The 72089-nt window shown below is 44.9% G+C and overlaps 2 protein-coding genes and 2 pseudogenes across 3 annotated transcripts; 2 read left to right on the top strand and 2 right to left on the bottom strand.

The window, feature by feature from the left end:
- Window positions 1-35064: 35064 nt before the first annotated feature.
- On the bottom strand, window positions 35065-36977 carry LOC136537055 (protein FAR1-RELATED SEQUENCE 5-like). The gene is made up of 4 exons (XM_066529148.1): window positions 36854-36977; window positions 36568-36581; window positions 35605-36339; window positions 35065-35391 (listed from the first exon to the last, which is right to left on the bottom strand). The coding sequence occupies exons 1-4, from the start codon at window positions 36975-36977 to the stop codon at window positions 35065-35067; spliced, it is 1200 nt and encodes a 399-aa protein (XP_066385245.1).
- A 956-nt stretch (window positions 36978-37933) lies between these two features.
- On the top strand, window positions 37934-44068 carry LOC136539657 (uncharacterized). Of its 2 annotated transcripts, none has more exons than XM_066531618.1 (2): window positions 37934-38709; window positions 42956-44068. In XM_066531618.1, exon 1 carries the CDS (start codon window positions 38128-38130, stop codon window positions 38668-38670), a length of 543 nt encoding a protein of 180 aa, XP_066387715.1. In that variant the 5' UTR covers window positions 37934-38127; the 3' UTR covers window positions 38671-38709; window positions 42956-44068. The 2 variants fall into 2 exon arrangements, with proteins under 2 accessions (XP_066387715.1, XP_066387716.1); XM_066531619.1 differs by lacking the exon at window positions 42956-44068 and adding an exon at window positions 39327-39423.
- On the top strand, window positions 41335-45440 carry LOC136537054 (uncharacterized; annotated as a pseudogene).
- A 321-nt stretch (window positions 45441-45761) lies between these two features.
- LOC136537053 (guanine nucleotide-binding protein-like NSN1) lies at window positions 45762-57658 on the bottom strand (annotated as a pseudogene).
- Window positions 57659-72089: the final 14431 nt, after the last annotated feature.

The raw sequence follows: 72089 nt of genomic DNA, 5'->3' as shown, positions 1-72089 counted from the left end.
CCGCGCCCATGCAACCCCGCACCACCGTCTGATGCAATGCATCCGCCTCCACCGCACGATGCCATCCGCCCTGGGAGGCATGGCGCTCGGCTATAAAGCCAGCCCGCACGCCGCTCACGCCCGGCGCCCTAGTTTCTCCCTCAGCCTTCGCCGCCGCTAGGTGGCCCAGCAGCCACACCACACCGAGAGTAGAGGGCCGAGAAGAAGATCGTGAGAGGAGGATTAGAGCCCTGCACGCTACCGAAGTCGCCGGAGCCAAAGGCAATGCCGTCATTGTCATCACGGTCGCAGGTCAGCACTGCATGGTACTGCTTCCGGAGCTACACGGCCGCAACTCGTCACTGCACCACTATCCCCTCTTCCACAACATCTATGGTGAGCCCCGGTTCATTCCCTGCTCGCCACTGGACCTTGCTACTCCAGCCATGGTGCTCCATACCATGAGCACGTAGGCCAAGGCCATCCCCGACCTCTAGGCACACCAGCACAGCACAGTCACGTTGACCGTGACCATCCCCGAGTCCTAGGATGTTGTAGGCCTCTCTAGGTTCCCCGGACGCCGTAGCCGAGCCCGCTTGCCGCGCTCGCAACGCCACCGCCATGATGCAGCCACCACCTCCGAGCACTCGACCACCAGTCCGAACATCAGACCACTGGTCCGAGCACCTGACCACCAGTCTGAGCATCAGACCACTAGTCTAAGCACCCGACCACTGGTTCGAGCACCCGACCACCAGTCCGAGCACCAGACCATAAGTCCGAGCACCCAACCACCAGTCCGAGCACCGACCGCCATGGCTAGTACCAATGGGAGCGCCTGGCGCCTCCTTGACTCACCCGTTCTGTTCACTAAGGCCACGGGTAACTCACACGCACGCCATGACCACCCCGCAGGAGCCTGTAGTGACCCGCGCGCCTCGCCGTCGTCACCATGTTGCCATGGCCACTGGGAAGACCCTATCGGCCACCTAGAAACCGGAAGTCCTATCCTAAGCTCTAGACGCCCTTGCCGTGTCCACACGGATCCGTAGGAGCCTACACGCCCCACTGTGATGCCCTCCGAGGCCATAGCCCCCACACCGACGCTGCCGACATGATCAGAAGGCCATCCGTCATGGCCAAAGCCACCGGAGGCCCTAGAGGACCCCTCGACCTACCCAACATGCCCGCTGGAGCACTATGACACCCACGCGCTGCACCCGCACCATTCCCGCATGCCGGTTGTGCTCGAGCTGCCGTTCGCCATGACCAGTGACTTAGGATGCACCATCCATCGCCCTGACTCCACCATTACAGTCGCCATGGCATGGGGAGGCTTTTCCCCACCTCAATTGGATGCCTGAGCCATTGTGGGAGCTCGCTAATGAGCATGTCGCCGGTGGGAGCACGTCATGGAAGAAATAGAGGAGAAAGGGGCAAGGTAAGCAGCGCAGCCCTACACCCGGTGCACATGAGCCAAGCCGAGGAGAAATGACGATGGGCTCGGTCCACCATGGACCCTACCTTAGGACCATGGACTAGGAGCGCTGGTCCACCGTGAGCCACATGGTGTGAGCCATGCTATGGACGAAGCCTAATAAGAGCCCACGGCCATGACGTGGCTGCGCCACAGCACGCCACGTGTTCGGCCCGGCGCGGCCCACACCGGCCCAACCTGAGCCCACCAAGGCCCGTTTGAGACCCGGCACATATTGACCATTGACCGATCAATGTTGACCATTGACCTGGCCCCACATGTCAGTAGCACACACACTTTGGACCCACCTGTTAGAACTAACGACGTTGCTGATGTCATGCCGATGTCATGCTGACGTCCACTGGACCCCACTTGTTAGCTCAGAACCGAGGCGATGATGTCATGATGACGTCATCATGCCACGTGGACCAACCTCAGCATGACACATGTCAGCCCAGGATTAATTCAGCCTTTATTCAATTTCAGAAAGGATTTAAACTTCAGGAACTCATAACTAATTCATACGACCTCGGAAAAATATGAGACTAGGACCAAAATTCATCTAAAATTAAGCTCTATGCAATGAACTCATATTTGAGTGCATTTGACTCTTTTGAATTTTCTTTGCTTCTTTGTGCTACTCTATAGACGTCGCTAACGCGACTATAATGCAAACGTTGCAGACTCGGAGGAGAACCTGACAAACAAGGACCGTGAGTACCGTGAGGAGAACGGAGATGACTACACTGAAGGTGCCACATCCCACCCAATCTCGTAGCACCTATTACGCATGGCTAATATAGAACTGCTATTGCTTTACTTTACTATTATAATTATACTATGATAAGACTTGCATGGTAGTATGCTTGCTTGAAAGCCTTTACCTTGGCGCAACCTTACCCCTGCATACCCTACTATTAGGCTAGATACATGCTTACTGCTATACATTTCATTACTCATACTTCTACTATGCTTATACTACGTGCGTGGTGGATACTGGTGTTATCTGGACCATGGGGAGAGTGCTGTGTGTGTGACTTGGGTGTGTGGAGGGTGAGGGCTGTATCAACCAAGTTGGAGTATACGACGAGCCTAGGGCAAGTCTTGCTATGGGATGCTACCTGGGCACCCCTGGAAATGGATACCTGTGGTGGGTAAATGGTATATGAGGTGGACCTAGGTGTGAACCTATGACGGGTGGAGCCCGGGATGGAGGTGCTGTGGTGGCATGATAAATGGAAACCCTGATGGAGACATTCTAGCTTGGTCATCCCTAAGGACTTACTAGTACTCAGATTCATCGGGAAGCCTTATGTACCACTCGCCCTATATGGTGCGGGACGGCTAGACTACTTGGTAGGATATTGCCACTACTGCTAGGTTGATAGCGGACAGTGTAAGGAGGTACGGGGTGCGGAGGATTTCCCCCACACCCTTCCGAGACTTCATGGAGACCTTGTGGACCTAGCTCATGACTCACAGTTTCAGCCACCCCAGACTTGACTTGGGGTGAACTAGGGCTGAATGGTAGAGTGGCATTATCCTAGGCTAGCAAGCAGCCGGAATCAGCCTAGTTGACGACGGTCAGCGAGGAAGGCGGATCTTGTGGTTATGTAAAACCTCTGCAGAGTGTATGGTTGATCGATCGATACATATGCCAACCTGTCGGCTATGGACCTTTCCTGGGTTTCGCTTAAACTAGATAGTGAGATGAGTCCTTCTCTTCTTTCCTCATGAGAGAGTGTCGGTCGTAGCCAGGGGCTACGGGCCTTGAGATAGTGCCAAGAGGGAGTTGGCCTATCGACTGAGTGATGGTGTGGTTTGGTGATGGTATGGAGATGGTGGTATGTCGATCCAAGGATCGAAACCTGGCTCGAAAAAGGGAATGGAGTGGAATGTGTGTGGGAATGGTGTTAAAACTTGACAAAATATTATTGTCTACTGATATGCTAATGCATAGGAAACCCTAGCCTTATAGGTTCACCTTGCTTATACCCAACTTGCATCCAAATTTCCACAAAGCAATGCTCATAGGGTTGGGAGTGGCCAGTACAAATCGTACTAATAAATTTTGGCACACAGGTTCTGCTGAGGAGTATAGCTCCGAGGAGTTTGACGGATGAGGGGTTCGTGCCTACACTCGAGTTTGGCGATCTTATCTTCAAGCTATTCTGAATGAATGCTACTTTTGATTTCGCCAATGCGGCGATGAAATAAATTATGTAATTCTGCACTATTTATACTCTGATATTATCGTTGTATGGATGTGATATTCGACTGGAATTTGGGTAATATGATCTACAATGATCTTAATACACTTCGACGCTGTGGATTTCCCTTCGCGGAAATTGGGGTCATTTCAGTTGGTATCAGAGCCGTACTTGACCTTAGGACGAAACCCTTAGAAATGGATGATAGAATAGGACGTGAACAGCCCTTCTTTCGGTTATATACCGACCCTACATTTACTTTTATGCAAGGCTTATCTATTATGGACCTGCTAACACATGTTCCTTAAAACATGCAGATGGCAACGAACGTTGACTGGCCGCCTCTAGGACCGCTACCTCTAGACCACGCCAAGCTTACCTTCGACCTACGTGAGCTCAGGGGTTTTGCACAGACCCTCTGCCGAGTTCTCGTCACGTTAGGTGTCCCCGATGAGCTTGTCAAGGTCACCTACACCAGGAAGCCAGCTCAGGAAGGGGGAATCAAAGGACTAGTCGTCACCTCAGCCGAGTTCCCAGCTAGCACTACCTTACCTTCTGTCCCAGCTTCCACCGAGTTGACCATAGAGGACACAGTCGAGGAGGGACTACGAGCTATCTCACACAAGGCACTTTGCAGAGTGTTGAGGGACCACTATGAGCACCTAAAGACGACAGAGTTTTGTCTACTTCCCTAGGCCCTTGACCTCAGCCTTACCCCTAGTGAGCAGAGTTTCACAGCAGGTAGAGTTATCCTTGCTGAGGAGGATAGATGCCTTCGTGTCTCAGCTATTCACCTACTAGAGCAGGACAGGTATGTGACCTAGTTGGAGCAGAGGAGACGTCAGGACTAGGCCCTTCGGTGAGAGTACCAAGAGTGAGACTCGTAGGGGGCATAGGAGTGAGCTAGTCTACTGGAGACAGTTGCCAAGCTACAGGATGAGCTCAACCATCGTGAGGAAGTCCATAGAGCCAAGGTCGCTGACTTACAGGACAAAGCAGCCGACCTAGGCAACAGGAACTGCTATCTTGACAGCAAGGTCTTGGAGTTACAGAGTGAGTTGGATGACAAGAAGGCCGAGTTCAGCCGTAGAGGAGAGAGAGATACAAGGGGATTGATATGCTGAAGATCCAATCTCGGAATAAGACCCTAACTCAGGAGCTAGAGGAGTTCCAGAAGAAGGCCGTTCACAACCAGGGTCACCTAATCGAGGCGCTCAGGCAGACCGAGTACCTACAGGACAAGTGTGAGAGGACATGGTAGGCTTGGTAGAAGTCTGATAGGAAGCGCCTCAGGGAGATGAAGGGTATGTGGGATTAGCTACCCAAGGAAATTCGTAGCAAGACAAAGCCTAGGATAGAGGAGTTTGAGTTAGCCCTGACTCGCCTCAACCTAGACACCTGCCCTACCCTACCTAGAGCCAAGCCTACTGAGGAGCTCGTCGAGGCCTTGAAGTACGTGTCCCGACTTCACAAGTCAGACAAAGAGATCGAGATCAAGAACAGTCGTATCCCAGCCACGGTATACGAGTTAGAGTAGAATGACCCTGCATGGTCATGAGTCATGTCAGTAGCTTCCGTAAGTTGTACCCCTTATGAGATGTATTATGAGACATTATGCATAGTATGATTCTCACATGTCTTTAAGTGCAGCTACTAGAGATGATGCTATGTAATAAAAACCATGTAATGAATGTTCGGATCTTATTGCATCTTTATGAATCTTATTGCTTCTTTGTAATAAGTGTTGGATAGCATAAATGTTTTTCTTTAAATCATCAAAATCATGTAATCATATCGAATTATAAGCACTTATGGCACAAGCACTAAACTCTCTATGATCCACGTTGCAGATGCCGAACCGCCGTTCTAATCGCCTAATGAATCGAGGATGTGCACCCACCCCTGAACCAGTTGAACCCAATGGGGGACGTGGTGGCAACAACCGTGGTCGTGGCCGTGGCTGTGGACGTGGAGGGATACCCTTCCACCTAGAGAATGCTCCACCACCTGAGGAGAACATTCCACCACCACCACCACCACCGAACCTGGCAGAAGTGATGGCACAACAGACCTAGCTTCTTGCAGCTCTTGTTGAAGGAGCAAACCGTCGCCAGGGAGGTCAGCAGTATGACTTCCAAAGGAAGCTAGAAGGATTCCTGAAGCTAAGGCCACCTACCTATGATGGCACCGACCCTAACCCACTTGTAGCCGATGACTGGCTCAAGGAGATGGAGAAGAAGCTTGACCTCACTACTTTCACCGACGATGAGTGTGTTGGAGCAGCCGTACACTAGCTCATAGGTGTAGCACGCGCCTAGTGGGACAGTTTTAGTGATTCCCATGAGGACCCTGCCAACATCTCATGGGATGAGTTCGCCGAAGCATTCACTGAGTATCACATTCCCAAGGGTATCATGGAGGCCAAAGCCGAGGAGTTCCGCAACATCAAGATGGGAAAGGATAGGGTGACTGAGTACACTACTCATTTCACCAACCTTCTTCGCTATGCCCCTTCCTATGTTGTGAACTCTGAGAAGGAGAAGCTGTACTATTACCACAAGGGACTAAACCCGCACATAAAGTTGAAGTTTGGCGGTATTGAGAGCAACACATTGCGTGCTCTGGTGGATCACTGCATCTAGATTGAGAAGGACCATGCTGAAGCTAGAGAAGAGTACAGGGAGAGGAAGCATAAGCCTGAGGAGTCTCTCCGTGGTCGTGATCACAAGAGGTTCCACAGAGATGCACCATCTAGGGAATGCTCTCGCCACAACAGGGAGGACAACCCTGGATCAAGTAGGGGAAGTGGAGGCTACACCACCAAATACTCCTGCCCTGCTCAGGATCATTACATCCGGGACCGTTATGCTCAGGACCACAACAGTCAGGACCATTTGAACCATCCCCGCACAGCGAATGAACGCCCAGCACAGAACCGCTCCGCACCAAGCACTGGAAACTGGAAGGCACCCATGTCAACCCCTAGAAGGTGGTATGCCTTTCACCTGTTTTGCTTGTGGCCAACCAGGTCACAAAGCCGCTGAGTGCCCTTAGAACTCCACTGCTCAGAAGCCTCAGTTAAAGGGATTAGCTACTCGTGGACGTCTCAACCATCTGGACGCCAAGGAAGCACAAGCTGCCCCTGACATTGTGTACGGTATGTTTTTAATTAATGGCAATACTGCATCAGTTCTATTCGACTCTGGAGCAACTTGTTCTTACATATCATCTAAGTTTGCACGAGAGCATGACCTACCTGTAACCCCATGTGAAAAGCCTATCATCACCAGTTCACTGTTAGGAGACCTAAAATGCACCCACATCTGTAAGGGAGTGAGTCTTACCATTGAGGGTCTTACCTTTAAAGCCAACCTAACTCTGCTACCTTCCACTAACTTAGATGTCATCTTAGGTATGGATTGGTTAACCATTCACTGAGGTATCATATCATGTTCACCTAGATATGTCCAAGTGACCCACCCATCAGGCCAAGTCATTAGATGTGAACCCCAGTCCAGAAAGTCCACCTCTATCCTGTGTGCCTTTAAAGCGAGTTCAGAATCATAGAAAGAGGAGAAGACAGTTTAGGATGTGCCTATGGTCAGAGACTGTCCTGATGTATTCCCTAAAGAATTACCGGGTATGCCACCAGACCGTGATGTAGAGTTTATCATTGATCTCTCGCCGGGAACAGGACCTATTACCAAGAGGCCCTATCGCATGTCAGTTGATGAACTGGTCGAGCTCAAGAAATAGCTTGATGAGCTCATCTCAAAGGGGTATATCAGACCCAGTGCTTCACCCTGGGGATCCCTGGTTCTATTTGTTAAGAAGAAGGATGGCTCGATGAGAATGTGCATTGATTACCAGAACTTGAATGCAGTCACCATCAAGAACAAGTACCCCTGCCAAGGATTGATGATCTACTTGATTAGCTTCAAGGTGCCAAGTATTTCTCCAAGATTGACCTCAGATCCGGCTATCATCAGATGAAGATTCGAGAGAGTGACATCCCAAAGACAGCTTTTGTGACTAGGTATGGTCAGTTTGAGTTCATCATGGTGTCCTTTGGACTCACGAATGCTCCCACATATTTCATGAACATGATGAATAAGGTTTTCATAGATGAACTGGATAAGTTCGTGGTGGTATTCATTGATGACATCCTTGTCTATTCATCCACCGCTAAAGAACATGAACATCATCTAAGAACCATGCTTGAGAAATTGGCCCAACATCAACTCTATGCAAAGTTCAGTAAATATGAGTTTTGGCTATAGGAAGTTGCCTTCTTAGGCCATGTACTATCAGCTGAAGGTGTCATAGTTGACCCAACCAAGATTGAAGCCGTGAAAGAGTGGGATCAACCCCGTAATGTGATAGAAATCAGAAGTTTCTTAGGATTGGCTAGATATTATCGCCGATTCATCGAAAACTTCTCCAAGATAGCCCGTCTAATGACCAATCTTTTGAAGAAGACCAAGGAGTTTGAATGGATGCCCAAGTGCGAACAAAGCTTCCAGGAATTGAAACAGAAGCTTACCACAACTCCTGTGCTATCATTGCCTGATATCAGCAAAGATTTCATGGTTTATTGTGATGCATCCCGTCAAGGACTTGGTTGTGTATTGATGCAAGATGGAAGAGTAATAGCTTATGCTTCTCGACAGTTGAAAGAGCATAAGAACCGTTACCCTACCCATGATCTCGAGTTAGCAGCAGTTGTGCATGCCTTGAAGATCTAGAGACACTACTTGATAGGCAACAAGTGTGACATCTACACCGATCACAAGAGCTTAAAGTACTTTTTCACTCAAGAAGATTTGAATATGAGGCAACGTCGATGGCTTGAGTTGATCAAGGACTATGACCTAGAAATTCACTATCATCCGAGAAAAGCTAATGTAGTCGCAGATGCTCTTAGTTGCAAGAGTTACTGTCACACCTTGATCACTGAATCAGTACCACCTGAGCTCAAGGGAGAGATTAATGATTTCCAACTAGAGATACTACCACATGGCTTGCTGAATGAGCTCCGCATACAGTATGATCTCATAGATCGCATCCGTCAAGCTCAGAAAAGTTGTGAAGAGATTGAGTATCTCTGTGGTCTGATGAAACTAGGCTACAAGACCAATCACCAAGAAGATGAACAAGGAACCATCTGGTTCAAGAATAGAATCTGTGTTCCATTTGACCCAGTACTACGAGAGGAAATTCTGTCGGAAGCTCATGATTCCAAGTATTGTATTCACCCTGGAGGTTCAAAGATGTACCAAGACCTAAAGAAACACTTCTGGTGGAAAGGCACGAAGACAGACATTGCAGGACATGTGGCACGTTGTGACACCTGCAACAGAGTCAAGGCTGAACATCAAAGGCCTGTAGGATTGCTAAAGCCTCTTGACGTTCCCGAGTGGAAATGGGAGAACATATCCATGGATTTCATAGTTGGATTGCCCCACTCACAGAAAGGCCATGATTCCATCTGGGTGATTATTGATCGTTTGACCAAGATTGCTCACTTTGTACCAGTAAAGACCAAGACCAACGCCGAGAAATTAGCGGATCTATATGTTGAGCATATTTTCAGACTGCATGGAGCTTCCTCTAGTATTGTATCTGATCGTGGTCCTCAATTTATGTCCCAATTCTAGGAAGCTCTGCACAAGTCCATTGGAACCAAACTTGAATTCAGTACCGCTTACCACCCACAGATAGATGGACAGACAGAACAAGTAAATCAGATCTTAGAAGACATGCTTCGTGCTAGTGTACTGAATTATAGCTCTGATTGGGAGAAATGCCTACCTTATGCAGAGTTCTCTTACAACAACAGCTGCCAAGCTAGTATCAAGATGTTGCCATTTGAAGCTCTGTATGGTAGACCTTGTAAGACACCTTTGATGTGGTCCCAACTGGGAGAAAGATCATTCTTTGACTCTGCTAAGATTCAAGATGCAGAAGAAGGAGTTGCACAAGTGAAGGAGAATTTGAAAATCGCTCAAAGTCGATACAAGAGCTATGCCGACAAAAGGAGAAGAGAACTTGAGTTCAATGTGGGAGACTTCGTCTATCTCAAGGTATCCCCGCTATGTGGAACTGTCAGATTCCATGTGAAAGGAAAGCTTGCCCCAAGATTTGTTGGCCCATACAAGATTTGCAAGAGGATTAGAAAGCTCGCCTACAAACTTGAGCTACCCGAGGAATTGATGGGTGTAGACTCTGTATTCCATGTCTCACAGCTACACAAGTGTTTAAGAGTGCCCGATGAAGTAGTTCCAACTGATACACTTGACATTCAAGACACACGAGTATAAAGAACATCCTATCAGAATTCTGGGTAGAGATACCAAAGAGACCCGAAGCAAGACTATCCCTATGTGCAAGATCCAATGGAGCAATCACACAGAGAGAGAAGCAACATGGGAGAAAGAGTCTGACCTCTAGATATGATATCCTTACCTCTTTGAAGAGTACATTATGCTTTAATCTCGAGGATGAGATTCTGTTAAGGGGGTAGGACTGTAACAACCCAAAAATCCACACACTGAAAATACCAACTACAAAATTTTTCTTAAAAACTTCCATGTGATGATGAGTGTCATGTATAGTAACCCAACCTAAGAAATGCATTAGGTCTAACCCCAACCCAAGTTAACACATAAGCATGGCATGTCATTAGTTAATTGCGTTTATTTAAATTCTAACAAATAAGTGTTGCATACATTGAATGTGATTTGGATTTCCATTTGAGTTATGATATGCTTAACAACTCTAATAAATTAGGTGCACCAATTTGGAATTCAAATTCTAGAACCAAATTTGAATTCAAACAAAAGAGATGAAATGGAAAATAGAAAAAGAAAACGAGGAAGAAGGCCTCGCAGCCCAGGCTGCTTGGCTTCGTGGCCTAGCTAGCCCAACTGCGCCCACCTTGCACCGGTGCGCACGTATGCAGCCCATGAACCAGCCTAGAGCGTCGCCCATGCCCATGCACCCATCTGCCTTGCTCGTAGCCACTGGCCGCTGGACCCCGCATGTCAGCCGCACCCCCGTCTACAGTGTCGTCTTCCTCACCTACGCCTCAACCGCCTACACGACCGGTGCTCGACAGCGGTGGCAGGGGTGGGCTAGGGGGTCACGCCCGGGGCATGACCCTGTCCCCCTTGCACCACGCCCATGCAACCCCGCACCACCGTCTGATGCGATGCATCCGCCTCCACCGCATGATGCCATCCACCCTAGGAGGCATGGCGCTCGGCTATAAAGCCAGCCCGCATGCCACTCATGCCTAGCGCCCTAGTTTCTCGATAGCCTCCGCTGCCGCTTGGTGGCCTAGCAGCCACACCACATCGAGAGTAGAGGGCCGAGAAGGAGATCGTGAGAGGAGGATCGGAGCCCCGCACGCTGCCGAAGTCGCCGGAGCCGAAGGCAACGCCGTCGTTGTCATCATGGTCGTGGGTCGGCACTGCATGGCACTACTTCCGGAGCTACACGGCCGCAACTCATCACGGCACCACTATCCCCTCTTCCACAACACCTACGGTGAGCCCTGGTTCATTCCCTGCTCGCCACTGGACCTTGCTACTCTAGCCATGGCGCTCCATACCGTGAGCGCATAGGCCAAGGCCATCCTTGGCCTCTAGGCACACTAGCACAGCACACTCACATTGACCGTGACCATCCCCAAGCCCTAGGACGCTGTAGGCCTCTCTAGGTTCCCCGGACACCGTAGCCGAGCACGCTTACCACGCTCGCAACGCCACCGCCATGACGTAGCCACCACCTCCGAGCACTCGACCACTGGTCCGAACATCAGACCACTGGTCTGAGCACCTAACCACCAGTCCGAGCATCAGACCACTGGTCCAAGCACCTGACCACTGGTCCGAGCACCAGACCACTGGTCCGAGCACCTGACCACCAGTCCGAGCACCAGACCACAGGTCCGAGCACCCGACCACCGGTCCGAGCACCAACCACCATGGCCAGTACCGATGGGAGCGCCTAACGCCTCCTTGACTCGCTCGTTCCATTCACTGAAGCCATGGGTAACTCATGTGCACGCCATGACCACCCCACAGGAGCCCGTAGTGACCCACGCGCCTCGCCGTCGTCACCATGTCACCGTGGCCGCCGGGAAGACCCTACCGGCCACCTAGAAACCGGAAGTCCTGCCCTGAGCTCTAGACGCCCTTGCCGCGTCCACACGGATCCATAGGAGCCTACACGCCCCACTATGACGCCCTCCGAGGCCATAGCCCCCACACCGCCACCGCTGACATGATCAGAAGGCCATCCGCCATGGCTAAAGCCACCGGAGGCCCTGGAGGACCCCTCGACCTACCCAACATGCCCGCTGGAGCACTGTGACACCCATGTGCTGCACCCGCGCCATTCCCGCACGCCGGTTGTGCTCAAGCCGCCGTTCACCGTGACCAGTGACTTAGGATGCACCATCCGTCGCCCTAACTCCACCATTGCAGTCGCCATGGCACGGGGAGGCTTTTCCCCACCTCAATTGGATGCCTAAGCCGTTGCGGGAGCTCACCGGTGAGCACATCACCGGCGGGAGCGTGCCATGGAAGAAACAGAGGAGAAAGGGGCAAGGTGAGCAGTGCAGCCCTGCACCTAGTGCACATGAGCCGAGCTGAGGAGAAATGACGATGGGCTTGGTCCACCATGGACCCTGCCTTAGGACCATGGACCAGGAGCGCTGGTCCACCGTGAGCCACACGGTGTGAGTCGTGCTGTGGACGAAGCCTAATAAGAGCCCACGGCCGTGACATGGCTACGCCATAGCACGCCACGTGTTCGGCCCGGCCCGGCCCACACCGGCCCAACCCGAGCCCACCAAGGCCCGTTTGAGACCCGACACATATTGATCATTGACCGGTCAATGTTGACCATTGACCTGGCCCCACATGTCAGTAGCATAGACACTCTGGACCCACCTATCAGAACTGACGACGTTGCTGACGTCATGCCGACGTCCGCTGGACCCCACCTGTTAGCTCCACATGGACCAACCTTAGCATGACACATGTCAGCCTAGGATTAATTTAGCCTTTATTCAATTTCAGAAAGGATTTAAACTTCAGGAACTCATAACTAATTCATACGACCTCAAAAAAATACGAGACCAGGACCAAAATTCATCTAAAATTAAGCTCTATGCAATGAACTCATGTTTGAGTGCATTTGACTCTTTTGAATTTTCTTTACTTCTTTGTGCTACTCTATAGACGTCGCTAACGTGACTATAATGCAAACATTGCAGACTCGGAGGAGAACCTGATAGACGAGGACCGTGAGTACCATGAGGAGAATGGAGATGACTACACTGAAGGTGCCACATCCCACCTAATCTCGTAGCACCTATTACGCATGGCTAATATAGAACTGCTATTGCTTTACTTTACTATTATAATCATACTATGATAGGACTTGCATGGTAGTATGCTTGCTTGAAAGCCTTTACCTTGGCGCAACCTTACCCCTGCATACCCTACTATTAGGCTAGACACATGCTTACTGCTATACATTTCATTACTCATACTTCTACTACGCTTATACTACGTGCGTGGTGGATACTGGTGTTATCTGGACCATGGGGAGAGTGCTGCATGTGTGACTTGGGTGTGTGGAGGGTGAGGGTTGTATCGACCAAGTTGGAGTATACGACGAGCCTGGGGCAAGTCTTGCTATGGGATGCTACCTGGGCACCCCTGGAAATGGATACCTGTGGTGGGTAAATGGTATATGAGGTGGACCTGGGTGTGAACCTGTGACGGGTGGAGCCCGGGATGGAGGTGCTGTGGTGGCACGGTAAATGGAAACCCTGATGGAAAAATTCTGGCTTGGTCATCCCTAAGGACTTACTAGTACTCAGATTCACCGGGAAGCCTTATGTACCACTCGCCCTATATGGTGCGGGACGACTGGACTACTTGGTAGGATATTGCCACTACTGCTAGATTGATAGCGGACAGTGTAAGGAGGTATGGGGCGCGGAGGATTTCCCCCACACCCTTCTAAGACTTCATGGAGACCTTGTGGACCCGGCTCATGACTCACAGTTTCAGCCACCCTAGACTTGACTTGGGGTGAACCAGGGCTGAATGGTAGAGTGGCATTATCCTAGGCTAGCAAGCAGTCGAAATCAGCCTAGTTGACGATGGTCAGCAAGGAAGGTGGATCTTGTGGTTATGTAAAACCTCTGCAGAGTGTATGGTTGATCGATCGATACATGTGCTGACCTGTCGGCTATGGACCTTTCCTAGGTTTCGCTTAAATTAGATAGTGAGATGAGTCCTTCTCTTCTTTCCCCATGAGAGAGTGTTGGTCGTAGCCAGGGGCTACAGGCCTTGAGACAATGCTGAGAGGGAGTTGGCCTATCGACTGAGCGATGGTGTGGTTTGGTGATGGTATGGAGATGGTGGTATGTAGATCCCAGGATCAAAACCTGGCTCGAAAAAGGGAATGGAGTGGAATGTGTGTGGGAATGGTGTTAAAACTTGACAAAATATTATTGTCTACTGATATGCTAATGCATAGAAAACCCTAGCCTTATAGGTTCACCTTGCTTATACCCAACTTGCATCCAAATTTCCACAAAGCAATGCTCATAGGGTTGGGAGTGGCCAGTACAAATCATACTGATAAATTTTGGCACACAGGTTCTGCTGAGGAGTATAGCTCCAAGGAGTTTGACGGATGAGGGGTTCGTGCCTATGCTCGAGTTTGGCGATCTTATCTTCAAGCTGTTCTGAATGAATGCTACTTTTGATTCCACCAATGCGGCGATGAAATAAATTATGTAATTCCGCACTATTTGTACTCAGATATTATCGTTGTATGGATGTGATATTCGACTGGAATTTGGGTAATATGATCTACAACGATCTTAATACACTTCGACGCTGTGGATTTCCCTTCGCGGAAATTGGCACCATTTTAGTTAACGCAAGAGACAGTCGATTTATCCTGGTTCGGACCCTCGATCATTGATCAAGTAATAGCCCTATGTCCAGTTGGCATTAGCCTTTGCGTTGGATTGATTGTAAAGTGTTGTGTTGTCTAAGTCGCCATCCCTAGGAACTCTGCCCTTCTTTATATAGTTAGGAGGTCAGAATCCTAGTTGGTTTACAATGAGAGTTCCTAGTAGGATTATAGAATAATACTACTACTAAGATTATTGGGGAAGAATCCTAGTTAGACTAGATCTTCTCCCTTCCTTATGGGGTATCTCGTGGGTCCTGCACCAACAAGCCCCCGAGCACTTCATGGTTGAGTTCTGGAAGCCTCGTCTTGTTCCTTCAAGCCTTGTCGAGCAGGAACAAGCGTCGTCCGAGTGCTTTCTTGAGCGAAACCGTGTAGCGCTTTGTGAGATCTTCGCATGGTGTGTACCTTTTTGAAGAAAAAAGTACTCCCATTTGGGTGTAGCCCCTGAGCCTCTTGCTGTTTGGCACAAGGAGCTGGAGGGTCTTCTCGTGAAATTGATCTGATTCTTCGTCGAAGGGCTCCCAAGCATATACCTGGGTTTTTTATCAAAAAGAGCTCGGATATAGCTATGTCTGGATTCTTTTTGTCTTAGTGGTCTATCTTGAAGAAGTCTTCTGAGTGATGTGTGCTTTTTCGAAGAAAAAAGTGCACTCACTGAGTGTAGCCCCCAAGCCTCTTGCTATTTGGATCAAAAAGTCGAAGGGTCTTGAATCTTGTGTTGTTTGAAAACTACTGTCTTGAAGAAGTCTTCTGAGTGATGTGCACTTTTTTAAAGAAAAAAGTGCACTCACTGAGTGTAGCCCCCGAGCCTCTTGCTATTTGGAACAAAGAGTTGGAGGGTCTTGAATCTGAGTTATTCAAAAAACTGAAAACCTCTCCTATTGTAGCCCCCGATCATATATCCGGGTTCTTTTATTCAGAAAGAACTCGGATGCAGGGTCTTGGCATATTCTCTGGTAGTCTGCTGTTGTCAGATGTAGTTGTATGGTGGTGGTTGAGTGTAAATGTTGTTTGTTCACGAGTTGTACAGTATTGGTATATTCTTCCGAATATGCTCGTTCTCGAGTACTGCCGCTTTACGCCTGACTCCTCTTTCATTGAGTTCTGTCTTTTCACTGTGTCCTTTGTTAGGTTTGTTCCACTGGTGCTCCTGGTCCATGTGCACCGCTTCTTTGGCCTATAAATATCCTCCTCCTATGCTATTTTGATTCATCGAGCATTTTTGTTGCGTGGTCTGAAGTCTCCGTAGTCATGAATATGGTAGTTTGTGAAGTAGAGCAGCCCCCAGGCATATTTTACAGTTCTTGTGTATCTTGCCATAGCTGGAGAGAGTCTTGTGATAGGGATTAGAGGTAGGCTAATCCTGTAGCAGCATTGTTCTTCAAAGTACGTGGCGGTAGTTGGAGGGAGTCTTGTGATGTGGGATGCGATCCTTCATCTAGCAGTTCTGGGTTGATCCTCATCATCTGCCCTGAGACTGTCCAGTGCAGATCAACACCATATCCAGCATCACATTAGTCTTGGGTAGACAGATGCCTACCGGCCTTCTCTGCTCCATGTTGTCCCGCCATGCTGCTGATTTCCGCCTTGGATGCACTGTGTCCATCCCTTGAAGAAAATAGTGTAGCCGAGGGCGGTTTGTTATACCTAGTAGCAATTTGGAACACGTAGTCATTCTAGAGCCTAGCCATGTCTGGGTTCCTCTTTGCTACCTTGCTTGTCATAGTACCAAATTCGTTGGGTCTTGTAAGATGTGTAATCTTCTATTTTTTGAAACCGTTTATAATGGAAAGAATCATGTCTTCTGAGTTGTTATTCTTTATTCTCCATATGTCCCTGTTGTTTATGAGATTTCCGAGTTCTTTCTATAAGGACCGGGTTGTTGCGCTCCTTATGAGTTAACTCTTCTTTGCTTCATGGTTGATGAGTTCTTTATGTAGCAATATGAATACTCCGCCGTGGTACTAGATGGATAAGTCTGAAATTTGCCCGTTGAACATTACTGTTGTGTGGATTTGTGTCGTCCGTCATTTTAGCTATGCCAGTAAATGGATGTTGCATCCTCATGCCGTGTTAAAACAGGCCTAGTGGGCCATGTTTTTACCGGTGTAAAATCTATTTAAAGGCCTTTCTCCTCCTTTTCTTTGGTATCTTGCCTTTGCCTTGAAACCCTAGCCTTTGAAACTCCGCCATCGCCATTGTCGCCGTCATCTGAGCGCTGTCGTCTGAGCCTTCTCTATTCTTAGTGCCCCATTGCCTTTGTTAGTATATGGGTAGGAAGAAGTCGGTGAGTAAGTCCTAGGCGGCCTTTGTCAATGAGGAAGCATCACTCTCCGTTATTGAAAATCAAGAATTCATGGCGATGAGGGCGGCTCAGAAGATCTGGCCGGCTCCAACAACAACTGAAGATCAGCTTCGTGAGCTCATTAGTGATGGTCTAATTTAGAGCAAGGATATTGCTGATTGGAGAGCTCCAAGCGAGCATCGGGTCCCTGCTCTAGGCCCTGGTGAGATTATTCTTTTTGTCTCATTTATCTGTGCCAGTCTCTGCCTTCCTCCTTCTGCCTTTCTTCACTGATTTCTCAACTATTTTGGGATTAGCCTGAACCATCTTGCTTCCAATGTTGTCCTTCATCTTTCCGTTTTCATTCATCTTTGTGAAACTTTTCTTGGAATTCCTCCTTCTCTTTCCCTCTTTCGTTACTTCTTTCGCCTAAAGCCCCAACCCCGCCGTGATGACACCAATGTTCTTGGTGGCTACGGGATTCAGTTTTGCCAGGGTCTTAAGAGCAAATTCTTTGACTATGACCTAGTTGATTCTATGAGGGATTGGCGTGCTGACTGGTTTTATGCCGCCAACTTGATTCCTCCTCTTTCCATTCATTCTGGATCTGGTCCCTTGGTTAATGACCGATGGGAAAAGAATCCTATGATGGTGGCTGAGCTCTAGACGATCAAGCCTTTTCTTGAGAGGATTTGCACTCTGAAACAGCAAGGCTTGACCGACTTTGGGATTATTTCTAGTTTTCTTTGCTGCTGAGTTCAACCTTTGAAGGAGCGAGAACATTTTGGTTTCGAGTACTCTAGGGCGGAGGACCCTTCTCGTATGGTCCCTGCCCTTGAGTTGACTGATGAGGAGGTGCTTGAGCGTCTTCAGAAGATGCTGAAAGGAGTAAGCATCATCCCGCTTACTGTCCTTAAGTACAGTGCTAACAACCCACCCCCTGCTGTGAGTTGTTCTTTTCTTATGCGGGTACTTTTGATTGTCTTTTGTTGTATCCACTTTTTTTCTTAATCTTCCTTGTCTTGTTGTTTTACTCTTTTATAGGCATTGGGGCATAATTTTGCTGATCTGATTCCCCTTGAAGATTGCCCTGCAAAAGTGGAGGCTAGGGGTAGTCTTGCTGGGACATCCTTGACCAGTAAGTTTCAAATGACCATGATGCTTCCTGGTGTTTCTTCCACATTTTTTGACGTATATGAAGAGTATGTTCCTCGTCCAGTTCCTCAAGCTCCTCGTACTTTCGAAAAGAGGGGTGAGCGGATAGTTCTTCTTCTGCTCCATCTGCTACCAAGAAGTCGCATTAGTCGAGTACTCGTCCAGGTACTCCAGTTGTAGCTAGCATGCTCTTAGGTGAGCATATTAATACGCTCTGTCCTTTTGTTGTTTGTTTTTATCTTTAACCGAGTACTTTTGTCATTTTTTAGTTGGTGCTATGGTGGCCTTCATCGAGAGTGAAGAAGAAGAGGATGATGATGCTACCCTCGTTACTCGTCGGTGAGTTCTTTTCTTGTTTTCCTGTTGTTGAACCCCTCTTTTTGTTTTGACTTTGGTCTTGTTCTCTTGTAGTAAGCGGTCATCGGGTTTGAGTTCTTCTGGGGCTCTAGTACCGGCCGCACTGCTCCTGTCGTAGGGTGGCGGTGATGTTTTTGCCACTATGGTTCCCCCTGCGAGGTCTTCTTTTGGTTTTATGAAGAAGAAGATAGCCGAGTGAGTGAATTCTGGTTTTATTTCTTTGCTTCTGTTCCCCTTTTTTCTTATTCTTATCGGCGAGTTTCCTTGTCAACTTTTAGGCCTTCGTCTTCCCTGAACCCTCAGTCGACTTCTTGTCAGCCCTCTGGTGCGCCCTTGTGTACTGAGTCTTAGGACTCGAAACGCACGGTTGTCGAGGTGGCTGTGAGGGGGACAGAGTACACAGCCGCTGATTTGCTGACTCCTGAGGTGACCGTGGCCATGGTGGCGGATTCAACTAAGGGGTTGGCCATGGCTTCCTAGGAGATTGCCTTGGTCGGGCCTTCTTTGCATCGGCCGACTTCTCCCTCTCCTCTTCTTGCTTCTGGTGGTCCGCTTTTGGCTGATGACGTGGTGTAGCAATTTGATGCCACTCATCGATTGTTGGAGCTAACCGCCGCCTGGGGAAGCTTGTCGACCCTTGTGACTTTTTTGGGGAAAAGCTCCAGGTAAGTTTTTCTGCAGTTCTTTCTTTGGATGTCCATTTTTCTTTTGTCCTTATGTCTTGTTTTTCTCTCTCTTTTTGCTCAGTCTTTTTCTCATGATCGTACCGGCTTCTTTTTCTTGTCTGAAACCAAGAAAAAGTTGTCTTCTGAGGTGAGTACCCTAAAGGCATAGCTTGACCTCTATCGGGTCGAGTTGGAGACCGAGCGTTAGACGCATTAGAAGGAGGACAAGGCTCTCCGTGCCTGGGTAGTTGAGGTAGAAAAGCAGAGGGATGTAGCTGCCTAGGAGGCCTTGAAAAATGTGAAGGCCATGAAGAAAGAGTGCCATGGTATTGTGAGTTCTTTTTTGTTTCCCTTTGTATTTAAATTTGCCTTTCTGCTGACTTGTGTTTTGTTGCTTGGTCTAGCTCTCCGAGTTGAAAAGTAGAAGCTCTCAGAGGATATCGAGGAGATGAAGACACTCGTTCATACTAGCCATAATAAGGCTGAGGAGGTAACTACTCGAACTAAAGAAGAACTCATGCTTGCTAAGTTGATTAGGCATGGAGCTGATAGAGATCTTGTGCAGGCCCAAAAAACCATTGAGGACTTGACTAGCAAGTTGGCAACGGCTACTGAGAACTAGAAAGCTTTGTGGAAGTCTTTTCGGTCAGTAGCCAACCTTCTCTGGACTCTAGCAGATGATGGTCATTCTTGGGCTTAGTTCATTCCCCAAGTGCCAACCCATTTCCTGGAGTTCGTGAAGAGGTGTGCCCATCTATATACTAGGAATGTCCTTGCCCAGGTCCGGGTTCTTTCTCCGGAGTTTCCTTTGTCCAAGATTGCTGATGAAGCCGAGAGTCAAGAGTATCTGGATGCTGTTGAGAAGTTGGAGCCTGAGGTCGATGATTTAGCCAGGAAGATTGTAGATAATCTTAGCATTGATGTTTCTTCTCCTGATGACAATGCTTGATGTAATCGACCTTTATATTCTAGCTTCTATAACAAAACACTATACTTGAAGACTGAATGGAGATTCTTTATTTTTGTTGATGTCTTCTTTGTCTATATTTCTTTGTCTCGTAAATAACCTGACTTAGGTAAATCATTGTCTTGACAAACTTTCTTGATCTGTCGAGTGCTTTTCTGGCTTTTGTTTGTGCCTTGTAAACAACTCGGTATATGTAGATTGATGTTTTGACAGACTTTCTTGATTTGTCGAGTGCTTGTCTGGCTTTCGTCTATGACTTGTAAACAACTCGGTATAGATCATTGTCTTAACAAACTTTGTGTTCTTGTTAGTACTGAAAAGACTTAGGACATCTCCAGCTTCTTCTTTTCAGCTTAACTCAGAGTGTGGTCAGCATCTGGTCCTATCTCTGGTTGCAAAAACATCCTAGGAACGACAAGCCCCCGAGCACTTCATGGTAGAGCTCTGGAAGCCTTGTCTTGTTCCTTTAGGTCCTATCGAGTAGGTACAAGCGTCGTCTGAGTGCTTTCCTGAGTGAAACCGTGTAGTGCTTCTTGGGATCTTCTTAGTGTAGCCCCTGAGCCTCTTGCTATTTGGGACAAGGAGCTAGGGGGTCTTGTCTTGAAATTGCTCTGATCTATGCTTAGGCTTAGTTTCAGTCGTTTTGCTTTTTGGTTTGGGTGTTAGCTTATTAGCTACCCTCATCGGCGGGCTCAAACATCTTTTCTGCTCTTTTGCTCTCGGTTGATATGCTCAGGCGTATTTTTAGCCATTTTGCTTTTTTATTTGGGTGTTAGCTTATTAACTACCCTCATCGGCGGGCTCAAGCATCTTTTTAGCTCTTTTGCTCTTGGCCGGTATGCTCAGGCATCTTTTTAGCCATTTTGCTTTTTGGTTCGGGTGTTAGCTTATTAGCTACCCTCATCGGCGGGCTCAAGCATCTTTTTAGCTCTTTTGCTCTTAGGCGGTATGCTCAGGCGTCTTTTTAGCCATTTTGCTTTTTGGTTCGGGTGTTAGCTTATTAGCTACCCTCATCGGCAGGCTCAAGCATCTTTTCGGCTCTTTTGCTCTCGGCCGGTATGCTTAGGCGTCTTTTTAGCCATTTTACTTTTTGGTTTGGGTGTTAGCTTATTAGCTACCCTTATCGACGGGCTCAAGCATCTTTTTGGCTCTTTTGCTCTCGGCTGGTATGCTCAGGTGTCTTTTCAGCCATTTTGCTTTTTGGTTGGGCTCATTGGAAACAACTCGAGGAAAGCCATAGTAAGACATATGTTGTCTAGAAAGAACCATCTTTATTGATCATGAACATTGATAAGTCATAATAGTACATATGTTGTCAATGAGCACCATCTTTATTGATCATGAACATTGATCTCTTGTGGCTTGTATATATATTTTCCCTTGAGTTGTTTTCATGCGTAGAATCTTCTTAGCTGACTGATGTGCCATGTATTGTTGACTTCTTTTCTGTCTTTGGTTATCAACTTGTATGTGTCTGGTCCGGTGACTTTTGTGACGATAAAAGGACCTTCCTATGGACTGAGTAGTTTATGACGTCCATCTGTTTTTTGTATTCTTCTTAGTACTAGGTCTCCGACTTGTAGTGATCGATGCTGGGTATTCTTGTTGTAGTGGCATCTTAGTCCTTGGAGGTATCTTGCTAATTGAAGGGTAGCGTTTACTCTGACTTCTTCTGTACTATCGAGTTCTAATCTTTGGGTTTGTTCAGCTTCTCCTTCGTCATATTGTTCTATCCTTGGAGACGTCCAGATCAAGTCGGCAGGTAGTATGACTTCTGATCCGTAAACTAGGAAGAAAGGTGAGTATCTGGTTGCTCTGCTTATTTGAGTTCGTAGCCCCCATACAACCTTGGGTAATTCTTTAATCCATTTTGATCCATAGTCCACTAGTTCTTCATACAATCTTGGTTTTAATCCAGCTAGTATGAGTCTATTAGCCCTTTCTACCTATCCGTTGGCCTCTGGATGCGCGACTGATGCGTAATCTATGCTGAAGCCATAGTTCTATGCCCAACTTTGGAATTCAGTGGCTATGAAGGGAGAACCCAAATCTATGATGATTAGATTGGGAATGCTAAAGCGGTGCATAATGTCATGGATGAACTCGACTGCTTTGGCTACGCTGTATTTTGTGAGTGGTTTGTATTCAATCCACTTGGTGAACTTGTCAATTGCTACGAAGATGTACTCAAAACCGCCTTTTGCTTTCTTGAGAGGTCCTACTTGATCCAGCCCCCAGCAGGAGAAAGGCTAAGCGGGTGGGATGCAGATGAGGTTGTGAGCTGGCACATGAGCTTGTCTTGTGAACATTTGACAACCTTTGCATCTTCTAACGAGTTCTTCTGCGTCTTTCAAAGTGGTTGGCCAGTAGAAACCGGTGTGGAATGCTTTGCTGACTAGTGTTCTTGAAGCGGCATGATTTCCACAGCAACCTGAGTGTATTTCGTCTAGGATCTCTTTGCCCTCTTCAAATGAGACGCATTTTAGGAGTACTCCTGATGATGCGGCTCTTCTGTAGAGCTTGTCTCCTACTAGGACGTAATTCTTGCTTCTGCGAACAACTCGGGTAGCTTCCTCTTTTTCCGCTAGCAACTTATTCTCTTTGATGTAATCAATAAAAACCTAGGTCTATGAAGTGGTGATTACCAAAATCTGGGTGCCTTTAGCTGAGATTTCAGGGGTTATCTCACCGGGTTGTTTGATAGAGGGAGTTGATAACTCCTCTATGAATACACTGGGTGGGACGTTCGCCCTGTCTGATCCAAGCTTGGCGAGGATGTCTACTGCAATATTAGAATCGCGCAGGATGTGTAGAATTTCTAATCCTTGAAAATGTTTTTTTAGCTTTCGTATTTTAGCATAGTAAGTGCCCATATTTTCTTTGGTGCAATCCCAATCTTTGTTGACTTAATTGATGACTACTGCTGAATCACCGTATACGAGTAAATGCTTTATTCCAACGGTAATTGCCACTCGTAGCCCGTGGATGAGGGCTTCGTATTCTGCTTCATTGTTTATAGCTTGCCATAGTATCTAAAGGACATACTTGAGTTGTTTTCCATCTGGAGAAATGAGGAGAATGCCTGCATCAGCTCCACCTAGCTTGAGTGATCCATCAAAGTACATCTTCCAATGATCAAGGATGGTATTTGACATAGGTTGTTGAATTTCCATCCACTCGGCAACAAAATCGGCTAGGGCTTGAGATTTAATTGCCTTCCGTGGGGTGAAATCGATGTTGAGAGCACCAAGTTCAACTACCCACTTAGATATGCGCCCTATTGCGTCTCTGTTGTGTAGGATGTCTCCGAGTGAGAAATCTGTCACCATAGTAATCTTATGGCTTTCAAAATAGTGGCGAAGCTTGCATGAAGTGATCAGGAGGGCATAGAGTAGTTTTTACACATGCGGGTACCAGGTTTTTGATTCTGACAATACTTCGCTGATGTAGTATATGGGGCGTTGTACTTTATATACACGCCCTTCTTCTTCTCTTTCTATGACAATCGCTGTGCTAATCACGGTAGAAGTTGCCGCAATGTACAACATCATGTCTTCATATTTCTTTGGAGGTGTGAGAATGGGTGAGGAGGTGAGGTATGCCTTGAGCTTCTTAAAAGCTTCATTGGCTTCTTCTGTCCACTCGAACTTGTTTGTCTTCTTTAGCAATTTAAAGAAAGATAACCCTTTTTTGCCCAGTCTTGATATGAAACGATTGAGGGCCGCCATGCAGCCTGTTAGTTTCTGCACATCTTTGACACTTTGAGGAGGGTCCATCTCTATTATGGCTCGAATCTGCTTGGTGCTTGCTTCGATTCTACGATGACTGACTAAGAATCCGAGTAGTTGTCCTGAAGGAACTCCGAATACACACTTGTTTAGGTTCAATTTCCACCTCCATCTTTTTAGGTTTTTGAAGGTTTGCTTTAAGTCTTCGATTAGTGTATCTAGGTTCTTTGTCTTTACTACTATGTCATCCACATATGCTTCTACATTTTTGCCGATCTGATCACCGAGGCACATTTGGATAGCTCTTTGGTAAGTGGCACCAACATTCTTGAGTCCAAATGACATGGTTTTGTAGCAATAGGCACTGAATGGAGTGATGAAAGATGTCTTGCTCTGATCTTGTTCCTTTAATGCAATCTGGTGATATCCTGAATAGCAATCAAAGAAGGATAATAGGGCAGATCCTGCTGTTGAATCAACTATCTGATCAATGCGTGGTAGCCTGAATGGATCTTTCAGGCAGTGTTTGTTGAGATCTGTGTAGTCGACACACATGCGCCACTCGCCCGTATTCTTTTTCTGTACCAGAACTGGGTTTGCTAGCTAATCTAGATGGAGGATTTCTCTAATGAATCCGGCTGCCATTAGTTTTGTAATTTCTTTTTTAATTGCTGCCTTCTTGTCGGGTGAGAATCGTCGTAGTCATTGCTTCACACGCTTGGAGCCTTCATTGATATCAATTCTATGCTCAGCCAACTCTCTTGGGACCCCTAGCATGTTGGCCGGCCTCTAAGCGAAGATATCTTTGTTGTCCTGAAGAAAGTTGGTGAGCGCAAGTTCCTGTTTTGCCAAGAGGTGAGCGCTGATGGTTGCCGTTTTGGAGGGATCACTGATGCCCAGGTCGATTTGCTTGATGTCGGCTTCTTTTGGTGGTGCTAGGATGCTAGGTTTTTTAGCCGGTATCACTAGCTCTTCTGGGCTCATTTCTGTTGCAATAGTAGCTATTTCTTTTCTTCCATCGGCGTCCTATGCTTTTGCTGCAATTTGGATTACCTGAACATCATAGTCAAAAGCACGCTTCAAATCACTCTGAAGAGAAAGGACATCATTAGGCCCTGACATCTTAAGCAACAGGTATGGATAATGCGGTATTGCCATGAATTTTGCTAGTGCTGGGCGCCCGAGGATTGCGTGATATGATGAATCGAAGTCCACAACTTCAAACTTGATGAACTCTGTACGGTAGTTTGAGGGAGTCTCAAAAGTAACTGGTAGAGTGATTTGTCCAAGTGGCATTGCTGCCTTGCCGAGTACTATGCCATAAAAGGCGTGCTTATTGGTGTAATCATCCCGGCGAGTTGTAGTCCCATCTTCCTTAGAGTTTCTAAAAAATGATGTTGAGTCCGGCTCCCCCGTCGATTAGTACTTTCGTAATAGTCATACCAGCAATAGTTGGATCTAGAACCAGTGGGTAATAGCCTACGTTTCCTATGCTAGTCCATTGGTCTTCTCTTGAAAATTGGATTGAATACTATGACCAATTGAGATATCTTGGTGTAGCAGGTTCTGCTGCCATGATGGTTCATAATGCTAGCTTTTCTTGATGTTTGCTTCTGAAATCTGGAACCCTGGCAAAGATTACTGCTACTGTCCCCCTAGATTTTTGGAATCCCTTGTCTTCATGGCTGTCTTCTTCTTTTTTCTGATTGCCTTCTTTGGTATTCTCCTTACTATCTTTCCTTGTGTATCGATCTTTGAAGGTGTAGCAATCTCCGATGGTGTGATTTCCTTTGGGGTGCAAGATGCAACACATGTTTTCAATGTCATCATACCTTCTGGGCTTGAAAAACTTCCTTGATTTGTCAGTCACTGCTATGGTGTTGTCTGGTCCATGTTTTCTTTCTTGATGTCTGCTGTTTCAAAGATTTTGGCTATCTAAGTTGTCTCGGTTGTTTCTATCCGAGAACCTTTCTCGTGTCTTTTCCTCTATAGTAATCATCTTTTCCACTGTTTGTCTGAATTCTTCATTGTTTCTTGGGTTTTCTTTGCATAAGTTTTGAAATTGCCACCTAGCCATGATTCCATGAGAGAAAGCTTCGATTACTTCTCGTTGGGTGATGTCATGTACTTGAGCTCGTAGTTCGCCGAATCATCGATAGTAATTTCTGAGACTTTCACCTCCTTTTTGCTTGAGTCTTTTTAACTCTACGTGGGTGATTGGGTGTGTAATGATACCCATAAAATTTTCACAGAAAGCTCTTTGCAAGTCCTCCCAATTTCTGATTGATCCTAGATTCAATTTGTCAAACCACTAAAGGGGCATGGTTTCTAGGGCCATGGGAAAGAACAAGGTCTTGATGTCATCGTCTCCTCCAGCCAATTCAATCGATTGCGAGTAAATCCTAAGCCATTGTCTTGGTTCAGTCTTGCCATCATACTTGGAGTGGTTGGATGGCTTGAACTTGTGAGGCAGTCATATTGAAGTAAGTCTGTTTGCAAAACAGGGGAATCTATCATGCGTTCTGGCTTCTGTGTATTCTGATTCAGTGCCCCCTTCTTGCCAACTATTGTCTTGGTGAGAGTAGTTTTGCATGGCTGTTCGAGTAGGGGCTTTGCTTCTAGCCTTTCTTGGTTGTTTGACTTGGTCATTTTGACTATGATTTCTTCTACTTTCTCTGTTGTGACTTCCACTTGGTCCAAGTCTCTCAAAAGCGGACTTCCTTTGATTTTGATCTTCCTGCTCATGAGATGTTGACCTGCCAGGTAGTCTTGAGCGGGCCCTTCTGTCATGCGTCCTTAGGACTATTGATCAGAGGAAGTCCTAGAGCTGTTCTTGTTTTTCATTGGGATGTGAAGTCGCCCTGAGCTCTTCTAATGCTTCTCGGATTTTATCGTAGGGTGTATTCGCTACTCGTCCCTCTTTGACCTCTCGCTCTGATTTTCTTCTATTGTACTCGGCTAGGTCTGACTCATATTTGATCCAAGCTTCCTTGTGCTGCTTAGCACGGCATTGACGTCCTTGTTTTAATTTGTTCTTTCTCTCTCTGACTTGCCTCTGACTCTCGGTCTCACCATCATGCCCCTAGGTAAATGGTGATATGTTGGATTCAGATTCATCTAAAGACCTGACATCGGCGCTTCTAGGGGGACCAATGGTGATCGAGGACGGTGAATCATAAATACTTCTCGAGCGTGAGTTGTTCTATCATCAGTGTTGGTTTTTGTACTATCAGAGTTGTTGATAACTTCAGTAGAGGCTTCAAGGTCGTAGATCGAGTCTCCTTTTTGGTAGGGTAGAGCTGTTGTCGTTGTTGTGTCAACTAGTCAGGTACTGCTATCCTCAGGAATAGAACTTGGCCAGTAGATGATGTAGTCTTGAGATGTTACGGTCAGTACGAGACCTTTCTGAGCTCCTGTTAGTGGTACCCCAAGCACTGGATTAAGAAATCTTTCGAGCTGTGCCCGATAAGATGTTGCCATGTTGCCAAGACCGAACGAAAAAGGACCCGTCTTCTTTAAAGTACTCTGAGTGCACTCAGAGTTGTATTCTTGATAGGTTGATGTCGTGTTCTAGAGCCTTATCGGAAAAGAACTCGGTTTTCCAAAAGAACTCGGATAAGACTCAGTCTCAGAAGTGGAGCCTGAGTTCAAATCGGATGCATGAAGTCGTGAAATCTGAGTTGGATCGGACATCGCTAGCTGCGCGAATCTTCCAGCAAGTTGATCTGCCTTGTAGATCCATGAACCGAAGATGAAGGTTGATCCCGTTGAGAAGATCTTGTTGTCGAGGTCCATCGAGCTCTCGGATGCAAAGTCACCGAAAGCCCCTACCTGGCGTGTAGCTATCGATGTATGACCATCGATAGCCTGCCACGGGGGTACCCGAGGCAGTATGTTTAGGCTTCAGTGTATGCAAAACTCGATGGTTAACGCAAGAGACAGTCGATTTATCCTGGTTCGGACCCTCGATCATTGATCGAGTGATAGCCCTATGTCTAGTTGGCATTAGCCTTTGCATTGGATTGATTATAAAGTGTTGTGTTGTCTAAGTCACCATCCCTAGGAACCCTGCCCTCCTTTATATAGTCAGGAGGTCAGAATCCTAGTTGGTTTACAATAAGAGTTTCTAGTAGGATTACAGAATACTACTACTACTAAGATTATAGGAGAAGAATTCTAGTTAGACTAAATCTTCTCCCTTCCATGCAGGGTGTCCCGTGGGTCCCACACCGACAATTGCCTAACCAATAACTTGCCTCACACACATAATAAGTAGTGCCTAATCTCAGCCTGGTACTGACCAGCTATAGCTAGTAGTGGTTATAGTAGTAGCAGGTGTACTAGATGTAATTATGTATAGTTATCTAGAGTTGTAATATTAGGCTTTATAGTTTTTTTAAACATTGCAGCATAGGCATTAATTATAGGAAACCATTACAAAAAATGTTTACAGGCTTTACCTCTTCTAAATGTAGCCTGTCTTTCTAATTCTGCACAACATTATCTTTGTGAGTTACCCACTTATGCAGTAGAAGCTTGCGTATATTAGGGATGCCACTCTCCTTGAAATATTGCATTGAACGTCCATCCCAATGTTCAGCATGCATCAACATATGGAAACCACAATCATAACTGTAGAGACAAAACAAACAATATAGAACTCAGTGCAAATAACAAATCTGATTGTATGCAGAAAGGTAACATTAGTTATACCACAAAAACTACTTACTTGTTGGACTAGATTGGAACACCCAACAAGTTCATAATTGCATATGGGCTTCTTTGCCTCATAACTATGTTTGGTCCAAAGTTGTTTGATTGCCCCTATCAAGGTGTTGTAGCACTTGAAGAGAGCTTCATCTTCTAGAGTTCTCATTGAGTCTAACACCTCAAACGTTTGGTTTCTTAGGTTTAGGACAAACAAAAAGAAGTGTCCTACTTGTGTTGTAGATTTTCCATCTCCAAGCGATTGAAGCACAGGGAACATCACCTATGTTGGGTTGGTTATTATCAATGAATGTTACTGCGGAAGAAAAAATCATGTATGATGAAACCCAAATACATGTCAAGATATGAACTTACCATTTGACGATGGTCTAGATGGTTATCTAGACGCTAGAATACACGTGAGACCTATGTCGTAGTTAGGTTGCCCTCCTACATGAAAGTCTATAAAAAATAGCAGCAAAATTGCCTTAACAAATTAAGAAAATTACTAACAAAAACTTAAAAAATTACTTGATACTAAAAGAAAAATTGCTTATGTATAGATTTATAGTACAAGAATAATAAAAGAAACTATGAACTGCCTGAGGCCAGCAGCTGGTGTACATTGGTGTTTGATTAGTTGTGAGACTTGCATGTTCAGTAAAAGTTCAGAGAAAGTCAAACTGTAACCTGATTGAAATTACTCATTGAAAGCATCTAGGCCCCTAGTTGAGTTTCCGTGATTAATGACAATACGAGATTATTATGACTAACGTGTGTTTTATAGAGGCAATTTGAGTTAGGTCATGGTAATGACAATTGATTGGGCAATCATGGTTGTCATGCCCCTGACGATGGAAATCATTTCGGTTTTCAAAGGATGGACGATAAGGTTAAGGATGGACTAGTTTTAACTGTCGTTTGGTGTTGGAGAGATACTTAGAGTAGTTTAGGACTTTGTTTTTTCCTTTGGCCGTACTATTAAGGATGGTATGGACTAGTAGCTTGACCTAGGTGAGTCTAGTAGGTTAGGTGTGGTGCATACTTGTCAAAACTAGCACTAGGTAGCTCAGGAATAGCCCTAAGATCAATTGGAGTTAACTTCATTCACATAGGTTTTTGAGTTTGAAGTGAATAGAGGGTCAAATGACTGATCGGACGCTGGTCTGGTTGTGAGCGGACGCTGGAGGGTGAGTCCAGACAGTTTATTTGATCAACTGGAGTCGTCTGGTACTAACCGGATGCTGAGTGAAAGTGGACCGGACGCTGGGGTCCTACGTTCGGTCAACTCCAGAGAGGTTCTAGAGAAGGATTTTCTTGACCGGACACGTTCGGTCGGTGCTGACCGGACGCTGGTCAGGATCTGGTAACTGACCGGACGCTAAACAGCAAAGTGACCAGACTCTGGGTTCTAGCGTCCGGTCAACATCAGTACGGTTCCAGAGAGCGTTTTTCTTTACCGGATGCTGGTTAGAGTCCGGTCATAGCATAACGGCTCTTTGCGGGTATAACTGACTGGAGCGTCTGGTCACCCCGCAGAATGCTGACTCAGCCTCCAAATGTTATGTTTTGAATGAGGGGATATAAATACTTACTCCACTCGTTCAAGGGAGGTCTCTTGCCCATTTGTTCAGCTAAGAAACACCCTTAAGAGTGCAAAGGAGAGCAAGAGCCTAGTGAGGTGATTAAGATTTGAGAATCCAAGATTAATGTCCTCATTAGTGCAAGGAGAGTAGCAAGTGTGCATCCACCCTTCTTATTAGGCTTGTCATGGTCAAGTGAGAGTTTTTGCTTGTTACTCACCTAGACGGCTCAGTGGAGATTGGGAGTTTGGTGATCATCCGATGAGCTTGTGGATGACCCAACTCAAGTTATAAGCGGTTGTGGGTGATTCACCACGACGGAGTGTCGAAGAATTAGTCTGTAGAGAACACTTGATCCTTGCGCGGATCAAGGGGGAGCTACACCCTTCCTCAGGTGCTCCAACGAGGACTAGTGGGAAGTGGTGACTCTCTGATACCTCGGCAAAACATCATCGCGTTCCTTTCTCTCTCTTTACTTTAAGCATTTACATTTAAGCAATTCATTTCATGTCTTTACATTCCTAGAATTGCCATGCTAGAGTAGGATTGGAACTTATGGTGCTCACTTTTGTACGATAGAACAATAGAAACACATTCTAGGCACAAGGGATGAAGTGGGCTAAGTGTAGGGCTTAATTATTGAAAGAATTTAGAATTAACCCAATTCACCCCCCTTCTTGGGCATCTTGATTCTTTCACTCATTACTCATTATGCTCTCTTCATTTGTTTTACAGTCACAGTAGAGCGGCTGCAGCTTAAGTGTGTGTAGTATTTGACCTGGGATACATGTCAATGTGCTCACAATAAATTCTTGGGGTGGGCTGTTGGCAAATGGCATTGGCATGGAAGTAGAAACAACAATAGCAGGAGGCAGGTTACATCCTCTCTCCAATTAAGGCTGCTAAAGCCTGAAAATGGGAGGCCTGCAACAATTGTAGGGGCATGGGCCTCTAAATTTGCCCTAGCTATAGTAGTGGGAGCTACCCAAGTGTAGGGACATGGGCCTCTAAATATGTCCTCGATGAAAGTGCAAAAAAAAAATAAGCAAAACTGCCTGAACAAATTAAGAAAAATGCTAATAAGGACATGAAAAATTACTTGATACTAAAAGAAGAATTGCTTCGGTACAGATTTATAGTAGAAGAATAATGGAAGAAAAATATGAACTAACTGAGACTCGTATGTCTACTAGTGTCGTCAATTGTGTAGATTGCAATTTCAGCAACTGGGCTCATTAGCTTCCCACCAAGCTTAATAGATAGAGCAAGATGATCTAGCGTCACATAAAAGCTCTAGAAACTGATTATGACCATGCTGCACACATAAAAGAAGTAATAAAGTGAGCATAATTCATTGATAACATGATGATCAACATTTTTAAAATAATGAAGGAAGACATGGTTATGGGCATACTCACTCTTGAGCTTTTGTAGATATAGTAGACCTTACATTTCCATGTGCACACACAACAGCATATAAATCACAAACATCCTTGCTGCAATGGAAAATCCTCTTTGTAGCAAAGTCAATATAAGGCGATCAGAGAGCAGCTAGCCTTTTCTGAATCCTTCTTGGGTGAGACTCATAGGCAGGTGTAACTAAAGAATTGCCACTAGCAGGCTCTTTAGATGTGGATGGAGGAGGTACATGATTAGATGTCTGAAACACAACTGCTGATTTCACCTTTTTCTTCTCAAACTCAATAAGAGCATCATTTTCCAACTTAGCTGGAAAATGATTCCATCCCTATCAAACTTGCTGCACTCATAGCAGTAGCTTTTCTCTTCTATTATTGTAACAAGGTAGTTCCTTTTTCCATACCCATAAACAAAATTGTTATTGGGCTCCACCCAATATTGGAACTGCCCTATAGGCTTCACATCATATTCTATAGTTTTCTCAAACTCTTTGGAGAACTTGTAGAACATATTATTTGTGTATATAATGAAAGCATGCTTCTTAAGCAGATGCCTTGACCATCATCTTCGCTCATTATCACTAGTCCTGAAGTCTTGCCCATCCTGTGCTACCAGACACTTCTCTTGTATTTTCTGGTACTGTCTCACAAACTATAACACAGACAAGTTTGGGTTCACATACTTCTTGAGCAAAGCATTGAACCCCTCGCTCCTTTAAGTCGACTGGAGGAGTGGGAAGAAGTTGTGCATGTAGTAGGCTAGAATGAAGCTCTGCCTTATGTGGTACATGTGCTGAAAATGCTCATTGCCCTCCAAATCGTGTTTCTGGACCATAGCGACCCACTTTGACTCAAATTTTTTAGGAATTACTGTGTGGTTCAAGCAATCAACAAACTCCTCATTTAGTTCTTTATTTTTAGCAAGGATCAGTCCAATTATGCCTGAAAACTTGTCCATGATATGCCACCTGCAATTCCTATGGGTCGTGTTTGGAAAAATGGTGCAAATGGCAGCTCTCATCGCAGCATCTTGATTGGTGATTATGTTGAGGGGTGCCTTTTGGTCCATTGCCTCCAGAAATGTTGCAAACAACCATTCATAGGTAGTTGCCTTCTCATTCCTTATAAAGGCACATCCTAGCTAAAAAGTTTGGCAGTGTGTAAGGTCGAGATGGCGACTAGAGGGGGGGGGGTGAATAGTCATTTCTAAAACTTAATCGCGTCGGCTAACCGAAACACGTGCGGAATTAAAACTATCGGTCTAGCCAAGACTATACCCCTCTATCTATGTTCTCTAACACCTTACAAAGATCCTAATTAAGCAACAAAGATGCTGGGCTAACTAGAGCTCACCTAACCAATTCTAGAAGTAAGGTCACACAAACCTATGCCACTAGTATTTCAAGCAATGAGGGAGCTCCTACATATGCTAGTAAGCAAAAGCACAAAGCCAACTAAGCTCACTAGCAATACTCAATAACAAGGCAACTAATGCCAAATTAGAGAGCACAAATACTTAGCTACACAAACTAAGTAAAGTGACTAACAAGATTACACAAACCAAATTAGCCACGCAAGGGAGCTACTTCTATGCTACACAAGCAAGAAGGTAACTAGTGAGCTACATAAGCTAACTAATTACAAGAGCAACTACACAAGCACAATGTATATGAAATGTAAATATAAGCTTGTGAAAGGGGATTGCAAACCAACGGGAAGAACAAGGTTGACATGGTGATTTTTCTCCCGAGGTTCATGTGCTTGCCAACACGCTAGTCCCCATTGTGTCGACCGCTCACTTGGTGGTTCGGCGACTAATTGGCATCACCCGCTAAGCCTGCACGTCGGGCACCACAAGAACCTACCCCAAAAGTGAGGGTAGCTCAATAACACGCTCAACTAGAGTTGCTCTTCGCGACTCCCGCGGGGCGAGCACAATGTCCCTCACAAAGCTCTTCTCTGGAGCACCGCACAAGCTTCTTGCGGGTTTCCACGAAGACAACCACTAAGCCATCTAGGAGGTGGCAACCTCCAAGAGTAATAAGCACTACCGGCTTACAACTCGATCACCTAGTGCCACTCGATTCAACCTCACTATGCAATCACACTAGAATCGTTCTCTCACATAATCGGATGATCACTATCAAGCATATGTGAGATGAAGGGCTTCCAAGCACTCTCAAGCATGGACACAAAGTCCCCCAAGGTGCTCAGCAACATCCATGGCCAAGACACCCTTCTATTTATAGCCTCACGGGCTAAACTAGCCGTTACCCCTTCACTGAGCAAAACTCGAGGTGACCGGACGCTCCGGTCAACGGATGCTCGCCACGTGTCGTCACTGTTCAACCACAGTCGCTTGATCTTAATGGTCAAGTGATGACTGGACACAGCTGCTCAAAGTGACCGGACGTAGCAATCCCAGCATTCGGTCGTTTCCAGTAAGGTACCAGTCACGACCGGACACGTCCGGTCGGTCACGATCGAACACAACATCAGCATTTGGTCCTTCTTCAACCTTTTTGCATTGCCTATGTCACCGTACATCAGCCTGACTCGAACGCACCCTGCCAGCATTCGGTCACTTTTAGCGCCAGCGTTCGGTCGAAGACTGACGCCTGCACGCTCTCTGCTGCCACTGACTGGTCGCAGGACCCTAGCATTCGGTCACCACGTGACCAGCATCCAGTCCACTCAGTGAAACCCTATCTTTTCTGTATAGGGCGCCGATGGAGTTTCAAACTCTTGCCTTCGTTCCTTCACCAAGTTGATCCACATCAACTCTAACTTTTTCTCCTTTGTAAATGTGCCAACACCACCAAGTGTACACCACCGTGTGTATGTGTGTTAGCATTTTTACAATCATTTTTCCAAAGGATTAGCCACTCAACTTTCCACGCCACTCAATCCTAGCGACGATGCAAAGTTAGATCACTCAAGTGGCACTAGATGACCAATATGTAAACAAGTTTGCCCCTCTTGATAGTACGACCATCTATCCTAAACCCGGTCATCAACTTCTCTACACACCTATAACCGGTGAAATGAAATGCCCTAAGTTATACCTTTGCCTTGCGCATTCCATTCCATCTCCTCCAATATCGATGCAACACATGCACCAACATGATCAACAATGATATGATCCACTTCATCTCATCATGTGATCATATTAGTTCATCGATCTTGACTTCACTTGCTTTTCACCATTGCCTTCGTCCATCGGTGTCAAGTCTTGCTCAAGCTTCACCGCCACGCGGTCTATCGCTCCAAAGCCTTCGATTTGCCCTTCACGCTTGCAACCGGTCCATCAAGCCAAGTCTTGTCTTGATCTTCTCCACCTTGATCACATGACTCAATGTCATGTCTCATGTGCAATAAGCTCCTTCATCATCACATGTGTGAGCTTTGCAACATCTCCAAACCATTTTCACCTTCATAGTATATGTTGCTCACACACATATACTTATAGACTAATTACATGTATATCTCACATAAACATAATTAGTCCACCTAGGGTTGTCACTCAATTACCAAAACCACACAAGGACCTTTTCACAGTGTTTGTTGATTCCTATGAATGGTGTACAAGGCATCTCATATATGTTGGTCATATATGTTGCATCAAATGGGACGCAGTTGCTGTATGCCTCTTTGTAAGCTTGTCTTGCAGCTAAATCAACCCAAAACAGGTTCTCAACCTTATGGTTGTCATCGAGCTTGATCTTGTAGAAGAAATCAGGGTCTTCTTTCAAAGCTCTGAAGTAATCCAAAGTTTCCTGCATATCTTTGAATTTTTCCATCTTGTGGATGGTGGAGCGAAAGTTTGAAACTTGTGTGCCCTCGTATGGCACCAGCTGTGCAAAACCATAGAACTCGCTCATCAACTACATGATTCTACCCGTGCTCAAGTTGCATCCGTGTAACAAAATGATGAAATCCTTTTCTGGCTTCGGTATCCCTCTGTGGGACCTTAAGAACTTCTTGAGCGAGGGCTTCACCACAAGATCGTGGTTGTGCTCGGTCAGAAAATAGATGACTTGTCACCTAGAGCCAATCATTTTGACCACCATCCTCGCCTTGCAGTCTGTATATAACATTTTCTCCCTCTTCCCTTTCTTACATCTGTCAAGCTTCTTCCTCTTCTCCCCTTGATCATCCTCTTTCCCTTGTGAGCTATCCTCCTCTTTGGCTTCATCATTGTCAGAGTAGCAAGTGATAGCATCAACAAGTTGAGCAACAACTCTCCTTTTCTTGCCAAAGCCTTCCTTATTGCACACAAACTGGACCTTCTGCATTTCTCTTGTGATTGTGGACTGGCGTGACATGTTTGTTCTAATCGAGAAGCTAGTTCTCTTTGCATAAGAGTTGTAGTACTCTTTTGCTTTGTCTAAGGATGCAAAAGACAACCCATTATGTGGCATTTGAGGAGTAGACCACACCTCTTCCTCCTCTTCTGCTACTTCATTTCTAGCACCATTCAATTCATTATCAGGAACTACAGGATTAGCAGTAGAACCTTCATTCCCGTCCTCAATCCTTGCCTGTTTAAATGACAATCTGATCTTAGAAATGGTAGGAAGAACCTCTTCTGAAACTGTAGGAGCCGCCTCTACTAAACTAGCATGACCAACTTTAGAAAAACTAGGCAAAATCTGCTGGTTCACATGTTCATCATTAGGCTGAGGAATTTCAGGCACTTGAGTGCAGAAGGTAGGGTTGCCAGTCACATAATTCAAACCAAATGCATTCAAGAAATCTTCATCCAAATCTGGTGGCAGCTTGTTAAGATCCATATTTGAGAACTGCATGTAAAACAGTAAGTTACATGAAATTAGATAACTTAGTCAAACCCATTAGGCAATAATACTATATAAAATTAGGCAAAAAAGGCTAGCAATTTATGTAGTTTTGTTTAGTACATGCTATCAGTTTTGTTCAGTACATGCTATCAGTTATATGAAATTTTATGATAGTTGTGGCTATCAGTTTTCCACATTTACAGTGGGACTGAAGACTAACTAACACTGTACCAAAATGTTATAACCTGTAAAATAGGCACATGAGAGTTTAGAAACTTAAGACTGTCCATGGTACAAAATGCATTTTATTCCATAGTCAGATTTCAACTTAATGAATCTACTGTTCTTGTGTTTTCCTCTTTTTGCAGAAAGCTGAAATTTGAGGCTTGCTTGTCCTCAACTCAGTTGATTTAAACATTTTTCCTCAGTTCTCACTACCATGTATGTGCTTATCATGTACTTCTATTTAATTGCAGGTGTGAGGCCATCAAGCATCAAAATGAACATGTGCAGCAACCATGTGCAGCAGCAAACACAAGAAAGTTTAATGCATAGGAGTAACCATGTGCAACAGCTAACACAAGAAAGTTTAATGCATCAAGATGTATATCTATAGGAGTGGTGCATACAACATTATCCATGTTAACTAGTAAGAACATCATCTGGTAGTAAGATGTGCAGTAAAACACTAGTCATTTACATGTCCAAGTTATGATCAGATCTGCTAATGCATTGTGATGCAAGAGAACTGGATTGCTTATGCAAAACAACTGAATTGCTTATGCAAAAGTAGTGAATTGCTTATCAGTTAGGATCGGATCTGCTTATGCAGTAGTAACAACAGTACTATCTGATATCAAAACTGAATTGCTTCTAGTAACAGATCTGATTGGTTCTATTATGTAATTCTAGTATCTGAGAAGAGGTTGGTTATCTACAGCTGATAATATCAAGTTCTTACATATTTATACGTACCTGCTATTTGTATGTATTGGCCTGCCTTGTTTGGATGAATCTATCGGGCGCCCAATAGTGGCGGCGGCGTTCTAGACGCCTCTGTTTTGCATGTTGAAAGGGAAGAGCAAAATAGGGCGAGGGAAAGGCGTAGGCATGGCCTCTGACGGAACTTGTCCGTGAAGCGCGCTTGACGCGCACCTACCGTAACGCTTTATGCGTGACGGCTACTGCTTTCCCCACGATCAGAACGAAAATGATGATGACGATATTAGATTTCCTAATATAGAGCGTGCTAAGTCGTTTCCTTTTTGTCAAATAAGTCTTGGAGCCGCGGGTCACTCAAGTGATCATGCAGACCAGCTGCACATCTTGTTAACGATATATTTGCTCATAATTTAAAAGTTGCTATTTTTTCCATCGCTTGATTAATCGAAATAAATAACGAAAGTATATAGCTATAAAGACCTCGTTCGTTGGGAGGAATTTGAAGCCTAAAAAAATTTAAATAAATATGAAGTAATTTGTAAGAGAAAAATACTGTTCCGAATAGGGAAAAAAAAAAAAACAGACCCGGTTTAAGGAACGCGACCGGGGCCAAAATCGGAGAAAGATAAAAGTTCCTGAAAAGCAAGAGCAAAATCGAGGGGAAACGGTGGTCAAAGCAACCAAAAAAGTAGATCCAATTCCGGCGGGCAGAGGGCTCAAGCACTGCCGCGCTGACGTCGCCTGCCTGCTGCTGGTGCCTCGTCGACGGCTGCTGCGCTAGGGTGGAGCCTTTGATGCTGTGAAGTGTAAATTTCCTCACTCCCCCTCGCCGCAGGTTCCGACCCAGCCATGGGGACGGCGGCGCCGGCGATGATGCCGATGGAGGACCTTGAGGGGGCCATCGCCGAGCTCCCTGCCAAGAAGGACGCCCTGCGCGAGGCCTTCGACAGCCTCGCCGCCTGCTCGCCCTACCCGCTCCCCTTCACGTGGGAGGACCTCGACGCGCACGTCTCCTCCGTCCAATCCTCCATCTCGCGCCGGTTCCGCCAGCTCCGGGCGCTCGAGGCCGCGCGCCCAGGCAGCACTAGTAAGAATAAGGAAGGGGCTAACGAGGTGGAAGAAGAAGAGGTGGAGGAAGAAGAAGAAGAAGAAGAGGTGGAGGAAGAAGAGGAAGAGGAGGTGGTGGAGGAAGAAGAAGAGGAAGAGGAAGTGGAGGAGGAAGAAGAAGAGGAGGACGAGGAAGAGGACGAGGAGGAGGAAGAGAACGACAAGCAGATGAAGGAGGCCGACGACTACATTGGCAATCAAGCCATGGAAGATAAAGAGGGCGGCAAGGATAACAAGCGCAAGCAGGATGCTGACGAAGAGGCGGTCAGAAGAACAACACTGTGAAGCTTTGCGAGGGTCTTGGGCTTGCAGACAGGGCCACAGGTATGGAGCTATCTCCGTTCATAGTTATATTTTTTTTCTGCAATTCTGCTAATTTATGTGTTTGATCGTGCCTGTGGTGTTGTGGTGATTGTCAATAATGTTTCATAAACTAGGTTGATCTAAAGTGCTGGTACAATTTTCTTATGTCATTTATAGCACCATAAAAGCTTGATTATAGAAGACCACATTCCTGCAAAGGCATGAGAAATATCTCTTGCAGGCAGGTTATTCGTCCATAAGATATAATGCAGTGTGACTAGTTTTGGAAAGGCTTACTATCTGATCATGTCATCCATTCTTATGGTTCATCAAGCATGTTAGTTTTTTTATCTTCTACTAGGTGAGTGCCCGTGCGATGCGACGGGGCAAAAAATATATACAATAATATTCATGTGCATCGCAGATGTCAAAATTCCTTTTATTTGTGAACAAAGGTACTATATAATTCCATCGACATATACTACCTAATTTACCGAAACCAAAAGTTCAGTATTCGTCCACTAAATTTTTGTACCATAACCTAAATGACAATTACAACCTCAACAAAAAGAAAACTCAGCTCTATAAAACTGTACAGATTAGGAATATCCAATAACAAAACATACTGGTGTTGGCAGATTGAATGAACAAAGACAATAGTTTTAATGTCTAAACTGTATGCCACATGGCTGCTTCGCCTTGGGCTCGTGGCATAGGATCTGCACTCGAATCCCCTTGCCTGGATGAGCATGTGTCCAGAGCACTCTACCTGCAGGAATAAGATCAGTGGCTCCCGTAAGTACCAACACAGGCTTAATTTCCTGGATCTATAGCACCAGATGTGTATTCTGAATAGTTCGGTTCCTAATTTGGTCAGTAAATTAGTATTAACACTCCTTTGATAATATATTGTTTACAAAAAATGTATCACACATGACACTTCATCTATCCACTTAAGCCAACAGCTTTTGATTAAGATGCAATGATAAACAATTGGACATCACTTAAGCCAACAGCTTTTGATTAAGATGCAATGATCTGTTCTTATGTGCCAGCAGAGAATGTGTACGCACTTGTGATCTGTGCTTCTGTGTAAAATCTGTTATTTTTTCAATTTACTCATTCTGTGCACTCCATCCTTCCTAGTAGAAAGTTGTGCCCTCAAATTCTCGGTGGCACTCAGGGACAGGCTCAATATAGGACATGGGTGCGATAATTTTTGCCCAAAATAAAAACTCTATATACTGTCAATGCTAGCTATCTGGGTCAATTCCGGATGCATAAAGCTTGGGTTCCCCACAGCAGCAAGCTAGGGAAGGAAAAGGGTGATGTACCTTGTGGATGATGATCGTCGCTGCCTCTGACCAAGCATAGGAAAAAAGAAGTGCTTTAGCATTAGGTACTCTAGCATTAGGTGCTCTTTGCATATAGTGCCAAAACCTGATGGTTCAATTTTAGAAGGCACAATTTCATAAACCCTCTGGAAGCCTACATCGAAGAAAGAACCAACAGATAGGAAAAAGGAAGTGCTCTAGCATTAGGTGCCAAAACCTGATGGTTCAATTTTAGAAGGCGCAATTTCATAAACTCGTCATGTTGCATTGCTCCTAAAATGACTGAAGCCTTATTTCAGAAGGCACAGTTTGAGTCTGAAGGCACAGTTTGAGAAATGTATTATGGAGTTCCCATTCCAGGAACTACAGATTCACAAATGTAATCTGCTAAGGAGATTGTTCCTTATCTCACAATTTATTGCATGAGCACTTCTGTACAGAGCAACCGCAAAATTGCCGCCACTGAATTCCATATCTTGATTTATCATGCACATAATTTAACCAAAATGAACACACTCAAGAACTAAGTCTGACAGAAGTATAGTATACAACCAAACTACTGACATGTGAAGTCACAAATATAATAACTATGCCTATACCATCCCCATTGGGCGTCCGAAAAAAAATGTCTGGCAGTGTGATAGCTAATTGGGAAGCACGCCATAAGGGTCCTGAAATCCTGAGTAGTTCTACTTACCAAAAGCCACATAATACAGGACATTCGCTCACCGTAGTCTCATTGTGGCAGCGGCGGTGGCAGCAGGGGAACACCTGGTTGCAGCGCGGCGCCACGATCTTATACCACATGGTTGTATGTATCACACCTGGTTACTATGGAGGAGAACGCAAACGAGCAAAATCAGACAGGCACATCAAACGGAACACTGGGAGCAGATCAACCACAACCAGTCAAGCAGCGCAAAGCGATTCGGCACTGGAAGGAGCGAATCACCCGTGTTCCATGTTGGCCACATGGCAGCGGTCCACATCGTCGTTGTCACCTGGGAACTGTGCTCCTCTGTCCCCTTCATGTCACGCACTGAGTTTGCTTGCCAGGGGGTTCTCTCGAGGAAAAGCGGAGGAAATCTTATGAAGGGGCAAAGCGGGGAAGAAATCCGATGTAGGGTCGAAGTCGTGGCCTAGGTCCGCGCGCCACCAGTCCAGGGGCCACCAGCGCAGGCGGACACGCTCGGGCTCGCCGGCGCTGGGACTGGCGTGGTGGGCCGCCCTGCCAGGGGCTCTTCCCGCGCTGCCCGCTTCGGGGTTCGCCGAGCCGAGGCTGCCGCGGCGGGGGGCGGCCCTAGGGGCAGGTATGGTGCGGAGCGGAGGCAGCGCAGCCACGCGGGATGCGAGGGGGCGGGACGACGGCGCGGTAGGTGAGGGGCTAAGCGCTCCCGGCGCTAGGAAGCAGTGGAGCGGTAGGGGAGCGGCGGCACTGCACCGTTGACGACGGAGGCGTCGGGAGTATGGCGCAGCAGGGTGGGGGTTTCTGTTTTTTCCCCTTGCCCTGGATGCGGATGAACGGCTGAGTGGGCGGGGGGGGGGGGGGGGGGGGGGGGGGTGCTGCTCCGGCTTCACCACGGTGATGGTAGACGGGTCCGAGTGATTCTTTTTAGGAGTAGAGATACTGCGTAGCCAGTAGCCACACCGTAGAATATTGTAGATGTACACCTAAAAACTATATAGCCGAATAAAAGAAATCATATTTGTAGGAAACAGGGAACTATTCTGATCCATCTTTTGATTTTGTACTAATCAATGGTATGCGAAATTTTCCCAATTTGACTTTCTTTTGTTGCACCTGGTGCTATGTATCCTTCTTTGCCTAATCGATTAACATGTATTCCTGAGTAATACCTGCTTGATCATGCAAGTGTTTGATCTCTGGCTGCAACGCTCCAATGCTAGTAACTATTCATAACTAAGATTTAACAGTTATTAAACTATTTACTACTGTAAAAGTTTCTAGTCTCCACACAGTCTTTGTTTCTACTTTCTAGACACAGCACCTTTGGCTCACCATTGACAGCAGCATCTCAGACACCACCAGTTGGTGGGCCTCAACCATTCTGATCCTTTGGCCCAGACTCTCACATCAAACGCCAAAGAAATTGGTTTTTGAATTCCTAAATTTTCATTAAAATAAGAGTGCTTATTGTTGGACATGTACGTGGATGTGCAAGGCTGCTAGGGGAGGTTTTTGTTTATTCCCAATTGATATTTTGTCTTTCACTATGTTCAATAGTCAATGTAAGTATCAAAGATCAGTGTATAATATATACAATATGCATCAAATGATGGTATTGAAAAATATAGTTGTCGGTTATCACTAATGTGGGACATCAACCAAAAGTTGCTCAAGAAAGCACCACCAATTATGTTCACTGTGTTGTTCTTTGGTGTTGTGCCTTCATGAGACTGTTCCGTGAAGGTGTGCTTACATGCTTTCCTTTGCTGCTAGCCTGTCATTTGTCAATACAATCTGTGAAAGAGTCTGAATCCTGTGACCAAAATGGCAATTCTGTTCATTATTGCTACTCGCAAAAAAAAAAAAAGAAAAAGAAAAAAAGAAGAAAAAAAGTTCATTATTGCATCTCACGTGATAACTGATATCAACTGACGGTTTATATGGATATACTTTTAAATTTCGATAGAAACCCTAGTTTGCTTAGTATATCAAGTATGTACATCAGTTGATTGTCTGGTCTGTAGCTGTAATGCATTTTTGTATGTTTATTGCTTAGCCATTATTTGAACTTTTTTCACTGTTTTCATACGCAGCTAGACTTCATACATTGGCCAATATCTTCTTTACATTTTTCAGTTTGATTTTGACAGAAATGTAGGCACTCATCTCCATGTCTGTACCTCATTCGCAATGCAAGGGTTCGCCTTCTTATTAATGTTTCCTCTTGCCTTCATCTTTTCTGCAGATTTTAAATTTGGAGGACAAGTATCCTCCATTTTCTCTTCTGAAGGGATACATTGAGAAGGCCAAGCAGACGATCTGTGGAGATATTTAGAAAGAATGAAACACACAAGTCCTTGGTATGAACTAGCCCTTCTGACACTAAAATCAAGTATTTCACTGACAGGAATTATATGGCGCCCAGGGTAGCACAAACCCTGGACATCCAGGCCATTATGCTGTAACGTCAAAATTTGTTCTGACGGAGAGAAATTTGAGCCGCTATTCATCTATTGACAGATTTTTTAGGGTGGGAATGCATACCCCCTCCGGGATGCTGATCTCATTCTTTTCCATGTCTGGAGATCTCCAATAACCCTGGCAGGTTATAGTTTCAGGTTGGGGTACGAGGTTTTGGTTTTGGGGATCTTGGTGGCCCCCATCTGTAGAGGTATGGCTGAGGGTTGCAGGTAGTTCGCCGGCCCGGTAGCGTGCGGAAACGCGAGATGGTGGTGGACAGTGGTTGGGCAGGCATGGAGGCGGGGGCATTGTGCTCGAAGTGGTTAGTGCCGTCCGTGGTGGAGGGCAGTGGAGGTGGGGGAGCAGGATCCATGGTGAGGGAGGCACTGTGCATGCGGTACATTGGGCGGGCGGGGGGTCGGGACAGACGGAAGAGGTGTGTGTGGGGATCGAGACGATGACGGCTTTGTTTCCCTCCTACGATGAAGACCAGGATGTCCAGTCCAGGATGCTCATCCTGGTGGACATAGAAACCGGGTTCTTTCAGTGATCACCTTAATCATAACTTATAACATTGTGGTTTTACTACAGATTGTGGAACAAGTTCTGTTGTAGATATAAATGTATATTGATCCGATAAATCTGCTTTCTTATCAACTATATTTCTTTCTGTCTTTTGTTTCCTTTTCACATTTACAGTGAAGTAAGTAAGAAAGCACGTACACATTCTGCACTAGCACACTTGCCTGGCACATGAGTGTGCCAAGGTATCTGATTCACACCCCTAGAAAGCCATATACCACTGGTAAATGGGGAACGTACTCACACATATTGACATAAATATGGTGTCTAGGTGGGTACTCAAATTTGTTGTTTGTTAGCTGAAAGGTTTTTGCATCTTGCCTATGTGCAGAACATGGCTATACCAAAGGAACTATGGATTGCACATCATCTAGCTGAGCAGAAATTTGCTGATTCTAGGCATCGCAGTGCTATTATAGCAGAAATTAATTATTTGATGAGTGAATATAAAAAGGAACAAAAGTCAGCAAATCCCTCAATGCCCTCTACATGGGATTCACAGCAGCCAACGAAACATAAAAAGAGGAAGAGGAAGCGCAAGAAAGAGGAGCAGGAGCACCATGAGGAAGCACAAGACAACCAGCAGCAGCAGGAACAGAATGAAAACAAGTTAATTCAAGGAAAGCAACATCAGCTGCATCAACAAGAAAATAAGGCGCAAGTGACACAGCAGCAGCATATGAAACCGCCAGGGCCAGCTACCCTTAAGCTACCGACACCTGCTGTTCCTCTGGTTCTGAATGTGGCTCAGATCCAATTCTTTGGGCGTCCACCTTACGCCGCTATGCCTGGAGTTCAGAATTACCCTGCCCAGCCAGGTTGGCCTATAGCTCAAGGAAGACCATTCGTACCGCAATTCAGATCACCTCAGTATATGGGTCCGCCATTTAATCCCTTTGCCCTTCATCCTCCGTCCTATCCCAGATAGTGTAGAAGTCCTGGCGTTGTGAAACTATGGTGAAGCATAGAAGTTATATGAAATAGCTAGCGTAGAAGTTATATGAAATAGCCCGGTATTGGCTTGGTCTGTAAGTGGCTTTGTGTTCTCTTTTCGCAACATGGGCCCCGTTCGCTGGTCTGAAATTTGGCTGAAACTGGCTGGTTTTGTGAGAGAGAAACACTATTTGGCTGGTTTGGTGAACAGTAAAATGTGAGGGAGAGCAGACCAGCGAACGGCACCATGGTGTTCATTTGCTAATTCCTGGCCTGACAGGAGGTAGCCTTGGGCGTTTCTTCTGTTGCTGCAGTTTCTGACTGTGCTGTTTCCTCTTGCGATTCTTGTTTTGTCTTCTCCTTTTTCTGTTTTTTCCACATTTCTTCCGGCTCCTGCGGCTCTTGTTGATTTTGAATGTGCTGATGCTGCGTCTCCTGTGGCTTCTTCTGCTGGTGCTGTTTCTCTTTTGGTTTTTGCTGCAGCTCATGTGGCTTTTGCTGCCGCTGTTGTGGTGGTGGTTTTCCACTTGTTGCATTTGTGGCCGTTGCTGATACTCTTGAAAATTGTGCTGCTGATGCGAACTTGCAATGGAGACTGAAACACCTGCTAGACTTGTGTATATATGCTAAACACCTGTATAGTACAAATATACAAATGTACAAGCACAAGTTCCGGTTGGGAATTGGTCGTTTTCGTGCCGACGACACGTCTGCGGCTGAAAATATCATTCGGTTCTCAATGAAAAGGGAACACATCCCTGATCCCTGGCTTCTACCTATATGTGATTAACGATTTGCATGCACTGAACACTTCTGAAGTTTAACAAAAACCTCATTCAGATTTCAGATGGCAGGCCCAGAGTTTCCGTTCATCATATGCTACTACTATATTGGTTTAGATGATACCAGAATCAAATTTCTGAAGTAGATAAATTTCATGCTTGGTAACCTTTCTCGATAACGTATCATGAGTTCATGATAAATAAATGAAACCGATAGCGCATCATGATCGATGAATGCAACTTAAGAGCAGGTAAAAGTAGGTACTGGGACAGGTAAAACGCAAACCTTCTCTATAACGTTCTAAGCTTTCTATAAAAAGCCGGGTTTACCTCTGTCAAAAACAACCGCAGACCTTCTCAGAGTATCATCTTTCACTAAACAAGCAAACTAAGCACAAAACTTTGCAACCCCCAGTAGGCCGTTTCTGGCACTCGACATGATAATCATCTACTTTGTGCCATCAACTCATACACAAGGGCCCAAATGTTTCACGCATCATCGACACTGGTCATCGGTTCATTATCCTTGGCTCCGTCCCCATCTTCATCATCTTCCCGTGCGCCGTTGCTCTCACAGTCCTCACCAGCGGCCGCCGCGTCCTCCATCTGATAATCCACCTTGAAATCATAGTCCGCATCCATGTCGTTCAGCACGCTGAACTTGTTCGCCTTGCGTCGTTTCTTCTCTGCTTTCCTCCTGCGAGGGTCGAGTATGCCCTCGGCAGTGTACAACTTGTCGTTCTGTGTGCTAGCACTGGCTGCCTTGCTTCCTTCGCGACCATTCACGTCAGTTTCCTGGACGGGTTCACTCGGTTTCTTGCCATCCTGGTTAGTGCAAAACAAGAATCAAATAACAAGGCCGAGCACAATGTTCCTAATGCATTCATGTTTTGCTTGCAGCAAAGCATATTGGTATGAAATTCTTGCATATGAATTATTTAGTTCAAATAGAACCTACGGATGACTTATACAAAGTGTTTTCACCAGAAAGCAGGCACTACCCTTTTATCATGATGCCAGTTTCATTATGCTGTTTACAAGGATTATACATAGATGATCTTAAAAAAACTCATGTTGGTCAACAGATTTGAATGGAACCTCCTAACATAAGCGTATAGAGCTGAGCCCGAACCAGCGGCCATGAAAAACAATCTCAAAAAAAAAAAATGCTTTCAATGGATGCCATGCATCTGGCCATCACAAGGAACAAAACATAGAACTAATAGGTAACAAGATGGCACAAAATCTACAGTGGTTACCATGTTAAATCCACTTAATTCATGGGAAACCGCTAGCGTTAAGATTATTACCTCTAGCACCTCTTCATCAATCCCTGGTGGAGCATTAGGTGGAATCTCAATATGATGGAACTCCTCAATGGACTTCAAACCACCAATATATGAAGACTCAGCTTTGTAAATTTCATCAATATTAAATTCTTTCCCATCTTCTAATATAATCACTGCATCTGAGCCCTCCCCAGCATCTCTTTTAGGTGGCAGTGTAAAATATGGTATTTTACCTAAAAACAAGAGGATCAGGTCACTATTAACAAGAATTTACAAAGTTAATGACCAAAATTTTAAGACATACCTTCATGCTAGTCATGAAGCACAATTCTCGCAGCAGCTTCAACATCCACTACACCACCCTTTTTCAATTTCCCCCATATAGTTGCTACTTTCTGAAGGAAATCATCAACTGAACCGAAGCTTGGAACCTTGTACAGAGACAGCAACTTCTCATGTGGGCAAATACTTAGGATCTCCTTAACTAGAAACATCAAAAAGAGAGAGAAGCATAGAACATGTCAAGTATTCCACTTCTGGTCACATTATATAATAGCTTATTATCAAATGGTATAGTACCTAAAGAATAAAACAATAAGAAGGCTATATAACTAGAATAAATAAATAAAAAACTTCAAAAGAGCTAACAGAAATGACACAGAAACATGCAAACTAGCTTACCAGGAGTGACTGGATCTTCCATTTTCTCAACTCTTTTGCAGTTTCGAAGGGCTACAGACACACCACTGTTGGAAGATTTGAGCATAACAACACCGGGACAATCCAACAACTTCACCTTCTTGTCTAATTGAACTTCTTGCATTGATCTAGTAACCCCTGGAGTGGAACCGACATTAACCACTCGGGACCTCTTCAGGCTGTTGATCAGACTGCTCTTGCCAACATTAGGAAGTCCAACAATACCCACCGTAATTGCCAGTTTGAGCTGCAAGTCACAATAACAAAACTCAACAAAGGAAGAACAAAAAACACATACCTACAAGAGTAGTAAAAAAAGGGAATACTGAAGCATAAGAAGGTAATAACTGAAGACAGGAAACAGGGCTACATGTAAAACTGTCATGATAAGATACAGCACACAAGTAAAACAACTATTTGCATGAAGTCATTAGGTTCTGATACAAAATGTAGGAAGCTGCTCTCCCTTCAAAATCAAAAGGATTCTATTAATCATGTTCAATAAAAGGTAATATGCACATAAGCAAGGAAAAGGAAGTGAAGGTTCAATTATTATAATATAGTCAAGTAATGAAGCACACGGGATGCTGTAGAACAAGGATAAAACATTCTAATTTAGAATGCCCCAACAATAATCAACTTGAGAGACAGATGAGAGATGACCGAAGCTATATATGCATAAACCTTATATGAAAACGATAGGACTGTTACGTACCTTTGGGATCACCGAGTACAATCTCTCCAGAGGTGAAGGGGACAATATATAGAGAGCCTCATGGCTAAATATAGAGTGGGCCTATAGATAGAGCCTTAACCATACACTTAACACCCCCCTTCAAACTCAAGGTGGAAGTGGAGGATCTGAAGCATTGAGTTTGATCAAGTGAAGCCGATGCTGCTCCCGAGTTTGTGCTTTAGTGAAGAAGTCGGCCAATTGCAACTCTGAAGGCACATACTGGAGAGAAATAGTCTTCTGATGACAATGAGACCGAGTAAAGAAAGCATCCACACCAATATGCTTTGTGAGTTCATGCTTCACAGGATCATTAGCAATTTGTATGGCTCCTGTATTATCACATAGAAGAGCTGTGGCAACATCACAAGAGATGCCTAAATCAGCCAACAACCATCGAAGCCATACAATCTCTGCAGTAGTAGTGGCAAGGGCTCGAAGTTCAGCCTCTGTACTAGAGCGAGATACAACTGCTTGCTTCTTGGACTTCCATGCAATAGGAGAAGAGCCAAGAAGAATGCAATATCCAGTGATGGAACATCGATCTGTTGGGTCACTCGCCCAAGTGGAATCCGAGTAAGCATGAAGCTGAAGCAGACTATCATGCGCATAGAGTAAACTTTGAGATGATGTCCCCCGTAGGTAGTGTAGCACGCGAAGTAAATGTCCAAAATGAATAGAAGTTGGGGCACAAACAAATTGACTCAAAATATGGACTGCATGAGCAATATCCGGCCTAGTGACAGTGAGGTAAACAAGGCTGCCCACAATGTGTCGATATCGAGAGGGATCCTTAAGAGGTACCTCATCAGTGGGACGAAGCTGCAAGTGAAGATCCATGGGTGTGGCAGCAGTTCAACTATCAGTGATGCCTGAACGAGCAATAAGATCTGGTATGTACTTAGACTGAGAAAGATGATAGCCCTGAGTAGATTGCTTGACCTCAATGCCTAAGAAATAACTGAGAGGACCTAAATCAGACATCTGAAATTCAGCACTGAGTTGTTTCACATGGGAAATGTGATCCTTATCATCACCCGTAATCAGCATATCATCAACATAGAGAAGAAGCAACGTACGGCCACGTGATGACAAATGAACAAATAAAGCAGGATCATGATCACTAGCTGAAAAGACAGTAGCCCGTATCACGGAGACAAAACGCTCATGCCAAGCACGAGGAGCCTGTTTAAGGCCATATAAAGCACGGCGAAGACGACAGACATATCCTGGAGGAGCGACAACACCCGGGGGCGGTTGCATATAAACTTCTTCAGTCAAATCACCATGAAGAAAGGCATTCTTGACATCCATTTGAGATATGGGCCAAGAAGAAGCTGTTGCAACTGCAATTAATGTACGGACTGTCGTCATATGAGCAACAGGTGCAAAAGTCTCATCATAATCTAGACCCTGAGTTTGCTGAAAACCTCTGGCAACAAGACAGGCCTTATATCTCTCTATAGAGCCATCTGACTTGGTCTTCACTTTGAATACCCACTTAGATGTAATAGGTACTGTGTGCGATGGCAATGGAACAAGATCCCAAGTGTCTTGACGATCAAGGGCGGCAAGTTCCTCAGACATAGCTAGCTGCCATTCCAGAATTTGAGAAGCTTCCTGATAAGTGGATGGCTCATCAACAACAGCATGCAATTGGGGAAAACCGTACTTCTCTTCAGGATGAATGATACTGCGGTCTCGAAGATTATATCGTGGAGCAACCTGTAACTCATCAACATGTGAATCATCAATGTTATTATTAGAAGCATCAGCAGCGGGCTCATCTGGACTAGCCATGGTGGGAGAACTAGACGGAAGCTGGGAGGGACGACGGCTGTAGACACGTGTAATAGGTGGTTTCGAAAAAGAGTGAGATGGAGACGAGGATGTTGTAGGAGGTAAAGGTGGTGTGATGGAAATAGGAGGATCAGATGGTGCAGAGGCATCATCGGTGGATGAATTTGGAGGAAGGCTCAAAAAAGAGGTGGACTCTGTGGGAGAATATGAAGGGGTAGTGGAAGGGTTATAAAAGAAGGGGCGATCCTCATCAAAGGTAACATCACGAGAGATGCGTATGCGATGGGAAGAAGGGTCATAACATCGATAACCTTTATGCTCAGGACTATACCCTAGAAAAACACATTCAATAGATTGTGCAGTCAATTTTGTGCGCTCACGAGGTGCAAGCAGAACATAGCAAGTGCATCCAAAAACTCGAAGATGATCATAGCTAGGAGTACCAAAAAGTACTTCACCAGGACTGATCAGACAATTTGGATGAAGGTTGCCTATTGATGAGATAGACAGCAGTGGAAACAGCTTCTCCCCAAAAATGAGAAGGGACAAATGATGAAATCAAAAGTGTGCGAGCTGTCTCTATGAGATGGCGATGTTTTCGTTCAGCAATACCATTCTGAGCATGAGCACCTGGACAAGAGAGCTGTGCAAGTGTACCCTCAGACGATAGAAATTGGCAAAAGACAGCAGACAAGTACTCACCCCCAGAGTCTGAACGAAGAACTTTAATGGGAGCTGAAAATTGTGTGTGAACCATTCGAACAAAAGACTGATAAATGGAACACAATTGTGAACGATGTTTCATGAAATAAATCCATGTATAGCGAGAATAATCATCAATAAAAATGACATAGTATTTATGGCCACCTTTTGTAGCAAAAGGTGCAGGACCCCATACATCAGTATGAATAATATCAAAAGGTCTAGCAGAACGAGAAACACTAGAAGGGTAAGGAAGTTGTATTTGTTTGCCAAGCTTACAACCCTTACAATGAAAGCTAGACTCAATAGAGGTATGACCTAAACAACCTTTATTTATCATGGACGACAAACGAGACCCGGAAAGATGACCAAGGCGATGATGCCACTTGGCAAATGAAGAGGCTGAAGACGATGCAGCGGATGAGACATGAGCTGTAGATGGAACGGACGAAGGAAGACATAGAGTGTTCAAAACGTAGAGGCTAGAAGCACCTTTACGACGATGGCCAGTCCCAATCACTTTCCCGCTGCGACGGTCCTAAATAAAACAAGATGAGTCATCAAAACCAACAAAGCAATTCTGGTCGGTAATTTGACCAACCGACAGAAGATTCATAGACAACTGAGGTACAAAGGAAACATTGGGTACAGAAAAGTGATTATTGCAAAGTGAACCCTGATGAGTGATATGACAATATGTACCATCAACTGTCTGAACAGAAGCACCATCAGGGACCGGCTTGCAGGCAACCAGCTGGGACTGATCAGAGGTCACATGAAAAGAAGCGCCTGAATCAAGCACCCAAGCCGAGGGAGCACTAAGAGTCGAGGAAGTAGCCACTGAAACTAAGCCTCTAGGAGTGGAACCAGTACCACGACCACCATGAGCAGCACGCCGTGCACGATACTCAGCCAACTTCTTTGGATGGTGAGAAAAACAATTTTCTGAAAGATGACCAGTCCTGCCACAATGCTTACAAGGTTCGGCAGAGGTACTATTGGGTGCACTAGTCCTCCGAGAAGCTGCCAACACACCATGAGACACTGTAGAGGACAGGGACTTGAGACGAGTTTCTTCTGCAAGCAAATCTGACAAAGCATTTGCCATAGTGAGATCAGAAGAACTGTGAAGCAACCGTGTACGGATGGAATCATACTCAGCTCGAACTCCCATGACAAATCTGTAAGTGAAAAACTTTTCAATAAATTTATGTGCTGGACAAGAATCAGCTGAACATTCAGGTACCATGGAAGTCAATGATCCCATCAATCGATCAAAAGCAGAGTAGTACTCATCAATGGACATATCATTCTGCTCTATGACATGAGTTTGCTGCATAAGACTATGTAAAAGAGCCCCACTGTCCTGTACATAGCGCTGCTTTAGATTTTCCCATATGGCCTTAGCAGTTTTGAACTTAGATAGACTCATAATCAAGGATTGTTTAGTACTATTGACCATAGCAGCCATCACTTTGCCATCATTGATACCCCAATCCTTTACTACAGTAGCATTACTACCATCCTCCTTAGGCTTAGGGGCATTGTCAGTTAAATGATGTAGTAAACCATGACCCCTTAAAGCAGTTTCTACACAGAAGGCCCATTCAGGATAATTTGGACCCTCTAAAGTGATACGGATGACAATTCCGTTGAGTTGAGACTGAGACATGATGGAAACAACTGCTAACAGCTGACCAAGGAGGAGGGAGGCAACGATCTGTTACCACTGTGGTATAAGAAGCAGAGGACCCCCTCTATTTGCTGAACGTGCAAGACCTCCTCTGCTCTGCTCCCACAGGCGGGCAGAGCAGGGAAGTTGGAGACTGAAGAGGCGTGGAGCAGAGACGAGCGAAAGCAGATGACGATCAGGACCTCCTCTGCTCTGTTCCAACAACAGGCGGGTAGAACAGAGAAGACGGAGATTGAAGAGGTTGAAGAGGCGACGAGCGGAAGCAGCAGATGACGATCCCCGCAACGGAGACGAGTCGCGAGCGACGTGCCCCGCGACGGATGATTCGCGATGCAACGCGACGAGTCGCGAGCCAAGTCGCGGGCGGGCGATGAGACGGCAACGGGCCGTCGGGCGAAGGGGCACGGCGACGGGCCGCGCGAAGACGCGCGATGAGACGGCGACGGGCTGTCCACGCAGGAAGTCGGGCGACGAGAGGGCACAACGACGGGCCGTGCGAAGAAGAGAGGATCCCAAGGGGAAAAAAATGGATCGTGGATCAGACTAATCTAATCCTAACCCTAATCCCATAGCTCTGGTACCATGTTACGTACCTTTGGGATCACCGAGTACAATCTCTCCAGAGGTGAAGGGGACAATATATAGAGAGCCTCATGGCTAAATATAGAGTGGGCCTATAGATGGGCCTATAGATAGAGCCTTAACCATACACTTAACAAGGACCATTTACCTCATGGCTTCTGGAATAATTCTTGAGCAATCTGATTAGATTCTCTGCACCAAGACAATCACTGCTTTGTGGGATGTTACTTGTTTTATCAAGTTTTGAAGATTTCCATCCCAGCTTGGTCCTCTGCTCTTGGGTAAAAAGGGCGCACCCAGTGCAGAGAGCCCCCGCTCTGTACGGGGTCTGGGAAAGGGTGTTAGTGGCAAGCCTTACCCTCGCCTGTGCAATGCGAGGAGACCACGACTCGAACCCGAGACCTTCCGGTCACAGGCGGTAAGACTCTACCGCTTGCACCAAGCCTGCCCTTCGTCCTTTGCTCTTGGGTATTGCACTTAAATGCAATTGTTAGCATTTCTTCTCTTAGATATGTAAGCCACTTCTCTACCGCCTCCTTGGGAACAAGATCTATAATTCAAGAATCAGAAGTTGAAATTTAGGATGGCATAACCACCACAGAGTAAACTTTAAACATAACAAAACACTGCACAATACCTATCTTGTTGAGAAGCAGTACAATCCGTTTACTTGGATCAGCCTTCCTAACCATCTTTTCCATGTCAATGCAACGGGTGCCCAGCGGATCCCTAGCATCAAGAACCTCAAGAATCACATCGGAAGCTTCAATTACTTTAACAAGCTCCTTGTAGAAAGACCTCTCAGAATGATCTGGGACACATTTAACATCTTTGGTCAATAATGTAACTGCATGCAGTAGGGCAATTAAACCACAAGTGGGGGATAAGAAACTTACCGTTGCCCTTTGCCACTGCTGAAGGAGCATTATCCTTTGCTGCATCCTTTGCTGCAAACTCACTGCCCTGCACGGAAGCTGCAGATGCCAAATTAGCAATGTCCTCATCCTCAAGCAATCCTAGCTTCCTCTTCTGAGCCTGAAAAAGGTAGTGTCTCATTGTTTAACCATCACAACGAAAGCGATATAGATGTATCTATAAAACTAGACGAAGAACATAAATAGATGTTAAGGAACACATAATTCATCTGCCTAACCTAACTAAGGGTGACAATATTAATCACTGCTTGGTCCAGTCTATGTGAAATTTCATGATCCTGACAGAGTGAGCCTAAAATGTGAAGTGAAAAGACCCAAATAAAGGATGAGCATCCATCTTGTCTGAGATCAATGACCAGAATTTCACAAGAGAACACAATTATACATACAGCAATATTGGTTCAAACAAGCCTTAGGTTGTAATAAGGGACAACAAAGGTTGGGACAAAAACTATAATGGCAGATACTAAAGATAGCAAGCCATCAACCAGATGGCAACTACTAAGTACTAACTAGGCTTGCAAATGGTTTGGGCCACGCCGCCAACCCGTTGGGCTGGCACCCGCCACTAACCTGCTGAAGCCCGCAAGCTAACCCACTTAAATGGAGCGGACTGATATGGGCAACCAGCATAGTCCAGCAGCGCCACACATCCTGCATCTCCCAATCCACCACCGCCGCCCTCCCGCTCTGAGTCCGCCTCCAAGCAGAGTTGGCAACTCTAGTGTCAGCCTCGTAGCTTGCCACCACCACCGCCTTCTCTCCTTCTCCTGGCGCCGGCTCTTCCGCCTTCGGCCTTGTTCTCTCCATTGTGACTTGTGAGCCTCCCTGAGCTACAGTTGCTGAAGAATGCCTTCTCAGCTTCCTTTCCCAATCCACCAGCAAGTTCAATCATGTCCACTCAAGTGGCAAGTAGCTCTCAATTATTAGCAATCAGTAACAGTTTGAGCAAACAAACAGAATCTTGAAGCTAATGTTACTCACTAAGAATGCAAATATTGTCAACTCAATTGACTAGGCTGAGTGCTCATGTGTCTACTTATCTGTTTAATTATGAGTTTGTTTATATTTACAACTACCCCATTAGAGGAGTAGAGGAAGTTGCGTTAAAAAAAGAGAGTAGATGAAGCAAGATCAGGCACGTCTTACTCCATTGGCAGCCACTGAAGAAAAGAGCCTTTTTTCCATCTCATCATCCCCATTGGCACATCCAAATCAAATTCATTTGACTATTAGCATTGTAGCATGGCTTACTCCATTGGAGAGAACCTGGCATGGACTCTGCTCTACATGGATGACCGGGCTCAATCCAAATAAATGTATGTTCTGCTTCAATTAGCTTACAATTAGTATCCCCTCTTCTTCTTAACTTTCAGTTAGAGTATGGCTTTAATGACACATAAAGCGGTCCTTCCTTCACTCCATGGCTTTCATTCAGGCATTCATACTGACCATGACTAGATTGTGTCAAGACAGATGATCAACAATGACCACTTTATTAGAGCGAGAGGGTGTTAGTTTGTTCAATAATAGCCTAGCGCATAACTTTTTTTTTCAATCTGCACCAAACCTGTAATTTGTGATGAATGTGGAATGTGTTAATCAACTACTGAAAAACAGCTAGTTTATTTTCCATTGAAATATAGTAAAATACGTTGTCATTCCAGAATTTCTGAATTTATTTTAACAATTTATGTCTAACTTTGAACTCTGAACATCACAGCGCACACCGCCCCATTTGCATTCCTGATGGTAACTATGTATACACTACCAATATAGGGAAGCATCTAAGAAAGTTAATTTCACAATGAAAACTGAATGGACAGGAAGGTAGGGGTTGCAATTAAACGGAATGAAGGTGGATTCGTACACTAAGACCGAAAAACTATTTGCTCTGGACAGAGACTAACAGCAGGCATAGAACCAGCGGTAGTAGTGGGTGGGAGGGTCAGGGTAGTGCAGGGCACGGCAGACATGGCATACCCTCTCCTTGCGAGCCTCCTTCTTGAGCTCGAGCTCCTGGAGCGCCTGCGCGCGTCGGGACTCGAGCGCATTGAGTTCCTGCTCCTTGAAGGGCCACTCGTTGGGGATCCCGGGGTCCTTCTCGACCTTCTTCCGCTGGCCGCCGGTTTTGCTCTCCTTCTTGGCCTCCTTGCGCTTCTTGCGGTGGTGCTCCTTCACCTTGAGCAGCACCTTGTGCTTCTGCCGCAGCGTGACGCTCTTGCTCTTGCTCCTCTTCACCATCTTGCCGACGCTTGTCAAGGTGGAGGAGAGGGGAGGAAGGAGGAGCCGGCGGCACTGAGGTGTCGCGACACAGACTTCGGGCGGCCCTGTTTGGAACAACTTATTTCAACCACGCCTTTTTGAAAGGCTAGACTAGATTCAGCTTCCACAAAAATCATGGGGATAAAAATCTTACTGTCTGATATGCCGATTCTTTGAGAGGACGACAAGGAGGAGGATCCTACTCCGGTCCGGCGGAGGGGAGGCGGAGCGGGAGAGGCGGCGACGAAGCGAAGGGGAGGAGGGAGGGAGAGGAGAGCGGGCAGGAGGCGGCGCCCGACCTCGCGGCTGCGAAGAGCGGCAATCAGGCCATGTACAATGCTCGGCACTTATGGGCCGTTATAGGTTGCTGGGCCGTTTTTCTGCCAACGTTGAATCCGAGTCGCCTTTCAAAAAAAAATCCGAGTTGGGCGCTTGAGAATGGACGCGACGCGACTCTCCGCGAATCAGCGCAGCCTGGAGCCCGGGACTGGCTCTTGGGCGACCCCGAGCAGACGGGTGCGCTTCACTGCCGCACCACCAACGCTCCAGTGCTCCACATGCGGGCTACCGCCGTTTCAGGGCACGTTTGGATGAGTTTAAGATTCTTAAAAATCAATTTTTGCCTTTAATCTCTAAAATTTGTATTCTGAGTAAAAATTGGTGGAGGTGTTTAGATCCCTCAGTTTTTAAAAATCCGGCTTCATTTATTGCTCATGGGGTCATAAGAAACTGGTAAAAGCTGGGTACCAACACCTTCCTGGTTTTTTTAGAATCCGGCAAAAACTGGCCTATTTGAAGCTCACCTAGTTTCAAAAACTAAATTCTTAAAAACGGGCAAAAATTGGAGAGGTCCAAATAGGGCCTTAAGCGCCTCTAAAATATATTTTCAGTTGTAGATTAAGCTTTTTTAAGACGTTAATTGACATGATATTTTCTATGAAATGCTATAGTGAGAACGTTCGATCCTCCGGACGCTCCCGTTCGTAGGCCACAACACTAACCCAATGGTCCAATAGTCGTAGTCCCTCGTCCACAAGTCCCTAACCGTAGCATGTTGTCTTCATTCTTTAGAAAAAAACACCACAGTTCGAGCGAACGCGCTCCGCCGCGTCGCCCCGGCGTTCTCCACGGTGGCTGAGGGCCTGACGGCTTTCATCTCCACCATGCCCGAGCGTGGCTGCCCACCTTGATCCCTCTCCATCATGCCTCCCGGTTGACCGCCTTCCAACCTCTCCACCGCGCCTCCGGCCTACCGCAGCCTTCTCTAGCTCGTCGGCCGCCTTCTCCACCGGAGCAGCGACAGCTCGCGTTGAACCAACCACGGCCTTCTCCACCAGAGCGGCGACAGCTCGGGCCAGCACAAGAGTGGGAGCGCCACCATCTAGCGCCGCGCAGATCCACCTCATCCGTCGTGGAAGGGGAAGCAGTCCACCTCGCATCATCGGCAGGAAGGGGATTCTAGCGCCACCATAGTTCCCCACCAGGTAGATCATGGCCACGCAGTGATGCTATGTTCCAAGTGTTTCTGGACGTTTTTTTAGACATGTTTTGCAAGCTTATGTTTCAAGTATTTCAGTTATTTTCAGATTTATGTTCAATTGTTTTATGCAGATGTTTCAAAAGTAGATCGAGATGTTGTTTATGTTGCAATGGTTGTACACGTATGTTGCAAACATCTATCCCCAATCTTTCATCCGTTTTTTGTACACGTATGTTGCAAGTGTTTCAAACGTATGTCTTAAGTGTTTCATCTGTCTTCTTTTGTATGTTGCAAGTGTTTTTTTCTGGATATTTCAAAAGTAGATCGGGATGTTGCACATGTTACAATGGTTTCAATTGTATGTCCCAAATGTTTTATCTGTTTTAGACATATGTTGCAAAGTTTTTATCTGGATGTTGTAAAAATATATCAGGTATTTGAATGTTGTAGTGGGACCCACCTGCACAACCACTTCTTGCAGCTGCTGGGCCCACATGCATGCGTGTGGGAGCGGAGGGGCACGAGCGGTAGGCATGGGAAATGAGAGCGGGCGCAGATCGAGACGTGGCCCCACGTGGACGCGCATGCGTAGGAAACGGAGCGACATGGCCCCCACGTGAAGCAGACGTAGGCGTGCGGGCGGTCACACGAGCAAGCGTAGCTGGCGTGAGTGTCCGGACGCTAGTGCTCGGATCGGACGTCCGGGCGCTAACAGTTCCCCTCTCTTTAAGGCACCTGGCGGCGTGTCAAGGAGAGAGAGAGTTAGGGTTTGTACATGTGAAAGGTCCTAATATGGCTAGAGCGGGGTGAATAACCTATTTAAAAATCTACAAACCAACTAGAGCAATTTGATTAGTATAACAAATAGCGTAATACAAACTTGCTGTAGCTCTATAAGGATTGCAAGCCACCTATCCAACAATTCTAGTTACTATGATCACTAGACACTCAATTTGCTAAGTCACTACTCACTAAGAGCTCTCACATTTGCTACACTAAAGAGCTCCACTAGATGAACACAAAACAACAAAGCAAGCTCTCAATTCTAACTACACTAAAGAGCTTGCTACAACTAGTTTGCACGAATATAAATGAGTGAGTAGGATGATTATACCATTGTGTAGAGGAGTGAACCAATCACAAGATGAACACTAAATCAATCACTGGGAGAATACCAAAGGGCAAGAGACAACCAATTTTCTCCTAAGGTTCATGTGCTTACCAACACGCTATGTCCCCATTGTGTCGACCAATATTTGTTGGTTCGGTGGCTAAGAGGTATTGCACGAACCTCCTCCACACAATCGGACACCACAAGAACCTACCCACAAGTGAGGTAACTTAATAACACAAGCAATCCACTAGGGTTACCTTTCGACGCTCCACTGGGGAAGGCACAAGTCCCCTCACAATCATCGGAGATGGCCACGAACAATCACCAACTCATGCCAATCCTCCTTCGCTGCTCCAAGCCATCTAGGTGGTGGCAACCACCAAGAGCAACAAGCGAATCCTGCAGCGAAACACAAACATCAAGTGCCTCTAGATGCAAACACTCAAGCAATGCACTTGGATTCTCTCTCAATCTCACAAAGATGATGAATCAATGATGGAGATGAGTGGGAGGGCTTTGGCTAAGCTCACAAGGTTGCTATGTCAATGCAAATGGCTAAGAGAGTGAGCTAGAGCCAGCCAAATGGTATTTATAGACACTCCCTGTAATAGAACCGACCAATTATACGAAATTAAGTAAGAAAATCATCCACCAGGGCAGACGATTTAGCAAACTTAAGCCCATATAACCCGGTAGTCTGTGAAATCATGAAGGATTTCAAACCAACTCACATCCCAGCCAAGATCGTAATAAGTTTAGCGGTCACCATCACATATTACATAAAAGTTCGCATCGCAGATACATCAGAGTTTAAACATAGTTATTACAAAACGAGTTCAAATAGAAGTAGCGGAAGCCATTTGTTCAAAACCACATACACTCACACGGAGTTCAAATACAGTGCCAGCTAATGATCATCTCCAACAAAAGCATCCGACGAGATGTAAGGAATGACCATGCCCCTGGTCCTAAGCATCACCCATCACAGGATAAAGGCAGTTGATACAGTTGCCGTAATACATCTGCCCATCTGCAACAAGTGGGAATAAAACCCTGAGTACGAGAAGGTACTCAGCTAGACTTACCCGACATAACCGAAAATAAAGTGACACCAAGGATTATGAAGGGCTTTATAGTAGGGTAGTTGATTCATTTGCAAAAAGAAGCATTTTTAGCATTTCAAGAATCTTTCTAAAAGCATTATTGTCAAGTTAATTATTTATAACCTGTCGACTAGATTTGCACCTATACTAGAGCAAATATGTGATTAAGCAGATAATGATAACCAATGATCATTAACAACTTCCATATTGTCATATCCATTATAACTGTCCAAGTGTTCCATCAACATTACTATGATGAAGTAACTCAAGTCAAGTGCTCACTATCCAGGAGCGATGGCGATTCGAATCGATTCCTAACCAGCTGGTGATTTATTCCTTACACAAACCTTACTCACCCGCTAAAGTGAGGTATTGGTCACCGAGTCAACTATCTAAGAATCTCGAGTTTGCTAGGAACCACATGTACCCGGGGGCCGACCGACTGCACTTTGGTCTTATCATCTCGCCCCCGTGTCCTATCACACCTGCTCCGGTACAGTGCGCTGCGGGTAATCTACTCGGCCTGAATAATCTCTCAGCTTCGTGGTCGAAAGGTACTTTATTCGGCTAGCTAAATGTAAGGCATGCGTTCAACATGACTCGAGGCCCAACAATGGTCGGTCCTTAATCGACATAGATGGAAAGCACTACAGCCCAAAACTCTGCAAGTCTCTGTCCGGTCTCAACTTCATTTAACACTTAGTTATACCATGACTACATAGTTATCCAAGTAGATCCAGGTAACCACCTATAGCTCGCAAGTGACAGGAAATCACCCGACTTCTACCAGTCTAAGCCAGCTAAGCATTGACTCGATTGCGGATACCAGGGTAATAAGGATATGGTATAACAAAGGTAGACAAGGTATAATGCAGCAACGGTTGCAAACAACTCCTGAACGTAATGCATCAATTAAAGTAAAGTATTTAATTAATAATTGCAAACCGGGGAGAAAATGCTCTGGGGCTTGCCTCTCTCGAAGGAGCTCGGGCGGTGATCGGGGCACTCCGGAAGTTCCTCAACGTTCTCCTCATCGGCTTCGGTCACTTCCTGCGGCTGCACCTTGGGCTCCTCGAGTATGATGACTGGGTTCTCAGTTTGTGATCCTGTATGATGCATGTGCGTAAGTGCTTATGCAATCGATGCATTGGATGAGATGAATACAATGGATATGCTTGAATGCAAGGTAGTCAACATCATCCAAGAACATATACTATAAGCACATGTCATCTACTGCATTCTCTTCTACTACTAATATGCTAAGTCAACACATCTCATTGAATGCTTCAAAGATACACCAAAGCTTCACTAATTCCTTAATCACACATAAAGCAATGCTTGATTAAACCCTAATTAATAATAGGTTTGAATAGCAACATCTATTTTTCTTACTTAGAAAAATCTTAGAAAATTACCATAGCACAGTACTACCCTAAGTAGTCTACCCTCAGATTTTTATGGTATTTGAATGAGTGGATTAGCCTACACAAAAATAACAAGCTATGGCATGATTATGAACATAAAAATACTTTGTACTGTGAAAAGTGTCAAACACTAGATGAAATATTTTTCCTATGTTCTACACAACAAATAATCACTGTATAAAAATTATCACATGCATGTTTTATACAAATTTTGCTCTCTAGCAAAAATAACAAAAATCAGCCATTAAAGGCACTTGAACTACACCTCATAATTTTTCTACAGTACATGCATGACACATATTTTTCCTAGGAAGTACATTACACAAGAAGAGTAACAAACTTGGAATCATATTTTTCTGATACATATAGGATTTACTAACCATTTTATAAGATATCCGCAATATCAAGAATTAATTAAAGCTCTACAGAAAAGTATCTCAAAAATGACATGCGATATTTTTATCATGTAGATCTGGTGACAAGGAACCTAGCAAAATTTGTTTCAACAAATTTGGAGCCAAAATGAGTACACAAACATTTTCCAAAGCATTTAACAGAAATCTGAAAAATCATTTTTGAAATCCTTTTAAACTTCAGCTGACAAAATTGTTGGGTGCACTCGGTGCTGTGCACCCAGAGGGGCTGCCAGGCAGGACCCCACGGGTCAACCGGTCCCACTGGCCAGCCACCCAGAGCCCTCACCAGCCACTGCGGCTGGGCCCTGCGGGCTAGCGACCCGAGAGCAGGGGAGGGGCTCCGCCGGCCGGTGCTCACCGGCGGCGAGCCCTTCCGGTGGCGCGGGTGGTGCCAGCGTGCACGCCATGCCGAGCCGCACCAACTGGGATGGTGGAGGTGGCCCGGCGGTGTGACGAACCACATGGCCATGGCAGCGCGCTCGCCGGAGAGGAAGGAGGCGACCAAGCTCGGTCCTTACCTCGACGACGGCGGCCGCAAGCGAGCGCAAGCGAGGCAGGGAGGCTAGACGGAGCTGCTGGCAGCGGGAATCAAGGAATGGAGGCATGGGAGGGGGTATGTCACCGGAGAGGCGTGGTGCGCGGTGGCGGAGCTCGTGGCGCGCGCGGGAGCTACTGCCGCTACGGTCGCTGCTGCTGAGTGAATGAGGGAGGGGAGTGGAGAGCGCAGCGCTGTGGGCAGAAGAAGGCGTGCGCGTGGAGGGCGAGGCAGGCCATGGCTACCACGTGGTGGGCATCGCCAGCGCATGGTCGCCACGCGGCGGTCGCGCTCTGGCGTGGTCGGGACGCGACGCGCGGGAACGGCGCGGCGCAGCGCAGCGCAGGCTAGACGCGGCGCGGGGCAGGCCAGACGCGGAGCTAGGCTGGGCCGAACGCGGGGCACGCGAGCGGTGGGCGCGGCGGCAAGCTGGGCCGGCTTCGGTCGTGGGCCAAGAAAGGAGGCGACGGCCCGCGAAAGGAGAAAACATTTTTCTCAATTTCTATTTTTAAGAAATTTTCAAATACCAGTTTTCAAATATCATTTTGAGCAAGAAAATGACTTCTTTTGAAAATGGCCCAAAAATAAAAGTGGCTTAGAATTTAATCTTCTACAACTTTGCTTTTATGACCAAAGTCCAATTCTTGCTAGATTTTGAAGTATAAAATTAAAGTCAATTTTAACTCAAAACCCTAATTTTGGAGAATTATTTTTAAAGCAAATTTTGGCAATAATTTCAATACAAACTTTGCTCCAAAAATTGCGCTAAATAATTCTAGATGATTTACAATTATAGCCAAACATGTTTTACTAACCTAGCAAGCATAATTTGGGCAAAAACAACTCCAAACAAGTGTATGCAACATTCATGTTTTGCGAGCATGTTTCATATGTTTCGATGCAGGGTTTCAGTTATTATTTACATGATTAGGCATGTATGATTAGGATGCTTGATGATGCATAATATGCATGATTTGTAGTACCTAAATGCTGGCATAACACCAGGGTGTTACACTCCCAATCAATAGAGTTGTTGGCTCAATTATTGGGCTGACTGCACATCGACCGGACGCGCAGGTCGTGTGCACGGGATGCACCGGTCATGTATACTAGACGTGTCCGATCGCCATACCGGACGTGTCCAGTAGCTACCTGACCGCCATGTGTCCCATTTTAAATAAACTAGCCATTGCTACCATGAGTCCCATGCGACTGGATGCACCATTTAGAAATGACCAGACGCTGAGCCGCAGCGTTCGGTCGAGTCCAGAGAGCACCCAGGGCCGACCAGACGCGCTATTTAGAAATGACCAAACACTGAGCCACAGTATCCGGTCGAGTCCAAAGAGAACCCAAGGCTGACCAGACACATCCAGTCACATGGACCGGACGCAGGAGACTCAGCGTCTGGTCGAGTCTAGAGAGCTCCCGGAGCCGCTCTAGGCCAACTGAATTGTCCGGTCACTCCGGACCAGATGCTCCTAGCGTCTGATCAACTATTATACTAAACATCGACTTTGCTGATTCACACTGGATGTGTCCAGTGTAGCGACCGAATGTGTCCGGTCACTGTCTTCATTTCAGTACCGAGCCACATACTGGACGTGTCTGGACACCATACCGGACGCGTCCGGTCACTCTATGAACAGCACGACTTTCTCCTTTTCAACTCTATCTTCTTCACCCTTGCTCAAATATGCCAACCACCAAGTGTATCACCTTGTGCACATGTGTTAGCATATTTTTATAAATATTTTTAAGGGTGTTAGCACTCCACTAGATCCTAAATGCATGTGCAATGAGTTAGAGCATCTAGTGGCACTTTGATAACTGCATTTCGATATGAGTTTCACCCCTCTTAATAGTACAACTATCGAACCTAAATGTGATCACGCTCGCTAAGTGTCTTGATCACCAAAATAAAATGGCTCCTACCACTTATATCTTTGCCTTGAGCCTTTTATTTTCCTTTATCCTTTTCCAAGTCCAAACATGTGATCATCATCATGGCATCACCATTATCATGTTATGATCTTCATTTGTTTCACCACTTGGAATGTGCCACCTATCTCATAATCACTTTGATAAACTAGGTTAGCACTTAGGGTTTCATCAATTCATCAAAATCAAACTAGAGCTTTCAATCTCTCCCTTTTTAGTAATTGATGACAACCCTTACACAAAGATATGAATTGAGATTTAATTGAATCAACGTTGCTTTCCCAAGCATCTTTACCATGTGTAAAAGGATATAGACAAGTTTCATTAACCCTATATGGTAGTAATTGCTCCCTCTACATATGTGCTAAGAATTTAGATTAAAGCTTGCACATATGCTTAGATAGGAAATATAGGAGACAATGTCTACCAAATGATGCTAAGATATAAGAGATGGACCTTTAAAGCGTGATACCAATCGGAGTGCACCAATATACCATCCTTAGCACCATTAGTAACTAGACATACACAAAAACTAGAATACCCTGTGAAATCAACATTAGAAGTAAAGGTCTAGTTTTCATAATGTGAGCATGAGTCTAGTTACTTAACCTATGCATGCTAGTTTTTCATTTCATCATTCAAACCTACAACTAGCATACACCACACAAGCATGGATATTGAAATTTAAAACTTGTGCCATGCAAGCAAATATATGAAATGCACATTTGAATGCAACATACAAGTTTATGAGGTTGCTCCCCCTACTTGTGTGCAATTTTGATTGATCCCCTTACAATATCATTTCATTTGTTTGCTTCTCCTATCTTACTATCTTTGTGAATTTCTCTCCTCCTTTGTTAACAATTAGCACAAAAAGGTGAGCTCAAATTTTAGATAGGTTGGGGTGAAACCATGTGAAGTGAGGATCATTTTTCTAATTTGGTTCAATCTAGATCACTTGCAAAAGATATTTAACTCAGTTTGATCCAAGGACAAGCTTCTTCACACCTCCAAATAAGGGTTATCTTGTACCATATTGAGTTAAACACTTATAGCTTATTTTCTAGATCAAACACTAGGTTTACAACCCCACAAATATGTCATTTGCTACAACTAGATCATTTCAAGCATACAAGCAATAGTGGTACCATACAAGTATCAAATTCATTTGATTTTCATGAATGAGCCTATTCAAATGTGAAATATGTCTAGATCCACTAAACATGTCCTTAGCAAGGTTGTATTCCATGCCAATCAACTTTTACCTTGGATTGCTCGAAGGAGAGGCATGCCATATAAGTGGGGGTGCATCAACACATATTGGAGAAGTCAAGTATGTTCAATTCATTTCTTAGCTTGCAAAACCTCTTATCATCAAGTGGCTTGGTGAAGATATTAGCAAGTTGATCTTCGGTGCCCACACTCTCAATGCAAATTTCCTCTTTTTGTTGGTGACCTCTTATGAAATGGTGGCGGACATCAATGTGCTTTGTTCTTGCACGTTGAACCGGATTGTTGGTTAACTTAATTGCACTCTCATTGTCACATAGCAATGTCACTTTCTTGAACTTGATTCCAAAGTCACTCAAAGTAGCATTTATCTAAAGTAATTGAGCACAACAACTACCGGCCGAAATGTACTCCGCTTCGGTGGTTGAAAGTGCTACACTATTTTGCTTCTTTGATGACCAAGACACAAGTGATCTTCTCAATAGTTGACATGTGTCCGATGTGCTCTTTCTCTCAACTTTGCATCCCACATAATCGGAGTCCGAATATCTAATCAACTCAAATCTTGCTCCTTTAGGATACCACAATCCAACATTTTGTGTATGCTTCAAGTACCTCAATATTCTCTTTGTTGCCTTCAAATGACTTTCTCTTGGTGAGGTTTGAAATCTAGCACACATGCATACACTAAACATCACATCCGGCCTTGATACGGTCACATAGAGTAGGCTTCCAATCATAGACCGATACATCTTTTGATCCACCATGTTGCCACTAGCATCACTATCCAAGCTTCCATTTGTCCCTATTAGTATACTAATAGCTTTAGCATCATCCATTCCAAACTTCTTGAGCATGTCCTTGATATACTTGCCTTGACTCACAAATGTGCCATTCTTCATTTGCTTGATTTGAAGACCAAGGAAGTAACTAAGCTCTCCAATCATGGATATCTCAAACTCACTTACCATCTTGCCAAGCTCCTCACAAAAATCTTGATTTATTGACCCAAATATGATATCATCAACATATATTTGCATTACAAACAAGTCATTTCCAAGCTTCTTGGTGAAGAGAGTGGTGTCAACCTTTCAACATCCTTCAAAGCCTCATCTATATCTTGAGATATCACCAATGATAGTATTCAATGGATGATCTCTTACAACATTGGTTGGTTGAAGCACTTGCACTTGATTGATTGCATTTGATTAATCACTTAGTTGAGATGATGAACTAGCCACTTGTCGTTGATCTTGCACTTTGTTATCACTAGTACTTGCTTGAACTTGATCATGAGAACCACTAGCTTGCACATTTGAGTTAGAGAGCACTGGATTTTTGTCATCTTCAACATCAATCACCTCTCTAGGTCTTATATCACCAATGTCCATATTCTTCATTACATTGACTAATTGAGTGCCTTTCACATCATCTAGATTCTTATCTTCCTCTTGGGAACTATTTGTTTCATCAAACTCCACATCATGAACCTCCTCAAGAGTACCACTAGCTAAATTCTAAACTCTATATGCCTTGCTAGTTGTGGAGTAACCAAGCAAAAACATTCATTAGATTTCTTTTCAAACTTGCTCAATCTAGTGTCTTTCTTCAATATGTAGCATTTATAACAAAAAACCTAAAAGTATGCTATGTTGGGCTTTTTTCTATTCAACAGCTCATAAGGTGTCTTCTCCATCATGGGGGTGACAATAGAGTCGGTTGCTATAGTAGTAAGTTATGTTGATTGCTTCGGCCCAAATTGAATGACTTATATTGTACTCACTCAACATTGATCTTGCTATGTCAATGAGTGTTCTATTTTTCCTCTTGATAAGACCATTTGATTGTGGAGTATACTTGGTCGAGAATTGATGTCTAATTCCAAATTCATCACATAACTTATCAATTCTAGTGTTCTTGAATTTACTACCATTGTCACTTCTAACTCTCTTGATGGTTGTTTCAAACTCATTATGAATGCCCTTGACAAATGATTTAAATGTTGTAAACACATCACTTTTGTCTATAAGAAAGAATATCCATGTGTATCTAGTGAAATCATCCACAATCACAAATCCATATTTGTTTCCACCAATGCTAGTGTATGTGCTTGGTCCAAATAAGTCCATGTGCACTAAATCAAATGCCTTAGATGTGCTCATCATGCTCTTCTTAGGATGTGTGTTACCAACTTGCTTTCCGGTTTGACATGCACTACATAACTTATCCTTCTCAAATATGACATCTTTCAAGCCTCTAAATCATGCTTGATCAACTTGTTTAATTGTTTCATTCCAACATGATCAAGCCTTCTATGCCATAACCAACCCATGCTGGACTTAGGGATCAAACATGTTGACAATTGAGCTTCTCTAGCATTGAAATCAACCAAGTATAGATTCTCATATCTAAATCCTTTGAATATCAAGTTAGAGCCATCTACACTTATGATCTCTACATTATCCACACCAAATATATACTTGAAACCAAGATCACATAATTGAGCTACTAATAATAGGTTGAAGTTCAAGCTCTCTACTAGTAGCATATTGAAAATGCTCAAGTCATTGGATATTGCAATCTTACCAAGACCTTTGACCTTGCCTTTGCCATTGTCACCAAATGTGATACCATCAATCACATTGCTCTTATTTTCATTGATTGAATTGAACATTCTTGGATCATCGGTCATGTGTTGTGTGCACCCACTATCAAGCACCCAATGCCTTCCTCTGGCTTTATAATTGACCTACAAAAGAAGTTCAGTTTCTTTTAGGTACCCAAACTTGCTTGGGTCCTTAAAGGTTAGTTGCTAAGGTCTTTGGTACCCAAATGACTTTCTTCTTTAGGCTCATAATTGATGTACCAATGAACTTAACCTTCACACTATTGGCACCCTTAACAAGCATGTAACAAGAATAAAATCTAATTGAGGATACATTAGGTTGCTTGTTCTTGTTATTCTTGCAATATTACTCTATATGCCCAACTTACTTGCATCTATTGCAAAACTGACCATTGCCCTTCACAAACCTAGCTTTGGGAGTGACAAAGGTCACCTTGCCTTTCTTGGGGGTATAGCCTAATCCCTCTTTATTGAGAGAAAACCTTTGGCTACCTAAGCACTTTAGCAAGCGGGCATCTCCACCATAGGCATTGCCTAAGGCACAAGTGGGCTCATTCACTTCCTTCTTGAGGGTCTCATTTCCACCATTAGTGAGGCATCACAAGTGGAACCATCACTCAAAAGTGAAGTTAAAGTGGAAGTGCTACAAGAAGTGTTAGTGGGAGCAACTATAATGGGGTTGTGAAAAGATTCATCAATAATATCACATGTTAGTCCCACATCATAAGACACAATCACTTGCTCCTTCTTGGCTTCCTCTATTTTGACTTGCTCGATGAGAGAGGAGTGAGCCTTTTCAAGCTTAGAATGAGCTTTGCCATGCTTCTCATGGGCTTCCATTAACCTCTCACGAGTGGCATTGAGCTCATCAAGAGATTGCTCAAGAAATTTGGCTTTCTTATGCAATTCTTTGCACTCTTTTCTCTTCATCTCAAAGCAAGTGTGCACTTGCTCACACATATCCATGAGCTCCTCCTTGGAGTACTCTTTATCATCATCATCACTCCTACAAGCATCACTTTCATATTCATCATCATCACTTACATCATATTTTACCTTGGTAGGCTTTACCATGAGGCATGTCGATGGAGTATCGAAGATGGAGGGTTTGTTGTTGATGGCTATGCTTGCTAGTGCTTTCTTGATAGATTTGTTGCCATCATCACTAGAGTCATCACTATCCGAAGAGCCATCACTATCCCAAGTGACCACATAGCCTCCACCCTTCTTCTTTTAGAAGGTCATCTTCTTCTCCTTCTTCTCCTTCTTGTGTTTTTTCTTTTTATCCTCATCATTATAACACCCTAGGTGTCTAGCTTCCACAAAAGTGCATTTCATTTCATAAACATATGCATCATCTATCTCATCATGCCATTATCACTGAAACATACATATGCAACATTCGCAATTCTATTTGTTTCATACTTGATTTGCTTGTGAATGGTAGTAGTGCAACATGTGAATGCAACATGAGTTTCTCATACCTTGAAACATGGCAACATGGTAGGAATGTGGCAAGTTAAAATTGCAACAAAGGCATGAAACATGTGAAACATGGAATTGCAACATTAGAGTGAAATTGATTGTTTTGTTGCTTCATCACATGTGATCATTAGAAGTTGGTATAGCACTTGTGTAAAGTGGTTGATTATGGTCTAATACACCTTAACTACACTTAGGGTAATTGTTGGGACATTATTCATGTGGATCAAAATGACAAAAATGCCCTCAAGTGGAGGTTTGACTTTGAATGACCCTTAGAGTGCCACTGTTTGACTGATTCAAAACACCAACCTAGAGACCTTGCATGGCTATGCACCCTTTACCAAAGTTGTAGCCAATTTATCAAGGAACAAAAGTTGTTTTATGATTAACTTATGGAAATGTGTGGAACAGCCTCAAACAAGGCCCACAAGTTAGATTTCCCTGCTGATTTCATACTTAGAATTTTTCTAAGTCCTTAAGTTGAGTTACAGTTTCATGTACCAATGTTTGGAGGCTTGTATCTCCCTAACCAGGCCAAACCAACTCAAGCTTCAATTGAAGAAGTTGTAGTACTCACTTAGGTCTTCAATTTTGTTAACTATACCATGAACTAGATCGCCACCGTTTGGGAGTTATAGATCGTCGAATTCGCACTGTCAGTCGTCGTCTTTGAACACTGAATCGAAAAATTCAAAAAACAGACAGAGCTCGCCGTGGCTGACCGGTGCAGGAGCTAATCACTGCGTGGTGTGCATGCTTGGCCAAAGTCTCCACGTCGCGCGTCTGAGCACCAGATGAAAGCCAGCGCCTGCCCGACGCACTCGCCTGCTCCATTTGCATTCTTTCGCCTCCACCGCGCGCAGCACCGAGCCGCCGCAGCTCCTCCATTTCTGACTGAGCATCGCCATCACCTTGTGCACTCATCACTGCAAAAATGTGCCGACCATCTTGCCCCTAGCTTCGCCGTGATCCCCTCTACCACCTCCACCTTTCAATCGGGTCATTTGAAGCTTGGTAAGGGCGTAATCGCCATTTCTTTCACCGCCGCTATGGCGGGACCTCACCGGAGTTGGCGCTCCACGCGGCCAACTATCACTGTGACCTTCCCATCCTTTCTCTCCCTTGCGCTAGCTACTGTGAGTGACGCTGAAGCTCGTAGGGTCACCCACTAGGGCCGTGACGCCGTAGCCTCGCTGGAGCCGGCCAAGCCGTGGCCGAGCGCCGCCATGGCCATCACCACCCCCTTTAGCTACGACAATAGCTTCAATAGATGGCACTGTTAGATGTGCATTGATGAGGCGAACACCGTAGCACCGCTGGACTCGCCGGAGATGCCACCGGCGACGAGTTGTGCCGCCGTCTCTTCCTCCTCCCCTGTCTGTCTCTCTGTCACGCGGGACCCACGTGTCAGTCGTCCTTCTCAGGCGGGAGTGAGTTTTGGGCCATGTCGTGACTGGACCGCGCCAGCGCATGTGTCATGGGCCGTCGTGTCCTTTGGGCCGGCCCAACAGTAGAGTTAGGGTTTCAACATTGTTTTGGTTTTATTCTTTTCACATATTTGTGTATAGATTCAAAAATATGTATCTCCTAGTTGGTAGCTTCAAATGATGTGGTTCCAATTTTATTGAGTTCATGATAATGTCTAGTTTTTATTAAAAATATAATTTATGCCATGTTCTATTATGAAAAATGGAGTTGCTAATTATCTCTTTTAAATCATGAAGGAAATAGGGGTAATTATATATTTTTCTATGTAGCTCCAAATGGCATGAACTTTTTATGGTGTACTGCTCATGTCATGAATAGCTTGTAGTTAAATTTTCATATATTTTGGACACTATATGTAGGAGTTATAAAATTCTCTTGTTTGCATGGATGGATCTTGTGTGAATTTTCATAATTTTTCTATAGATCCAGCAAAGGTAAAATTTGGTGAGTGCTATTCTTATGCTAGAGTGATACTAGGAAAAATAATAAATCTATTGCTTGACACTTTTCAATAGGGTTTCCTAATTATGCTAGAAATAGACATGCCATCTGTTATTTTGGATACAGCAAGTTCTGCTTGTCCAATGGCTTTGAAATTTTTATGGTAGCCTATGTGAAGCATGAGATAGCTACTGTAATTTTTATAGATTTTTCTGAATAGTTTTACTATATATTGCTTTAATCACCTAATTAACCACATAAATTAGAAAAGGGCATTAAATAATTTATTTAGAAGTTGGCACTATACTTTATAATGTTCCTCTGGTATGCACAACAAGTTGGTAAATTTGGTTTGGTCTAATTATACTTTTGCATCATCACTAAATAATTAATTTAGTAGACCTGTCATTTCTGGACAGATTCTAGGTTTACTGGAATTCGATTTGGTTAACATAAGAATCATGCTTTGATGTTTACAAATGATTTGTAGAGAATTTCATAAGCTTTCCAGAATGTCCTCTTGCAAGTCATTTGAAATTATAGAACTCTGGTTATGATTAAATTAAGGAACTACCCATGTGCATATGAAACTTTAACTGTTGTTTTAAGTATGCCTTTACTATTTCTAAATTTGTGGTAAT

This window comes from Miscanthus floridulus, chromosome 2 (assembly GCF_019320115.1).
Source record: "Miscanthus floridulus cultivar M001 chromosome 2, ASM1932011v1, whole genome shotgun sequence".
Taxonomy (NCBI): Eukaryota; Viridiplantae; Streptophyta; class Magnoliopsida; order Poales; family Poaceae; genus Miscanthus; species Miscanthus floridulus.
This window is presented reverse-complemented; position numbering and strand designations above follow the sequence as displayed.

Bases quoted from the DNA above. Each gene is read 5' to 3' on its own strand.
- LOC136537055 (XM_066529148.1), bottom strand. From the start codon at position 36,977: ATGGATAATGTTGTATGCACCACTCCTATAGATATACATCTTGATGCA. The intron at 35,392-35,604 runs GTGGTCAAAATG...GGTTTTGCACAG, and splicing joins CAGACTGCAAGGCGAGGATG to CTGGTGCCATACGAGGGCAC.
- LOC136539657 (XM_066531618.1), top strand. From the start codon at position 38,128: ATGGGGACGGCGGCGCCGGCGATGATGCCGATGGAGGACCTTGAGGGG.